The sequence below is a fragment of the Hevea brasiliensis genome, chromosome 3 (assembly GCF_030052815.1).
Source record: "Hevea brasiliensis isolate MT/VB/25A 57/8 chromosome 3, ASM3005281v1, whole genome shotgun sequence".
NCBI classification, from domain to species: domain Eukaryota; kingdom Viridiplantae; phylum Streptophyta; class Magnoliopsida; order Malpighiales; family Euphorbiaceae; genus Hevea; species Hevea brasiliensis.
The window spans coordinates 100864318-100928143 of record NC_079495.1 but is presented as its reverse complement, the minus strand read 5'-3'; the positions used below and the strand labels follow the sequence as shown (position 1 = coordinate 100928143).

General features: G+C 33.0%; 4 protein-coding genes and 1 long non-coding RNA gene across 7 annotated transcripts; 2 read left to right on the top strand and 3 right to left on the bottom strand.

Moving 5' to 3' along the window:
* The first annotated feature begins 20812 nt into the window (after positions 1-20812).
* On the top strand, positions 20813-24856 carry LOC110647166 (alanine--glyoxylate aminotransferase 2 homolog 3, mitochondrial). The gene is made up of 9 exons (XM_021800869.2): positions 20813-21275; positions 21682-21912; positions 22084-22254; positions 23399-23542; positions 23641-23820; positions 23915-24140; positions 24264-24377; positions 24460-24546; positions 24689-24856. Exons 1-9 carry the CDS (start codon positions 21042-21044, stop codon positions 24730-24732), a joined length of 1431 nt encoding a protein of 476 aa, XP_021656561.2. The 5' UTR covers positions 20813-21041; the 3' UTR covers positions 24733-24856.
* LOC131178707 (uncharacterized) lies at positions 23005-26043 on the bottom strand. The gene is made up of 3 exons (XR_009147656.1): positions 25760-26043; positions 24638-24991; positions 23005-24100 (listed from the first exon to the last, which is right to left on the bottom strand). It is a non-coding gene; the product is annotated as an uncharacterized LOC131178707 (long non-coding RNA).
* A 7385-nt stretch (positions 26044-33428) lies between these two features.
* On the top strand, positions 33429-47987 carry LOC110647169 (regulatory-associated protein of TOR 1). Of its 2 annotated transcripts, none has more exons than XM_058144198.1 (23): positions 33429-34194; positions 36443-36545; positions 36961-37043; positions 37126-37284; positions 37382-37498; positions 37644-37801; positions 40007-40161; positions 40259-40403; positions 40510-40588; positions 40708-40809; positions 41204-41287; positions 41400-41510; positions 42068-42421; positions 42519-42708; positions 43675-44295; positions 44490-44819; positions 44930-45053; positions 45371-45495; positions 45593-45738; positions 45843-45944; positions 46481-46566; positions 47025-47106; positions 47205-47987. In XM_058144198.1, the coding sequence occupies exons 1-23, from the start codon at positions 33895-33897 to the stop codon at positions 47541-47543; spliced, it is 4095 nt and encodes a 1364-aa protein (XP_058000181.1). In that variant the 5' UTR covers positions 33429-33894; the 3' UTR covers positions 47544-47987. The 2 variants fall into 2 exon arrangements, with proteins under 2 accessions (XP_058000181.1, XP_058000180.1); XM_058144197.1 differs by having other exon boundaries at positions 37379-37498.
* A 1407-nt stretch (positions 47988-49394) lies between these two features.
* On the bottom strand, positions 49395-56125 carry LOC110647164 (TOM1-like protein 6). Of its 2 annotated transcripts, XM_058144195.1 has the most exons (9): positions 55537-56125; positions 54851-54929; positions 54532-54630; positions 53748-53861; positions 53204-53367; positions 53016-53097; positions 52848-52933; positions 52413-52694; positions 49395-51289 (listed from the first exon to the last, which is right to left on the bottom strand). In XM_058144195.1, the coding sequence occupies exons 1-9, from the start codon at positions 55662-55664 to the stop codon at positions 49915-49917; spliced, it is 2409 nt and encodes an 802-aa protein (XP_058000178.1). In that variant the 5' UTR covers positions 55665-56125; the 3' UTR covers positions 49395-49914. The 2 variants fall into 2 exon arrangements, with proteins under 2 accessions (XP_058000178.1, XP_058000179.1); XM_058144196.1 differs by lacking the exon at positions 54532-54630.
* A 3604-nt stretch (positions 56126-59729) lies between these two features.
* Positions 59730-61138, bottom strand: LOC110647167 (protein LURP-one-related 10). Its single transcript, XM_021800870.2, has 3 exons — positions 60487-61138; positions 60018-60245; positions 59730-59886 (listed from the first exon to the last, which is right to left on the bottom strand). Exons 1-3 carry the CDS (start codon positions 60865-60867, stop codon positions 59740-59742), a joined length of 756 nt encoding a protein of 251 aa, XP_021656562.2. The 5' UTR covers positions 60868-61138; the 3' UTR covers positions 59730-59739.
* Positions 61139-63826: the final 2688 nt, after the last annotated feature.

The following is a 63826-nucleotide window of genomic DNA, read 5'->3' as shown; positions in this document are numbered from 1 at the left end:
TAAGGAAGGAAATAAGGTTGAAAAGTTATCAAATCTCCTCAAATTCGTGCATAACGTAGATTTCTAAAGTATTTTTTCTCAAAAATTCAATATTATTTCCTATTTAGAAGACTATTCAAACTTCATATTTAGTAACATTGCTATTTTCCTTTATATTGTTTGTAATTAGCCTATATAAAGGCCAACTCTTGTAAGCTCAAAGCATTCTAAATTTTAATCAATATAGCAACTGTTGCTTCTTCTTTCTTATCAAACATTATTTGTTTGTGATGAAGTTTTGACTTATCTCAAGAGTTCCTTGTGTGGCGTCTTCATTGGGATTGTAATCTTTGTGGCGAGATTACTCTTATCAAATTTTACGTTCCATAGTTATCTTCTTCTTTTTATCTTTCATTGTTGTTGCATCTTAAATCATAAAATACCAAAAAGAGATCATTTCTTTTTTTTGTTGAAGTTGATTTTGGTGTTATATTTCTTAATTTTTGCTTATTCTTGTTATTCGATTCATTCCAGAAGAATTTCTTATTTTTTATAACTAATCAATTTCATTCTCTCCTTCACAAGGCACATCAATTGGCGCTGCTAGAAGATGAGGGTTGTTGTGAGGACCGAAAACTAGGGAACACAAGATCCATAGATGAAAGGGATGTTTCATTGTGAATCGCGTTTTGAGTTGAACGAAGTTACCTCTTGGGGAATGGAGTGTGACGATTGGGTGAGAGTAGAAATTGGGCTCATTATGGCGAAGCAGCTCTTGGCCACCATCGCTATTAGGGCACTCCCATTGTACTCAAAGATCTGTAATCACCCAATATCAAATGCTAAAAATGATTTTATGAGCAAAAATTAGGGTTTTTAGATAGGGAGAAAGGAACTTACTGACATAGAGATTGAGCTGCAAAGAGTAGAGTGAAGAGCAATCAAAATTAGATTATTGGTGTTTATGGAGAAAAAAAGAAAGAATAAAAAGAAAGCAAATGTGAATATGGTGGTTTCGGAGAACAAATCGCCAAAAGGATGACAATGATAGTGAATCACAGAAGAAATGTGCCAAAGAAGAAATGTTGAGACGTGTTGGATCTGCTATGCCGAAGAAGAAATGCCCCCAAAGAAGCTACTGAAGAAGGAACGAGTCAGGTGTGCATCAGAAGAAATGGGGGAAGAAATAGAAAAAGGTTTGACGATGAGAGTGAGTTGGGTGTGCAACAGCTAGGGCTATTGGATTAGAAGAAAAATGAAGTAGAATAATTAAAAACAGACCAAAATTGGTTTCTAATTTGAAGTAGAATAATTTTAAAACCGAAACAATCGGTTTCTAAATATAACTAGAAATACATTAATTCTTGAAACCGAAATAAACCAGTTTTTAAATATAACTAGATATATATTAATTTTTGAAACCGCAATAAATCGGTTTCTAATTATAACTAAATGAATTAGAAATCGATAAAACTTAGTTTCTAATTTCCCTTTAAAGTTTAATAGATAAAATAGATAATAGATTAATTTTGAAATCAAAACCAATATGTTTCAAAATATAATTAAAAGAATTAAAAACTAATCAAAATTAGTTTCTAATTTGACCTTATAATTCATAAAATAGATAATCAGATTAACTTTGAAACCAAAAGTAATTGGTTTCTAAATCTAATTAGATAACACCTTAATTTTTGAAATTGAAAGTAATCGGTTTCTAAATATAACTAAAGAAATTAGAAACTGATATAAATCGGTTCTTAACTTGACTTTAAAATTTAATCAATAAAATTAATAATAGATTAATTTTGAAACCGATAGAAATCGGTTTCTAAATATAACTAAGGGAAATAAAAATCGATAGAAATCGATTTCTAAGTTGACTTTAAAATTTATTAAATAAAATATACAATAGATAAATTTTAAAACCGAAAGTTATCAGTTTCTAAATGTAAATAAAGAAATTAGAAATCGACAATAATCGATTTTTATTTTGACTTTAAAATTTAATAAAAAAAATAGAAATTATATTAATTTTAAAACCGATAGAAATCGATTTTCAAATATAAATAGATAATACTTTTATTTTGAAACTGAAAGTAATCAGTTTCTAAATTAAACTAAAAGAAATTAGAAACTGACGAGAATCGATTTCTAATATGACTTAAATATAATAGAACAAGTTTTGAGTATTTAAATTAGAAACAGAACATAATTTAGTTTCAGATTTCCATTTCAAATTTCGGTTTCAAAGCAGTTGCTAATTGGTTTCTAAATTTGGTTTCTGTTCTGATATTTTCTTGTAGTGATATATTTATGAAAATAAGAGAATATTATAAAATTTAAAGGAAAAAAAATAAAAAATAAAATAAGGGGATGAGAGGGTGATGTTGGCACGAGTCGTGCTTAAATTGGGCGATCCGATTCATTAGTCAATATATCAAAGGATTTTGGAAAGTGAATGGACACCAAGAAATAAAAGGAGGTTCTTAATGCATTAATGCTTGTTGACGGTACCCGCACTTCCGTGGAAGTTAAAATTAAGTTGGCAATTTTTCAATGAATAATGGTCCCTCGCTAAGAAAAGCACAGCTTGAAAAAGGCATAAATAACCCATGATATGCAAGTATAAAGGGACCGAAGTTATGTGATTTATACGTTAAGATAATCGAATTAATTGAACAGAATCAAAGTTTTGTCCCTTTGCATATATTGCTATCATTTTTAGGTTCTAATTCTATTGCTTTATACCTTACTCACCGATCTCACACGTTTAGTTTAGTTTATAAGTCAATTAAATTTATTTATAAATTAAAAATATATAAATAAATTAATATTTAATTAGACTAATAAATTAAACATCTCCATAATACTTCTATTCATAGTATGAATCTTATTAAATAATAAGGAATAATCTAATTAGGAAAATAACTCAATTCAGGAATAATCATTCTCTATCTTATTAAATAATATTTCTCCCACTTAAATTAGAAAATTATATTTTTTAAATTCATTAAAATTTTGAATCACAAATTTAATAATTTTTTATTTATTAATTCGTCATATAGGTATCTCAATACGTGTATTAATCCCCTTAATCCTAATCTAATTAGGAATCTAACTCAATTAGAAATAATCATTCTTTATCTTATTAAAGAATATTTCTCCCAGTTAAATTAAAAAATATATATTTTTTAAATTCATTAAAATTTTGAATCACAAATTTAATAATTTTTTATTTATTAATTCGTCATATAGGTATCTCAATACGTGTATATCTTATATCGTGTCAAATGTTTTAGCTTAATTAGTATCATGGGTCCTTTTTATATGAGTTGTGATTTGGTAATGGAACTTATGGTTTAAAATTTGAATGTAAAGATTGGCTATGAGATGAAATTGGTGATTTCTATTTGGGGATTTTTAGGTTTAAATGCTTTAGATCCAGATAAATATGTGTTGTTGAGTTCCATGAGAAAGGAAGAGAAGGAATTTGAGAGAGAATGGTGGATGAGGGGGAGAGAGTGTAAGGGGTGAGGGACATATAATTTAAAAAATAATTTGTTAATTAAATTATTTTAAAATTTTAAATTCCAGAGCATCTGTGTTTATCTTTTTTAGAATACATATTTAATTTTAAGGGTGTGTTTAGTACAAGATTAATAAGGGTGAATAATTAATCTTATAATTTTTAATGTTATTTGAATGCTTTAAAGTGAATAGATTAATTTTTAACTTTATTAACATTTAACCTCTTTTTAGGGGTTAAATGTTAACGGACAGGTTAACAGAAGCTAAACACGCTATTTATAAATTTATTTTTTTATTTATTCTCAACTTATTTTATTTTTTAGTCCTTTCATCTTTAAAAACTCTTTCTCCTACAACAACAAGAGGCACAATTTTTTTTTCATTCACATGAGCAAGACTATAAATTTTTTGGACATGAAAAATATAGATTTCTATCTTATTTATTCCATTATGAGTTACAAAAAATTTATTTATATATATATACAAATTTGGAATAAGGTTTAATTTGGCTCCTGTACTTATTGAGGATGCTCAATTTAGTATATTTTTAACTTTTGGTCTAATTTAACTCATAAGTTTTTATTTATGCTCAAATTAGTCCAATTAATAAAAATATTATTTTTTTTAATATTAAAATATAATATAAAAATAATTTATTTAATATTTTAATTATACAAATTATACAATATAAAAATAATATTTTAATATCATTTTTAAATTATTTAATTATTTTGTTTAAATAATATTAAAAAAATGACTTTTGTTAATATTAAAATATTATTTTTATATTGTATAATTAATTAATTAATTTGTTTATATATCAAATAATTTATTTAAATAAATTATTTAATATTTAATTATTTTTTTAATATTAAAATATTATTTTTCTATTGTATAATTAATTAAATAAAAATATTATTTTTATTATTCAACATTATTAATTGGAATAGTAATAATTTTTAATTTTAATTAATTATATGAAAATATAAATTTTTTTTTATATTTTCAGTTTAATTAATAATATTGAATAATAAAAATAATATTTTTATTTTTATTGATTAATTATACAATATAAAAATAATATTTTAATATTAAAAAATAATTAAATAATTGTACTTTTTTATTAATTGAACTAATTTGAGCATAAATCAAAATTTATGAGTTAAATTAGATCAAAAGTTAAAAATATATTAAATTGAACTTCCCCAACAAGTACATGGAGCAATTTGAACCTTATCCCATGCTATGATATAATGAAATCTGTATATATAATATGTAAATTAATAGAATTTTTTTCTTTTTATACTGTACCAATATATATATATATATATATATATATATATATATATATATATATATATATATATATATATATATATATATATATTTCTTTTGCTTGCTATGACTTAATAAAATCTGTATATATAATTTGTAAATTGATAGAATTTTTTAAATTAAATTATTTATAAATAAAAAATAATATTACTAAAAATAAAAATAAAAAAATAATTTTGATATTTGTTATTAAAATATAAAAATAAATATTTATATATTTTTATGTGAGCTCAATTTTTTAACTTTGCACCAAATATCATTAATTGTTAATATTATTAATTGTTATATCATTAATTATCTTTTATCCCTGTCACGGCCTAACCTATGGGCCGGACCGGCACTAGGACTTGGGCCAGCCTAAAGCCCCCGAGGCCCGTAGTAAGCCTAACTATTCCTTAACCCAACTCTAAGGCCCATTTGGGCCTAATTTCAAGAATTCAACCAGACAAAGTCCAGCCATAAAATGGACATTTCAACGGGGAGTTTTTGACTCACCCGACCTGTAAACACAATATATAATCAATTGGGGAGCTCAGCTCACCCTCCACATACTCAAATGTCATAAAATAAATGGGAGCTCAGCTCCCTTATCCAATCCATCAACATGCATAAAATAATAAGTTTACAGGTCCAAAATAACAATTTATATTACAGACCCAAATCAAATAATTATTTTTAACACATGCGGAAATTCTAGAGTTAACAGGTTTATACAAACATTAATAAACGACCTGCGAGGGAGAAAAGCAGGCTAACCTCAAAAATATCCTCCTGTGACCTGGAAAAATATTGAACAGGAGTGAGCGTTCGACTCGGAGAGTAAAATATCAATTTTAACCATAATCTCTATAACTATCTAAAACTAATGCACCCTGTAGAGTGAAATGCAATATCAGCAATGTTTTCACATCATAACAGCAAAAAGGTAATCTGCAGCACTCACACACCCAGTAATATCAATCATAATATATGGAGTGATCCCTATCTGACTCTCTTAAATCCAACCTGTGCCAGCGAAGAACTCAAGCCGGACTTTCACTTAATAAACCAAATCGGGGTCCCAGCGAAGAACTCAAGCCGTGACTACCCCCGAAGGATCGGGTCCCAGCGAAGATCTCAAGCCGTGTCTACCCGTCCTGTCCATAGCCAACACCACATCACACGCACGCCAACGCACGCACACTGCTCCAAATTACCACAACAACATACATGGCACTTTAACAGTTGTGAATGCAACATAAAACGTGCCTAGAGTTTAACTACATAGATATATACATATAAGTGATGCATAGGCATGCTTGAACATATAATAATAGTGAAATTACAATTAAAATTAATATTTTACTCATAGACTTGACAATGATCCTTTGTGGCGGTAGGCGGAGGAAGAAAGGCATCAGCTCACCTGACAATTTTATTACAATCATTTAATAAATTTGACTCAATACAAACTAAGAAAAGACCAAATACGTCCTAAGTCATGCCGAAAATCCGACAGAGTCTCCCCTATACCTAGGACCTACCCAACCTGCAAAAGGGTTCAAAACGCACTCTATATTCACCAACCATACACCCACAACTCAATCATATCACACAGCCCCTCCTGGGCCGATCCAAACAGTCATCAATCACAATATGTAAATTTACAGTTTAGTCCTTATAATTGATCATTTTTGCAAAAACTGCTCAAATAAGCTCTAATACCCCGAGGTCCTTAGCAATATTATTAGGCTATTGCAAAAAGAATTATAATTTTCTGAGCTATCACGAATATTTTATGGATTTTTAATCCCATTTAAGTACTAAAAAATTATGAAAAAGCAAGGTTCGGGTTTACCTATACCGATTTCGACTTCTGGGACGCGCTCGGAACGTCTGAAAATGGTGGAGTAGCCAAAATCTCGATCCAATTTAGAGACTTTTTCGGTAGCCAGTCTGTCTAGCTAGAAATTCACAGACCCAGACAACTGTCGAATTTCAGCAAATTGAAGATACCTACACGAAGCCCACAACACGGGGGTTAGTACATAAATTTTACGGAATTTTCTAAACTCATTTAATGCTAGGAAAAATACTATGAAATTCAGTGGGACCCACCGAAAAACGGTGTAGAAAAAATTTTAAATTTATATCACCGCGAAGCTCTCGACGAGTGGAGAGCTCTGGTACTCTCAGTTTTCTCGTTGGGTTCACGGTTTGCGAGAAATCTAGCCCAAAAGTCAAAATAGACTAAAACTTCCCAGACAAAAATTGGATAAACCGCTAGATGGATTTCGGTATTCTTGGTGTCTATGGAAAGCTCTCGACGAGTAGATGTTATTGGACACAAGACCCGACCCAATCGGTGGCCGGATCGACCGGATTTCTGCCGGGAAGACGAAGCATAGCGCGTGCGCAGGGGAGGCGTTCGCCCGCGTTTTCCTGCTGCCTGGGGCGTCGGCCGGCTGTGGGGAGATGGTGGGGCGGCGCGCCGGCGAGCTGGGGTGGCTGGGGAGGAGGCAGCGCGGTGAGGGGAGGAGGGAGGAGAGAGAAAACGGGAGAGGAGAGAGAGAGAGAGAGAGAGGGAGGTCGGGACGCTCGCGGGGAGAAGAAAAGGAAGAAGGAGCCGGTCCGATTGGACAGGTCCGATTCAGTCTGGTTCGATTCGGCCGGTTCGATTCAGGATATAAAATTTTATATTTTTTTTACACTACCTTGGGACTAAAAACGAGGCCCAAAAATTTCGAAAAAATTCTAGAAAACTCAGAAAAATTTGTAGACTCCAAATATATTTTTAGTTTTACCACGTGGTCTTTAAATTAAATTTTAAAAATTATCAAAGTTTTTATTTTCGAAAAATCGAACCCAATTTCTAAAATCCGAAAAATTTCAAATAATTTCCTAAAATTCAAATAAAATAAAATATCAATAATTACCCAAAAATAATAAATTTAAAAAAAATTAGAGGTTTTACAATCCCATTAATAATTACTCCCTTAAATTTTACAAGGTTAACATTTAACTCTCAATTTTTTAATCTTGTATCAAACACATCCTAAGTTTGAAAATTTTTTGGCATAATTTATTACATATATATGTTTATATTTTTAAGACAATATCTTTTAATATATTTATTGTTATATTTGTTATCATGGACATATCATTTTTAATTATATGTATACTGTGAGGATATTATTTTGTTATATTCTTATAAAAACATTAAAGAAAAATAATTAATATTTGATTTAAAAAATAAAATTTAATTTGATTTGATATGCATATAATTATTCAAAATTTTAATGTAAATTTAAATAGTATTTACTATAACTAATAAAATTGTATGAATTTAAAAATATTTTTTTTAGTTATTTTATTTATAATTATTTATCATTTTGAGAAAATTAAAGAGTATTAATTATTTTTTTAATTTTTAATTTTATCATTATTTCAACTAAACATAATAAAGATTTGTGTAATTTTATAAAACTCATTTTAATAGCTTTTTTTCATTAATTAGGTGAGATAAAAGGTAATTTAATTAAATTAAAAAATAATTTATTATAATTTAAATAATTTTATTAATTTCTTAATTATTACATAAAAATTTTATATGGTAAATAAAAGTGAACGAGAGATTTTTTTTTTTTTTACGTGATATTACATCTCTTTTGATGTATTTTTATATAATATTAATAATTTTTATATGAAAATAGTAATATATAATTATATTGAATAATACTAATAAATGTAATGTCGCGCTGATCAGAAAAATTAATAAAATAAAGAATAAAAGATGATTTTTTTATTTTTTAAAATTGAAGAATCATTAATTTTGAATGATGCCAATTCCAACAAGCTTGTTGGGGAATGCTCCTATATTCTGCAGCACGGTCTACACGTGGAGCACGCATTGATGGTGCTAGGTGCTTTCAGCATCCCCTCCTCGCGTCCCTTTGCGCACTTCCTTATCAGTCCTCTTTATTGGCACGTTATTTCTTTATCATCCCAAATTTAAATCGAATTCGAATCACATCACGTGCACGCTTCCCCTTATATCGCATGAAATTCTATTTTTCTTTTCTTTTATTTTTCAAATAGAGTATTACTTTTAAATTATTCTAGAGACGTATCTTTCATCAAATTTAATTTAATTTATGAATGCAATCAAGAAATTAATTAGCTCTAGTCGTCTCCCTCACACCTTAAACTCTCTTCTCTCTCTAAAAAAACCTAAATTTATTCAGTTTCTAAGGAGGTCCAACCGTTGACCTTTCCTTACCTTTCTTCTTTTGTTAGCCATTTTCTTTAATTTGTGTTTGCATGTTGCAGCAATCCTCCTCTACAGTTTGATTACAACTTTAGGAACTATCTAGTTAGCAGTGGTACCTAGTCAAGACCAGGGGACAAATATCAGAGGTTTGTGCACAACAACTGTTTCTTTTGAATTATTTTCAATCGAAATAAATATTGACTATTTGTATATTATTGTTTTAAATTGTGGAAATGAGTTTGATGGACACTTATTGATTGAAAAATATTATGAATGGTTTAAAACTGTGAAAAATTGTTTGAATGACATTGATGGATACTTATTGATTAAAAAGCATTGGAAATGGTTTGAAACCACAGCTATCATGTATATTGATTGTATTCCTCATTAGCTTGTCTAATGGGACGAATTGAATTCCCTCTCTGGCTGAAGTGTTGAGGTGTGTGCCTGTGGAGGACGAATTGGATGAGTACTCATATTTTTGCTAGCTAGCCATGTTATTCCTCATTAGTCATCGACTTTTGGGACGAATTGAATACCTCATTAGCCATCGGCTTTTGGGACGAATTGAACTATGGATCATGATTAAGTTGTGTGTGATTTATTGATTTGTACTGTGAGATTGTGAAATGGATTTAAACTCTCATTGACATATACTGTCTTTTGAATTCAAACATGACCTGACTTATGAAAATCTATTGTGATATTGAGAAATGGAGTTTAAATTCTTATTGACCTTTATTGTCTTAAATTTGACTATGGTTTTAAGTATCCACTATTTACATGATTTATGAATTGTGATTTAAATTGTATTTGGTTAATGTTGTGCACCACTGAGACATTGTCTCAGCGATAGCTTTTTATTGTTGTCGCAGGTAGAGAGACGCAGAGCGGCAGACTAGGTGCATATACATCCAATGAGGATTACAGTATAATGAGTATACCAATATTTTGCATTTTGTACTGTAATGTATGACACTGTATGTACATTTTGTTTTTGGTTTTGAGCAGTTGTAAATTCAAATTGTACCTTGAAGTTGTAAATTAATTATGAGTTATTTGACTTGTAAAAATTGTATTATATTTCCTTATCTCAGACTTTGAAAAATTTCTATGGAATTGAGTTGATAAATTGTTGTGTTGAGAAATGTATTGGAGTTGAGATTTGGAAAATTATTGAAGTGCTTTTTACAGGTTTTCTGAAGAACTGTTTTATCCAAAATACAGATGGCACTCTGCCAAAATTTTCTGAAATTCCAAATAAACCAAATGAGTTAGTTGTTTCACTTGATTCACCAAAGACTTTAACACCTGAAAATAGTGATCACCACTGTAAAAGAAGTAAGAAAAGTTTTTAAAATCCCTTGTAGTGTATTTAATGGGTTATCAGTAGACGAAGTTGGTAATTCATTAGGTATACTACGGGATCATGTTATGCCTTATAGAGGGGTAGGGTGTGACATGTTTTGGTGGTATCAGAGCAAAGTGTTTAAATTCCGTTTTCACCTGTTATTTGAATGTTCTTTCTTCATAGTACAACTGCTCAATATCATTGTTTGATACATACAGTACATTACATTATAAATATGCACTAACGGGAGGAAATCTCCTTGTGTTATTTGTTCAGGAGATCTAGAATCCTCGCATTGAATATGGAAGAGGGTGATCGTTCAGTCGATCAATCTATTGAGGCTGAGGTGCAAGGGGATGCCCCAGGCCTACATAATGTCAGTGGTTCAAGAAGACCACGGCCCTGCGATCTGCAGATTTCTGCTCGATTCGCTCGTGAGATGGCTGCAATGTTCCAACAAATGGCTGGCAATGTGCCTACTCAAGTCCCAATACAGACACCAGTGGTACAACCACAATCTCCGACTAGGCAGTATGATAAATTGATGAAATATGGGGCTACAGAGTTTAAGGGGACAGTAGATCCTCTAGAAGCTGAACAATGGTTAGAGAGGATGGATAGGGTGTTCAAGAAGCTACATTGTACAGAAGAGCTTAGATTTGAATACTCAGTGTCCTTACTACAGGGGGATGCTTATGACTGATGGAAAACCATTCCCCACAGTCTGGTAGAACCTACAGTGCTAACATGGAATGACTTCCTCAGGGAATTCAGGCAGAAATATGTCCCTGATGCTTATGTAGACCAGAAGCTACAAGAGTTCCTAAGTTTGAAACAGGGGAACAGATCAGTGGCTGAGTATGAAAGAGAATTTTCCCGCCTGAGCCATTATGCAGTAAGTTTGCTTGCTACCAGCAGGGAGAGATGCAAGAGGTTTGAAACTGGCTTGAAGCCCAAAGATCGTCAGTACAAGTGATCGGCTTCAAAAACACTAACTTCTCTGAACTTGTTTCTCAAGCCCTAGAGTTGGAAAGAGTTGAGTTTGAGACTGCTCCAGAGAAAAAGAGATCAGAGAAGACAGAGAAAGAGGGAAAATCCGTTGAACAGAGTTCCAGTGGTCATACTGGAAAGAGGAAGAACTATGGGGGACATGGCAGGGGTGGCAAGAAATCTGGTAGGGGAAGATATTCGTGATGAGACCTCCCTATCCGTCGCAGAGTACCAGAGGTTCCTACCCTCCCCGCCAATGTGAAACTTGTGGAAAAAATCATGGTGGGATATGCTATAAGGCTATTGGAGCCTGTTATAACTGTGGAGGCACCGGACACTTTGCCAAGGACTGCACCAGTAGTCGCAGAGTTGGACCACCTCCTACTACTGCAGAAGGCCGCTTTAGAGCCACGTCACGTAAGTTCACAACCACCCAGCAGAGGTAGAGGCAGGGGTAGAGGTAGCCAAGCAGGCAGCCAAGGCACAGTAAAACAATCAGAGCAAGATAGTGCTCCAGTCAGAGTCTATGCCATGAGACAGAGAGAAGAGGCAGAGGCATCTGATGTTGTGGCTGGTACCTTCTCAACTTTTAACCAAAATGTGTTTGTGTTATTTGATCCGGGCTCTACCCATTCTTATGTGAGTGCTAGCATCATTGATTGCATTGCTGTTCCATGTACAAAAATAGACTTTGAGGTGCTAGTAACAAGTCCGTTAGGATAGGAGGTCAGGGTTAATAGAATGTATAGAGATTGTCCTTTGGTGATCCAAGGACACACTTTCCTGTCTGATTTCATTGAAATGCCCTTCAGAGATTATGATATCATCTTGGGCATGGATTGGTTAGCTAGGCATCATGCCATGATTGACTGTAGGTCAAGACGATCACTTTTGGCCTTCCTCGATCTGATGATGTGGTGATACAAGGGGAGAGACGATTATTGCCATCAAACATCATTTCATTGCACTAGCGTAAAAATGATCGTAAAGGGTGTGAAGCCTACTTGGCACATGTGGTAGACACCCAAGTGGGGAGTCCAAAGATTGAAGGACATCCCTACAGTACATGACTTTCGGATGTGTTTCTGATGAATTGCCGTGGATTATCTCGGAAAGAGAAGTGCGATTTGAAATTAATGTTATGCTGGTGTGGATCCAATCTCCATAACGCCATACGTAATGGCACCAATGAGTTGAAGGAGTTGAAGATACGATTGCAAGAATTACTTGAAAAGGGCTTCATCCGCCCTAGTGTGTCACCTTGGGAGCACCAATGTTGTTTGTTAAGAAGAAGGATGGTACTCTCCGTTTATGCATTGACTACAAGCGGTTGAATAAGGTGACAATAAAGAATGATATCCATTGCCTCGCATTGATGATCTGCTTGATCGATTGAAGGGTGTATTCTCCAAAATTGATTTGCGATCTGGTTATTATCGATTGAAGGTGCAAGAGCGAGTATTCCAAAATCGCTTTGAACTCGATATGGCCACTATGAGTTTCTAGTAATGCCATTCGGTTAACAAATGCTCCATTTGCTTTTATGGATCGATGAACACTATCTTGGACCATATCTTGATCAATTTGTGGTGTTGTTTATTGACGACATTTTGATATATTCAAGGAATGCAGAGTAGCATGACAGACATCTGCGGATTGTACTGTAGACTTTAAGGGAGAAACAACTATACGCCAAATTATCGAAATGTGAATTTTGGCTGAAAGAAATCTCCTTTTTGGGACATGTTGTGTCAGCTGAAGGGATCAAGGTAGACTCCAAAGAAGGTAGAAGCTATCCTTAATTGGAAGCCGCCAGAACATCACGTAAATTCACGATTTTAGGTCTAGCTGGATATTACCGTCGGTTTGTGAAGGGGTTTTCTATGTTATCTTCTCCACTGACCAAACTGCTTCGGAAAGATGTAAAATTTCAGTGGACAGATAAATGTCAGCAGAGTTTTGATGAGTTGAAGAGGTGTTTGACTGAAGCTCCAGTCCTCACTTTACCTACTCCGGGTAAAGAATACACAGTTTATAGTGATGCTTCTCACAATGGGTTAGGCTGTGTACTGATGCAAGATCGGAATGTCATTGCTTATGCATCACGCCAGCTGAAACCGCATGAGAGGAATTACCCAACACATGACCTGGAGTTAGCAGCTATTGTTTTTGCTCTGAAGATCTGGAGACACTATCTGTATGGAGAGAAATGCTACATTTACACAGATCACAAGAGCTTGAAGTATTTGGGCACCCAGAAGGAATTGAATTTGAGGCAGAGGAGATGGTTGGAACTCATTAAAGACTATGATTGCTTAATAGACTATCAGCCAGGGAAAGCAAATGTAGTGGCTGATGCCTTAAGTCGCAAGACTATGGCAAGTCTCAGAGTTTCTCCTTTGTCCATGATATATGAATTGAAAGCACAAAGATGCGGTTTAGAGATTGATGATGAGGGACAGACAGTAGTTGCTTGGCATGTACAGCCAGTGTTGATTGATCAGATCAAAATGGCTGCTCAGAGTGATAAAAAGTATCAGAAGCTACTGAAAGAAGTCCAGCAGGGCAAGAAACCTGAATTCTCTGTGAGAGATGATGGTTTATTGCTACATTAGGGCAGAGTGTGTATTCCTAGTGATGTGGAATTGAGACAAATCATTATGAAGGAAGCACATGAGTCTCCATTTGCTATGCACCCTGGTGGAACTAAAATGTACAGAGGGCTGAAAGAGCATTACTGGTGGATGTGCATGAAAAGAGATATAGCTGAATTCGTTTCCAAATGCCTAACTTGTCAGCAAGTAAAGGCAGAACATCAAGTTCCAGCTGGTTTGTTACATCCTTTGTCGATGCAGTGGAAATGGGAATGAATAACTATGGATTTTGTTACAGGACTTCCAAGGACACAGAGTAGTCATGATGCAGTATGGGTTATAGTTGACAGATTGACCAAGTCTGCTCACTTTTTGCCAGTTTGGATGGATGATAGCCTGGAAAGATTGGCCAGATTGTACGTATATGAGATTGTAAAAATGCATGGAGTGCCAGTATCAATTGTGTCTGACAGAGATTCTAGGTTCACTTCTAGATTCTGGGGTAGTCTTCAGAGAGCCCTAGGAACTAGATTGAACTTCAAGACAAAGATTCCACCCACGCATGATGGCCACCCGAGAGGGTTATTCAGATATTGGAGGATATGCTACGGGCTTGTGTGATTGAATTTGAAGGTAGTTGGGATACACACTTGCCTTTGATTGAGTTTGCTTATAACAACAGCTACCAATCAAGCATTGGGATGCCTTCATATGAAGCTTTGTATGGTAGAAAGTGCAGAACTCCCCTATGTTGGGATGAGGTAGGTGAAAGGAAGATGATTGGGCCAGAAATTATTCAGCAGACAGAGGAAAAGATCAGATTGATTAGAGATAGACTCAAGGCTGCATCAGACCGTCAGAAGTCCTATGTTGATATGAAAAGAAGAGATATTGAGTACGCAGTGGGTGATAAGGTATTCCTCAAAGTTTCTCCTTGGAAGAGGATTATGAGATTTGGCAGAAAGGGGAAACTGAGTCCTCGTTTCATTGGACCATATGAAGTTTTGGAAAGAGTGGGTCCTTTGGCATATCGGTTGGCATTACCTCCAGAGCAAGCAAGGATACACAGTGTCTTCCATGTGTCTATGTTAAGGAGGTACAGATCAGACCCATCTCATGTATTATCAGTTGAAGAGATTGAGGTAAATCCAGACCTCTCATATGAAGAAGAACCCATAAAAATTCTGGCTTATGAGGTGAAGCAGTTGAGGAATAAACAGATACACCTAGTTAAAGTGCTGTGGAACCATCATTCAGGCCAGGAAGCTACTTGGGAACGTGAAGAGGATATGAGGAGACAGCACCCACAGCTGTTCAGAGACTAATGCCAGGTAAAATTTCGAGATGAAATTTATTTTAAGGGGGAGAGAATTGTAACACCCCAAAGTTCGGTAGTGCGTTCTGTTGCTCCAGTGACCAGTGCTGTCCGGACAGCTAGGATGCCTAGAACTACACTTCAATATGAGTGAGGAGACATAAAATAATGAAATACAAGAAAAGAAAATACAAGAAAAACAAAGGAAAAATCATAGCAAAGAAAGGTAATCAAGTTAAACGAGCCGGGAAACCTAACGATGGGTGACCGCACCGGGAAGTCACGGCGTGGACCATTGACTAGCCCTGGACTGCGGGGAATCCTGAAAAACATTTTTAGGACTTAAATAGACCCTTGTTGAAGAATAAATATCATTAAAAAGATCAAAGAAAAATTAAATAATTAGTACAAAGAAAAGTGAGAAATCGAAAAACGGACAAAACCCGGTGATACCGAAAAATCGGGAATGCAACCCGAACAGGGGCATTATGGTCATTTGACATCCCGAATTGTCTTTTGACCTAAATGTCCATTAAAAATAAATAGTATTACACTTAGAAAATAAAATGAAAAATTAGTTTAGTGGTACCTAATACAAATAGCTAAAATCATGGGTTAATGTGGAATAAATGCACAATTGGCTTATTATATGATTATTTGGAGTTAGTGGACCATTAAAGGATTAATTAAACACATAGTGGGGCAGGTGTACTTCCATTACACCATCAGAAAATTTCATCTTCTCCATTGTACCAAAGTTGCTGTGAATGAAGGTGAGAGAAAACTCCATGGGCGTTTCATGCAAGCTCACTTAACCTCCCCATTTTCAACTCCAATCCCTTAAGTGGCTTCATGAAAGTTTATCTACTCATCACAAGGAAGAGTTTGATACCAAATTTGAGAAGTTTAAGCAAGGTTTAACAAGCTCCAACCATAAGGTAAGTTAGTGTTTTTGAAGATAGCTTTGTTAAGTTTTGTGTGCATGTTATGGGTGTTGGGTTTGTGAAGAAAATTTTTGAGTTTGAAGAGTTATTGTTGTGTTCATTTTGGACAGCCATGGAGTCATGTATTTGATGAAATAATTGTGCATATATTTGATGAGAAATGATGTTGATCATGATGATTTAATAACCTAGTGAATTACTTCATATTTATATGGTGATTTTTGGCACTTGGATGAGAATTGATGAATTGTAGGGCAATTTGGTGTTGAAGAAGATTTTCGGCAGCTTGGGGACACTTGAATAAATTTATGTATTCATGGAAGTGTTGGCAGAATATTGACATAGAATGATTGATGGATATGTATGTTAACTTGTTGTGGAAAGAGTATGTAAAACTAGTAATGTTATGTGTATGTGTAATTGTGTTTGGACTTTGGGAATTAGAGTTATATTTGGTGTATTGAAGATAATTGTAATCTGCCCAAAGAGATGTTAATGTGAAGTGGGATGTGGTTTTGGTAATGTACCAAAACAGATTTGGTAGGGAAGTAAACATATTGCAAGGTAAATGTGTGTGATTGATGTGTGTTAAGCAAAGTAACCAAGGGCAGTGTACATTTTAGCCAATAAGTTTAAATGTGTAACCTCAATTGGTATGAGACCAATTGGAGGTGAAACTAGGCACAAAATGTGCCAACTTTCATTGAGAAAACATACCAAAATTCTGCTTGCAAGGTGACCTAAGAAAATGACCAATTCGGATTAGGTACAATTAGGACCTGAAAAATGACCAATTGGGCAGTAGTGAGTGTTTAGGCCATAACTCACTCAAAACAGGTCCAATTGACCTGAAATTTTAACCATGAATAGTTAAGACCCATACCTACAAGTCTTATGAAGACACCAAAACCCAGAAATGACCAGAAGCAAGTCAAAAAGCCTGCACAAGTTCGGGTCCAAAAACTGGCCGAACCAAAGTTGACCAAATTGACCTAAAATTGACCTAATTTGATGCCATTTGACCAATAATAGTGTAATGACCATAACTTGGTCTACTTAACTCGGATTGACCTGAAATTTTGCCCCGCGTGCAATAAGACATAGATCTACAAGTTTGTAGTTTTGACCGAAACCCGAAAACCGAGGAAACTAGATCGTCCGGCTAGGTCAAACTAGTATCCCGAAATCCAGCAATTTGCAATGAAATGCAAGAAAACGCAATATACATAGAATTGAGTTTGGTAACACGTACCAACCCTAAAACCCTATCGAATGTGACATATAAAGGACACTAAAACCTAATTTACCTAAAAAACATCGAGGGTCGGTATATTAGGTGATTAAGCAAATAAAGGTATTCAGTGAATTGTTTATCGAGCATTATCGTTAGAGGCAAATTAATTTAGCACTGAAACACTTCAAATTGTGTTTCTCAGTTAACCAGGACTCAGCAAAAGGGAAAGAAATACTGAGTCAAGACCAGGAGACAAATATCAGAGGTTTGTGCACAACAACTGTTTCTTTTGAATTATTTTCAATCGAAATAAATATTAACTATTTGTATATTATTGTTTTAAATTGTGGAAATGAGTTTGATGGACACTTATTGATTGAAAAATATTGTGAATGGTTTAAAACTGTGAAAAATTATTTGAATGACATTGATGGATACTTATTGATTAAAAAGCATTGGAAATGGTTTGAAACCACAGCTATCATGTATATTGATTGTATTCCTCATTAGCTTGTCTAATGGGACGAATTGAATTCCCTCTCTGGCTGAAGTGTTGAGGTGTGTGCCTGTGGAGGACGAATTGGATGAGTACTCATATTTTTGCTAGCTAGCCATGTTATTCCTCATTAGTCATCGACTTTTGGGACGAATTGAATACCTCATTAGCCATCGGCTTTTGGGACGAATTGAACTATGGATCATGATTAAGCTGTGTGTGATTTATTGATTTGTACTGTGAGATTGTGAAATGGATTTAAACTCTCATTGACATATACTGTCTTTTGAATTCAAACATGACCTGACTTATGAAAATCTATTGTGATATTGAGAAATGGAGTTTAAATTCTTATTGACCTTTATTGTCTTAAATTTGACTATGGTTTTAAGTATCCACTATTTACATGATTTATGAATTGTGATTTAAATTGTATTTGGTTAATGTTGTGCACCACTGAGACATTGTCTCAGCGATAGCTTTTTATTGTTGTCGCAGGTAGAGAGACAGACAGGGCAGCAGACTAGGCTGCATATACATCCAGCGAGGGATTACCTGGTATAATGAGTATACCAATATTTTGCATTTTGTACTGTAATGTATGACACTGTATGTACATTTTGTTTTTGGTTTTGAGCAGTTGTAAATTCAAATTGTACCTTGAAGTTGTAAATTAATTATGAGTTATTTGACTTGTAAAAATTGTATTATATTTCCTTATCTCAGACTTTGAAAAATTTCTATGGAATTGAGTTGATAAATTGTTGTGTTGAGAAATGTATTGGAGTTGAGATTTGGAAAATTATTGAAGTACTTTTTACAGGTTTTATGAAGAACTGTTTTGTCCAAAATACAGATGGCACTCTGCCAAAATTTTTACAGAAATTCCAAATAAACCAAATGAGTTAGTTGTTTCACTTCAGTTCACCAAAGTCTTTAACACCTGTAAATAGTGCTCACCACTGTAAAAGAAGTAAGAAAAGTTTTTAAAATCTCTTGTAGTATATTTAATGGGTTATCAGTAGACGAAGTTGGTAATTCATTAGGTATACTACGGGATCATGTTATACCTTACAGAGGGGTAGGGTGTGACACCTGCCTAAATTAGTTGAGGTATTTATTCGCCTGCCTCTTGGGTAGATTACTCACTCACCCTAACTAATGCGTTTATTCGTCTGTCTATCGAGCTGAACACTTGCTAGCCTAAGAAATTTATCCGCCTGTCTATCAAGCCAAACACTCGCCAACCCTAACCAAGGCATTTATTTGTTTGCTTATTAGGCCGAACACAGACTCGCCTAAACTATGGCATTTATCTGCTTCCCTACCTGACCAAACACTTGTCCACCCTAACGAAGGCATATATCCACCTATCTCACCCATTCTTAAGGCATTTATCCAAAGACAACCACTCACTCAACCTCAATATGTCAATCCACTAAAAATTTATCTAGCAATGATTCACCCAAAAAAGATTTATCATATGATCAAAGTTCTATCATTTAGTACCTCATCTGACACCAACTTAAATATTTAAAGTTAAAAAAATTAATGATACAATAACACTCAAAATATCCAAGTAAATATAATTTTAATTCAATACAAACATTATTCACTAAGTATTCCACTTTTATTTGGAATTCCAAATCTCACCCTAAATGAATGAATCAACTTTTTTAGGTAATAGTGTATCAATTTTTTTTTTTATTTTATCCCTCTTTGAAATTTCCAAACATGAAGAATTACTTAAATTTCTTTTTTTCTTAATCTTTTATTTCTTTTCTTATTTTACACGAATTAAATACTATTTTTTATTTAAAACAAGAATAAATTAAAAAAAAAAAACTTCAAAACTCAAAATACACATACATTACCATTCTCAAGAAATTCATTTAAAATGATAGCATCATCATTTTTTCCGTCCGTGTTCAAAAAAGGCTAGGAATGTGTATAGTTAATTGAGACACATACGGTATAATCATCTTCTAATATGCATCTAGGCTCATTTTACACGAGAATTGATTTTATAATTATTATATTAAATATTTGTATTAAAATTTATATAAAATTAATTAAAATATATATATTGAATGAGTCGAATCTATTAAATCACATTGGTGCACTAATTCAATTGATAAATTACTTTCTTATATAATTTAATTATAAATACAAAGTGATTTGAAGATTGATATACCAATTCACTGATTTTATTAATTAGTACGATTAGGTGTGAGCAGATTTAGGTTTGAACAGAAAAATTGAATTAAACTGAGTCAATTCGATTCAATTAGTTCGATTTTAAAATTTAATCAGTTCGATTTGATTTTATATTATAAAAATTTCAGTTATTTCCATTCGGTTCAGTTTTGAAGAGAAAAAAATAAGTTTGACTGAACCGAACTGAATAATAATTTTATATATTTAAATCGAACCGAATCGATTTTTGAATTAAATTACTTTTATGAAGAATTTATGAATTATATTTAATTATATATATAAATTATTTGATTTTATTGATTAATGTTAATTAGATTCAAACTAAAGTCAAAATTATATCAAATAACTTAAAAATTAAATTTAAATTTAAAAAATAAAAAATTAAAACTGATAAGTTTGAACTAAATCAAATTAAAATAAAATATTTAATTTAATTTTTTTATTTATTTTAATTTAATTTAATTTTTAAAATAAATAATTTAATTTTTATAATTTAATTCGATTCAATTTAATTCAATTTAAGCTGAATGGTCACCCCAAGTTTAATAACAACTATGCCGCCGGCTAGTTACGAATCCAGGAGATAACTCGGGTAATTTCAGGAGGCAACTAAGGGCGTTTACACGGGTCCAACAGGGACAAAGCACCACGGCAAACGTCACATGCTCTCTCTCTCTCGCCTTCTTTCTATATAAACCATCGAACTTAGCATCTCAGCCTCTATATAGCTCTACATTTCGGGAGTTACAAACAATCTATATCGCAGGAGGAAGTTTTTGGATACGCAGAGAAGCGTTTATCTAAAAAAGATGCAGAGATTCATCGCTAAAAGGCTTCTCTCCGGAAGAAATTCCAATTCCCTTCCGTCTCCGGCTTGCTGCTTCTCTCAGCTCGCCCAGAAGGAGGACAATGACGTTCTTATCCCCAAAATGCCTCCTTTTGATTACAGTCCTCCGCCGTATACCGGTCCCTCCGCCAACGAGATCATGGCCAAGCGAAAAGAGTTTCTCAGCCCCTCCTTGTTCCACTTCTACAAAAACCCCGTGAGTCCAGATCATATACCACTCTGGTTCTTTTTCACATGAATTGTAATTTGCATCCCTGTAAATTGTGATCATCTGATTAATTTTTTTAGGTCTACTAATCATGTTTAAGAATTAAGAAGGAATGATTATGATATTATTAAATAATAATAATGATTCTCGGTTGATCGTGCTAATTACATTTTCTTTTGATGTAACTTCTTATTTCACTTCCGAAAACTGAAGAATGGTTTTTTATTAATGATCTAATTGACTACTTAATAAAATTACAGTGATGTTTCTCTTGTTAATTTTATAATTATTCTTAAACTATTTGAGGAATTATTTTGATCAAGGTTTTTTGAGTTTTGGGCCGTCATCTGAGACTGATGGTAAAGTGGAATATTCATCTTGTGTTCTTTGGCAGCTGAACGTTGTGGATGGGAGGATGCAATACCTGTTCGATGAGAACGGGCGTAGATACCTCGACGCTTTTGGTGGAATTGCTACGGTCTGCTGCGGGCACTGCCATCCAGATATTGTTGAGTCAATAGTCAACCAGATCAAGCGCTTACAACACTCCACTGTCCTCTACCTCAACCACGCCATCGCTGATTTTGCCGAGGCACTAGCCTCGAAGATGCCCGGCAATCTTAAGGTACGTTAAAGCCTTTAAAGCAATCTGAAAAATCAGTAAAAGATTACTAGACTTTGTATGGAATTTCTTTTTTCTATTATACTTGACAGTTTATAAGGCAAAAGAAGCTCCGTCCCTTTAAAAGCAACCCAACTTGGTGGAGAAATACTTATGTATTATTCATGTGTATAGGTTGTGTTTTTCACAAATTCTGGCACAGAAGCGAATGAGTTGGCCATGATGATTGCAAGACTATACACAGGGTCTAATGACATAATATCATTGCGGAATGCATACCATGGGAATGCTGCAGGGACGATGGGTGCCACTGCACAGTCCATCTGGAAATTCAATGTCATACAGGTACATTTTCATTTGATCAATTTTGTTTGGTGTGTATTCCTCTGGAAGAGAAAATACCCAAAAGAGGCGAGACTTTTTGTGGTCAAGTTAGGTGAAGATCACGACAACGTTGGATGCAATGAGACGTATTTGGTACCATTGAGGGCATTTTCTTTTATGTATCCACTTTCAATTCATGTGTGATGTCAAAGGCTTGCACATAATTTATGTCAAAATATAAAGTGAATGTTAATGTTCGTATAAGATTGCTGTCATATTTAATATAAATTCATTAACTTTGTGGTGACGTGGAGAAAATGATTGATTTTTTTCCTGTGGGCTATCTCTTAAAGATTTTTTCCTGTGGGCTGTCTCTTAAAGACTTTCAATATCATCCGCTCACTAGCTAGTTAGTCCACTACATTTTGTGCGACTGGGGTTAAGTGTGTACCCCATGACCATGAGTTGAGTCATAATTTTCATATTTTATTCCCTCATATGCAAAGCTTATGAATATGTTGCATCAGGACAAGAGACACATACTATAGCCCCTTTTTTTCTTTTGAAGTGGGACCACTTTTTATTATCTACTTCAACTAATAACAAAGCTATTGAAGGTAGCATTTTAAAGATGCTATTTGTTGTGATGTTTGTCACGTAACTACTAGGATGAAATCAACCAATATTGTGTGAGTTGTCCAAATCAATGCTTTGAGGATATTTATTTTGGATTTTTGTCAGCAAATAAAACTTTAAAGAGAGGGCAGTTCCTTACATGGAATGAATTGGACCTTTAGTTTCCACTTGGCATCAGTAAAGCAAGATACATAACCAAGCAGATCACTTTAGAAGCTTACAGCTACTTTAATTAAATATCTTGGCTAGCTTTATGTATTCTTTTGGCCAGTAGTAACATCATGCTAAACAATATTGAACGAGATAAAAGTTAATATTGCTCTCGTAAGGTTGGAAGTCTCTCTTATACTGGAATTTGAGATAAAAAGTTAATATTGCTCTTGCAAGGTTGGAAGTCTCTCTTATACTGGAATTTCAATTGTGAAATTCAATTTGGCGTCTTTCTTTTTCTTTTCATATAATCAACTTTCTCCTTTCATTATAAAGATGGTTACAAAGCATATTCTCATTCTTCTTGGTTCACCAACAGAGTGGAGTGCATCATGCCTTGAACCCAGATCCATATAGAGGTGTATTTGGTTCAGATGGAGAAAAGTACGCAAAAGATGTCCAAGATATCATTGACTTTGGAACAACTGGCCATGTTGCTGGATTTATATCTGAAGCTATACAGGTAATTATGATCTTTGTGGACTTCCATCTCCCTTAAATTGACTTCTTGTTGGACTTGTATAAGCATTCTAAGGGGAATTACTTTCTTGCGTATGGCAGGGAGTGGGCGGAATTGTAGAATTGGCCCCAGGTTACTTGCCTGCTGCTTATACAAGCATTAAAAAAGCAGGAGGCCTTTGTATAGCCGATGAGGTTCAAGCTGGATTTGCTCGTACTGGAAGTCATTTTTGGGGATTTGGAGCCCAGGGTGTTGTTCCTGACATAGTGACAATGGCAAAGGTAGGTTTGGTTTGGCTTTTTTTTTTCCCTTGCAGGTATCCTGAAATCTCATTATTAGCCAAACATATTTATAGATAGATTAAGATTTGTACAGGGTATTGGGAATGGTATTCCTCTTGGTGCTGTGGTGACAACACCTGAGATTGCTGAAGTATTGACTCGTCGAAGTTACTTCAACACATTCGGGGGGAATCCCGTGTGTACTGCTGCAGGGCTGGCTGTTCTAAAAGTGATTGAGAAAGAAAATCTTCAGGAAAATGCGTCTGTTGTGGGGTCCCATCTGAAAGACAGACTAATTGAACTCAAAGATAAATATGAAAGTAAATCATCTTCCATACATTTGACTTATGTGGCAATATTTGAAATTACTGCACTTGTTTTTTCATACATGCTCTTTTAGTAAACTAAAGATTAGCTGATCATGTTATAACTGTTTTCTGTAGTCATTGGGGATGTGAGGGGAAGAGGATTGATGCTTGGAGTTGAGCTAGTAACTGATCGTGAACAGAAGACTCCTGCAAAGGCTGAAACTTTACATGTAATGGACCAGATGAAAGGTTTGTATTTCACCCACCTAACAGCTATCCTCCGAGGTATAGGTATCGTCAAGTGTCTAATAGACCCTGATTTTATTCACAGAAATTGGAGTGTTGGTTGGAAAAGGTGGTTTCTATGGGAACGTGTTTAGAATTACCCCTCCCCTGTGTTTCACAAAAGAAGATGCAGGTACATGTACAATTTTCTTTTTCTCGTGCTAATTATCAGAGCAATATGTATATTTAAGTAAGTAGTAAATTTATTTTCATCATAACCGTACCATGACCAACTAGGCTGCACTTGTAACACTTGGTGAATCCTGTGGTTGCAGATTTCCTTGTGGATGCCATGGATTACACAATGTCAAAGATGTGAAGCCTCAGATATCTCTTCTATCAATCTGTGGTTCACAAGTCGATAAAAATCAAATCTGTATCTTTTCATGTCTATTATGAGTGAAAAAAAATAAGAAAATATCAATAGTTATCTCTTTGAATGAGTTGCTGCAGCCCTAATAAAGCGATGAGTCAACAGCTCGTTGTCTCTTGCTCAAACTGTTCTCTGGGCATCAATGGTTTTGAACTCTTAGACAATTTGCGATGATCCTTTTTCTCTTCTCGTGCATCAATAATCCCTACCAATCATGCGAGTTGCTGTTGGTTTTACTATCTCTCTTTACTTTTGTTAACTCTGACTGTGAGACTTAAGTGAAATGAGCAATTACTACTTAATTTACGCAAATTGACAGTGAAAGGGATTAAGTAATTTTGTAATTAATTACTTTCAACAAGATAAATTATAATTTTGTTCATTCCACAGAGTTCTAGAAAAATTATGTATTAATTTATTTTTGCTTATATATTATTGAAACTTGCAATTCAGAGAGAGATCGAGTAAATTATGTATTTATTTATTTTAATTTAAATTTATATAAATAATTAAATTATTTTACTCATCAAAATAATTAACAAATTTAATATTATTTCAATCACTTTTATATTACCCTTCCTACTTCACTTCATATTCTTTTCTTTTAATATGAGATTTCTAACAAATCTTCACAAATTAAAATTGTGCTAATTTTCATTTCTAGCAGTATATAAATTCGTTATAGAATTAATTTCATAGATACAATTTTATTATATATTAATTAATAGATAGCATTATTAGTTTCATATATCAATCTTGTGCTTCATTCAATTTTGACCACCGAAAAAGATTATCATTTATCAAAACAGCGCAAAATCTCATTAATAATTATTCATCCATAAATACATTAAAGCAGCATCACAGACAAGAAGAAAAAATAATGGCAAAATTAAAGATACTAGCGAAATATATATATATATACATATATATGTAGAGGAACTACCGATCATGTCTAGCTTCCATGGGATAATACCTGGTGAAAGCTGCAGGAGAGTGGCGATTGTTAAATCTTGAATATTCAACAGCTGACGATAAAATCGATAGCAAGTCTAGCAATATGAAGGCAAGTTCATGAAATATGCTTATGCTTTTTCTCAGAATCACGCTTATCAATACTGATGTTGCGTCCTGAAATCTAAACATTTCTTCTTCTTCTTCTTCTTCTTCTTCTTCTTCTTCTTGGATCAGTATTTTATTGCCGCATCTCAAATCCCATTAGAGGCTCAAGAGCTGATGAGATCATTTTATTGTTACTAGCTACTCGCTAGCTTACCAAAAATAATAGTCGAACTCGTAGTTACTAAAATACCCCCCTTTATTATAACTGCTAGCATGTTAAATAAAAAAGGTAATCTTCTCCGTCAATGGAAAAAATTATTCTTCTCCATCTTAAATATAATTAATATGTTTAAGTTGAACCCTTTGAATATTGCATTACACACTATAATTAAGTTTATATAAGCATAAATATTCAAACTGATTATATTGATATATCACAAAATAATTCTTTCATATTAAATAATGTTTAAATTTCAATTTAAATAATTAATTGAGATTTAAAAAAAAAAAATACCCCCTTATAAATGGCAATCGATGGGTATTTTGCTTGATGGTTAATTTCATTGATGATTATCCTTTTTTTTAATTATATTTTTTTAACTTTTAATATTTGATATTATATACATTCTTAATCATTAAATCTGTGTCTTTTTAACATAATATATTTATTCTTATTGATAAATATTAAGTTTTTAATTTTTTATCTATAAAAATTTATTTTCTCTTCTTTTGTGTTTATATATTGTTTTCTCACTTGTAAAAATTTATTATTTCATTCTTTACGAGAATTTATTATCATTTTATATTCTAGAGTTATTAGGTGTAGTGTTTTGTTATTTGAATAACAGTATAATAATATGAATTAAATATTTAATTATCAATCATTAATTATATTTAATAATTAAATCAAATAAGTTCGAAATATAGATTCATCTTTATGATGATTTATCATCTCCTCTTTTTTAAAAAATATAATGGAGTTATTAAATACTTATTATTTGAGTAGAAAAGTAATAATACGATATACAAATTTTCTCTATTATAGGAGAACAAAATTTGATGGTTATTATATAAAGTTTATAAAATAATTTTAGAGTTGAATAATGATAAATTATTATTAAATTAAGTGTAATTTTCATCAAATAACTAATTCAAATATTATGATTAAATATTTGAAATTAAGATAATAATTGTTATTTTTTAAATATTTTATTTTAATTTTATTTATACAAAATCATAATAATATGGAATTTTATACTTCAATTTATACTTAATGAACTCTTTTATTTAAAAAAATGCCAATTTTTTTGGAATTTTAGTGTTTTGTACAATGAGGGTAGTTAAGTAATTACAGTAGAGTTAGGCGGAAAGCAGTTGAAAGAGAAATGGAGACATAATGTGGTCATCCCATAAGAGATAGCAGCTACTATTCCACCTTCTGTTCTTCTTAATCTTTATAATTTTTGTCCCAAAATGTCGACACTCAGTTTATTACAGTTGAATAATATTTACCAAATTAAATTTGTTTTGTAAGTTTTCTAAATTTTGTTATAAATAATTATTTTTTTCAAATTGAAAAACATATAAATTATTTAAAAAAAAATACAGTAAAATATTGTCTGGCAGAGGTTGGATTGGAATGATAATTTTGGGTAGGGGGTAAACAGGCCAATGGGCCAGCAACTACCAGGAAAATGGACATTCTTGAGAAATCCTCCATGAAACTGGACTGAAGCCTGCAATACTATTTGGATCCAATTTCATTTTTGTTGAATACTCGACTTATGCCGAGTTCAGCTGCACTTGCAAATGAATATGATATTACAGTCGGAGTTCTTATTTTATAATAAGAAATATTATTTTCAGTCATAATTATTTTATAGTAACAACTTGAGAGGAGATGGGCCCTAAATCATTTGATTTTGGACAGGTGTTGTCCTGAAGAAATTGAACCTCATAATTGATTGTATTCTGCAGAAACTGGATAGACGACTTGCTCGATATCATTTTCTTATAGCATATGAAAATTTTAATGTATTATGCTTTTTTTTTTTAATTTTTTAATAAGAAATTGAGAGAGTGAGAACTCGAACCTAATACCCATTGTTTAATCAGATAAAACTACGCAATGTATTATGACGTGAGTGTTACAAAATATATGTGCAAGTCTTCTTCATGCTCAGTACTGGCTCCACCCATTGCTTAATTCTTCTCATAGTTTGTTGGTAAAAGCACAATAAGAGGAGCTAAGGAGGCACAGCATATACTAAAGAGTGTATAGTGGTACATGATAGTGAAGCATCTTTTGGAAAAATGTTTCCAAGTCATGTGATCTTTAAACCAGCTGGACTGCTAGAATCCTCCAACTCTTCATCTTGTATCTGTAACTTTAACTACCACACTTATCAAACACCCCATTAATGGCCTGTAGCCTCCAAGCCCACCCTGTAGGGACATGTTTGCTCCTCTTGTAGGGGATCTGCTCTCTCACCACTCATGGAGCTGCTTGGCTCTCTCCTCTCTTTTCTTTCTTTTTTTTTTTAGTGAATGTGATGCACAAAAAGCAATGAAACAAAAGTTGCAGATGAGAAAGTTGATAAAGTTAAAGATTCTTTATAGTATAATTCAAGACTTGTACATAGGTCAACCATCCTCCAAATTGTATATATAAAGAGAGATTAATTGGGATTTGAGTGGGATTAAATTAATTTATAATTTTATAATATTGAAAATGATTTTATTATTAAAACTAATTGTGAAATGGGGAGAGCTCCCTCCATGGAAGTAAGGGCTTCTGGACTAATATAAAAAGAAGGAAAGTGGATGCCAGTAGGCCACTCACATTGAATTGAATTTTGATTTGAAAATGGGTTTGTCCATTTCAGTTTGATTCTTGCAGACCCACACGCTGGAATGCCTTGCTCCAATGTGTATGGCTTGGCTACTTAATTAATGGCTACTTAATTAATAGAGACGTGGCTTAAGCTTTATACATGCACTATGCCTCACTTAATTAATGCTGATTCAATATGTGTAAGTATCAGGACCCCACAAGGCCACCGCTCCTATCATCAAAATTTTTTATTTATTCACTTTATTAATTAGTTGCTGCATTAAATATTCGACAAGACCATATATTCTCAATTACCATTTCTTCACCCTCACGAATACACCTCTTTCTCATTTATTTGCCTCATTCCTAGCTATCACTGCTCAGTATTATGCTTTCTCACACGTTAGTTTAGAATAAAAATTTTATACTAAAAATAAAATTTATAAATAAAATTTATAAAAATTTTATTTTTTAAGTAAAATTAGACTTAATATTTAATTATTTATAGATATATTTATTTATAAATTTTATTTTTTATATATTTATGTCTAAATAGAAGGGATATTATTTTATATTAATTTAAAATAAAAATTTTATGTTAAATATAATATTTAAATAAATTTCTTTTTACATGATTTTTTTTATTAATATATAAGGGGTGAGATAAGTGAAGTTAATTAGATATGATTATAAACCAGAATTAAAATGTGAATATATCATGAGATATGGAATTTTTTTTTTTTTTTCCCTCTTTGGTTTGGTCTAATCAAAGCATGGTTTTTATCACTGCATGAATGATGAGGAAAAGACAGGCATCTATGTAGCTCTATGCATTTTTGTCATCATGATTGGAGAAAAAGGTCAGCTTTCCAAATTGATTGCAAAAAAGATATGGGAAAGATAAGCCAAATTTTATAAATTGGGATTAAATTAATTAGTGGAGTAATTGAAATCTATTTTTCTTTGACATGACACCAACTTGCTATTAGTTGTTCGAGAAGGTGGGGCTCTGAAGAGGGAGCAAAATTTGACTGGTGCCTTCATTTTTATGCCTTTTCACAAAGAAGGGAATTCAAGAAAAGCTCTTCCTCTTAAAATTATAATACAAACAAAATCTTATGCCCATGATTTCCTGCTAAATTTGTTCAAAACAATGGATAGCTTCAAATTCAAAACATATCATATCTCCTCAATCATGCTTTTTAGAACTGTGCAATTTTGTTCTCTTTCTTTCTTTCCTTTCAGCTTACAATGGTTGACCAACTCATTCTTTGGCGCAAGTGCTCTGCTCAAGCTTTTGATGCTGTCCATACACCATTTTTTTCTGCATGAAAATTGATCCAAGGTACACATAATTGGTATTTCTTCTGAATTACTGCACACCCTTTTCTTGAGTAGTATTGCCTGTTGAATCCATATACTATTATTGTCTCTGCAGGCTGCTAGTGCCAAATCAAATATACATTGCTTAATGAAAACCAAGGGAAATTGGAAAGTGCCTGGTCCAATCTCACTTCATTATTTAAGCAGAATATAAAGATTTGAGTTGTATCAATTACATAAATGAGATTTTTCACCTAATGCCATGGGATGGATAGAACCTAGTAATTGACTTAAAAATCAAGGTTTTTTAGTCTGGTTTCCTACTCTATATTCTTTTTCCTATGTGCAATAGATGCCATGTGTCAAGAAGGTTTAGAAAGATCAACTATTGAGAGCAATTTGTTAATTGTTCAACTCTAACAAGTAAACAAAAATTGTCTAACAAATATTTGTTTTGGGACTTTGGGAGTTTAAATAACAAACTTATTTGGAAACCTCCAAAATGGAGCTTTTCTCTAATATTGATAATGGTACATTAAGAGTCTTTTAAATATTCTCAAATAATTGTCCTTGTTAATTAAAAAAAATTATTCTTATATATAAATTATCAATTAGTATTAAATAATATTTACATAGAGAATACGTAACATTCGTCATATAAGTACTATCTATTATTATATATTTTTATATCAGCACCATATGTCTGTCATTTCAATATATTTTAATATTAATTAATGATTTAAATATTATTTATTAATAAATAAAAATATTAAATATTAAATTAATAAAAATAAAATATATTTCATGTGTCAAAATGAAAAATCACATACCATACCAAACCTTTTTCATATTTGCATGAGACTTGGGAGCATCCCATCCTTGTTCGAGTAGAGGTTCTATTGCTATGTATAGACTTCTTTTTTTTTTTTTCCAATGACTTCAATTTATATTCAATTCAATTCTATAAAAATTCTCAACTCATGAACGAAATTGAACTGTGCATTCTTAATTCAATCCTTTTAACAGATAAATAAATAATAATAATTGATATGGTGTGGCTGACATTATGATTATCTGATACCTCCCTCATAGCTCATACCCTTCAAATCATAATAGCCTCCTGCTGTGTTGTACCCTTGACACAAGATCAAAACTCTCATCCTTTTAGTTCCCTTGTCTTAATCAATCCTCCCTCCAGAATTTAAAATTTATATATAAAAGAAAAGTTCGCTACGTTATTGTCACCTCATAAATATATTTGTATATATTATAATCAATTGAGTAGAAAAAATAGACATGTTACGAGGCGGACGTGGGATGAGACAGTGTGGAACACGTGGACACTCTGTCGAAGCATGCGTAGAATTTTAATAAAAATAATCATACGGTTTAGCCTTTGAAATAACGCGCTCAATCAATTAGGTTTACCTTTTTTTTTAATTTTTTTTTACTAATAAGCAGGTGAAAAAAATGATTATCATTTACTGTTTAAATTAACGCACTAATTCTTAATTAATGATGTCACGACCCATATGTCATATGCCCTTTGTTGATTTCTTTTTTCAAAGCATATCCATTTGTGGCGTGGATAAATTCTTGAATCTGTTGATTGTGCTTGGAATGGTCGGATCCATTGTATTTTACTTTGGACATTGGAATAAATGTTGCTTTGAGTTTTCTTATTTCTATATGCCTCTTTCGTTGTACCTATCTTACAAGGATGTTCAATTCGTCCTCATCAAATTAGATATTGGCGGATCGAGCATCGCATGTTATATTTTAAATTTTTAATTATATGTTTAACTTATATTAGAACATATTATCAACTTTATAGAGGTAATAAGTAGGAGCGAATATTATTCGGTTCAAACTGAATAAATTAAATCGGATCATCTTAATTCGATAATTTGATTCAGTTTTCAAAATAATTTGATTTTGTTTGATTTTATATTATAAAAATTTGAATTATTTCAATTCGATTCGATTTTGAAGGAATAGAAATATGTTAAATTGAATCAAATAAAATACTTTTATTGATTTTTGAACTGATTTGTTTTTATAGGAAATTTATGAATTATATATAATTATATATATATAAATTATTTAATTTCATTGATTAATAATTATCGAATTCAAGTAAAGGTTAAAATCAGATAAAATAATTTAAAAATTAAATTTAAATTAAAAAATTAATAAAAAATTAAAATCAATTAGTTTGAATCGAATCGAATTGAAACAGAGCGGTTCTGTTTGATTTAATTTTTTATCTATTTCAATTTAATTTAATTTTTATAAAATGTAATTCGATTTTTATGATTTGATTTGATTTAGTTCGATTTAAATTGAATGCCTCACTCTTAATAATGAGAAATTATAATGAGATTTACAAATCATATATGAAAATAACTATTGATAAAATTTAAACTTTAAACTTAATAAACGTTATTGATAAAAATATTTAAGCTTTAATAAAATATTTAATTAAATGGGTTAAAATTTTTATTAAATCATATTTTTTTAAATATAATTTAATTTTATTCAAAATAATTTATTTCTTTAAAAAATAAATTCTATCAATTTTTTTATAAAATAAGTTTTTGAATTTAAAAAAAAAAAAAAGAGAGAGAAGGCTGTGGTCGGAAAGGCAGGGAATGAGGCATAGATGGACAGAAGAATGAATCCAAATGTACTGGGGGGCGACGTTGTGTCCAGTGTCCTCTACATCCTCAATTGACACCTCATTGTACGCGTGTACGTCTGCTCAGCTGGCCTTTACCATTACACCACTTCTTTCTTACTTTTTATTATTTTTATTTTATTAATAGTAACTTCATTTTATATAAAACAACTTTAATAATTTCTATAGTAAAATTTATATAAAATTAATTAAAATATAAATATACTAAGTATACTGTTTTAATATAAATATTTAATTTAAAAATTATTAAATTTACTATTTACGTAATATAAATTATCATAATGTAAAAAATAAAAATTTACTATTGATATAATATGTGAAATTCACTAGTAAATTTTTTGAATTACATATACTTAGGTGTTTTTTTAAAGGCAATTTAATTATGTCATAACTTTTGATTGTATCATTGTGTTAGATATTAAATATATATATTAATTTATATTTTGACTTTTAAATTAAATAACTATAAAAATTAACTCTGTTTTATGTAATTTATAAATAATTAAAATTAAATTAATTAAAATTAAATATTTTAATTGATTAATGAAAAGAGAATATAAAATTAAAAATAATTAATAAACAAATTAATTATTAATTATTTTTAATATAAACAATGGAACGGGTAAAATTAAAATGACATAAAAATTTTAATTGTATAAAGAGAACATAAAAAAAATAATAAAAAAAAGAGAATAAAGAGAAAAAATTTTAAAAAAAACCCACACGCGCACACACTTTGATCCTCTATCTTTCAATTGGCCAAATCCTATTTTCATCGCTCCTTTCTCTTCTTGTTGTGCCGCCAGTGTTCTATGCGCCTCCATCATCATCATCGCCATCCTCCTCCTCCCACTCCCCATCATCACCAGAAGCTAGGGTTTCCGGGGTTTTCTCTCACCTTACGAGCTGGATTCTCTCTCCTTTATCAGGCGAATCTCCATGCGCCGCTGGTTCAGCGGTTTTGTTGATTAGGCTATGGTGTATCGGGCCTCTCTCTTTCCCCACATATCATCTGTTTTCTCTCGATCCCTAAACGCATCACACATCATCTCCAAACCTTGGATTTACGGTCCATTTCATTTGACGTGGTTTATCAATTAGGGCAACGTTGATTGCTTGCTTTGGTTTGATTGTTGTGTATATTATTTATTTGGCAAAAGGCTTTTACGTTTTTTTGAGGGTTTTGGGGATTTGGATGGCATTGGGGGATTTGATGGCGTCTCGGTTTTCGCAAACTTCGGTGGCTGTGGTGTCCAATCACTACGATGACTACGCTTCCAGTCATGGTGAGGACGCTGGAGATTCATCCTCGCAGAGGAGAGATTCGGAGACTGCGAGCAGTAGTTATGGCAATGCTGCTGTCACCACAACAAGTATGGCCTATTTGCCCCAGACTATTGTGCTCTGTGAGCTTCGTCATGACGCATTTGAAGCTTCCGTGCCTACTGGTCCATCTGACAGTGGCCTTGTATCCAAATGGCGGCCTAAGGACAGAGTAAGCCATGAATTTCACTACATATATCTTCTTTTTGTTTTTATTTCAGTTTGTTGTTAGTTTGATGAGATTAGGCTTGTAGTTTCTTTTTGGAGGGTTACGTTTGTTAGTTGATTTTGTAATTGTAAATGTATAATATAAAGTTATTCCAATGAGGTCTACTTCAATCCAAGTGATCTAGCTGAAAAATGCAGCGGCTTTAGTCAAATGGTTTTGATGATTTTTTTTGTCCTTAGATATTGGTAGCATTCCTAAGTCTGAGAAATTAGGCATACGAGTTATAGTATGAAACTGTTAGCGATCTGTGATTATCGTTGGGGCCAGAAGGTCTAAAATAATGCTGATATGTGAAGGAATTATGTTATCATACTTGTCAAAGATCTGTAATGATCGACCTGAAAGGTTTGGTTTGGGTCTTCTGTTATCCTTTTTTGAAATAATTTCAATTATGACTCTAGGCATTTCTTCTGCATATTTACAGGAAGTTGCGTTTTGCTGTAAATTATAACTTGAGAGATTTATTGTGAATTGATTTGTTCTGACTTTAGCTCACATCTTGAAGCTTTTTTTTTTTTTTTTTGCATTAGTTCATTCATAGGTCTATGTTGGAATAGCTAAATCAGCGTAGATGACTTTAGCTAATCCTAAATTGTGTCACATCAACCTTCCTAGAATGCACTCATTTCTTATCAAGTTATTTCTCGTGTTTTACATATCCATCCTAACATTTCATTTAACTATTCAACATTTATTAACATAGAATATAGCCAAGCCTAATATCATTTTTATAAATTTTATCCTTTATCCTTATAGGGATTAGATCACATGGCATCTTTCTGAAGTTTGACCATCTTTTAGTTGGGTAACATAGTAATGAACTTCTTTACTACCTATTTGTCTTGAATGGTTAGAACCTCCCTTGGTATAGTTTTACAATCCTTACATAGGGCTCTAAAACAGTCCTCATTCCCACACTTGAGCTCCTTGCATCCTTTTGAAATCATTGCTATACCTTTCCACTTGTTTTCATTTATATATCCTTTGGTGAATATCTTTTTCCCATTGTACCTCTTAAAAATGCTAACCATATGTTTTGAAAAAAAAACTATGCTAATGCTCTCATCCTACTCTTCATGCGGGTTATAAGCACTAGTGAACGGTGATGAGTAAACCATCCTAACCCTTGTAATTTTATCTTTTTGGCTCTTATCAACAATAATCCCGGTCTCATTTCTTTTTCTGCTATTTTTTACATGCGAAAGCTTATACCAAGTATTCACATTTCTCTGCCCCTCTTCTATCTGCTTTCTTCTTTATTAAAAAATGATTGTTTATGATATCTACCAACTACTTGTGTTTCTTGTACAATTCCCATTATTCTGAAGTTCCTAGTGGACCCTGATCATCTTGGACATGTTTTGTGCTGGTCATCAACCTGCAACATTCTTCTAGTTTTATATAAGCTTGGTACTGGTTAGGTTGGATCTTGTACAAAGTTAAATACATGAGAGGTCAAGTTCCGGAAGTTGAATAAAAAATATAGAAATAGAAGGGGAAAAAAGATAATTAGCATCAGGGAGTTGTGAGTTTTGTGAAGTTGAGGAACAGATCGAGGTTAGGGGATTATTTCAGTTTGCAAAAAGTGTTAAGCCTTTTTTTTTTTTTCTTTTTTTTCCTTCAGATGCTCAACCTTATAGAATTTCCCAAAACTTTTACCCCAAAGTTATTCCTGTTGAATAGGGTAGTGCATCAATGACAATATGTTGTTGACTGACAATTTGACAGCTCAAGCTTGACAGCATGATTGGAGGAAGGGTAATATTGTATATTTGATGTCTTGACTGGCTTTGAATTTTCATATTTAATGGGATTGGCTAGCTCTCTCTTGATTCATGACTTTAATTTGGGAATTCAGAAAATAAACATCAATAACCTTTATAAAAGGGGAGAAAAAGTTGAAGCTGCTGTGGTAATCTGGGTGGCACATGGCAGTGCTTCAACTTATCTTACATCACCAAAGGAACTTCATTTCTTTCCATGGATAAGTTTTCTTTTGTTGGTAAGGATTGGACAGTGAGTTTAGTTTATTGTAATACTCTGTCCTTTTCCATGATATTTTTTTTGTGGTCATGTCTAATTTTGGTTTATAGACATCATAGTTGATTGGTTATTTTCCCTAAACACCATGCTTGTAAATTATATGTTTAGATTTTTGGATGTTGGGTTTAACTCTGAACTTTCTGTGCAGATGAGGACAGGATGTGTAGCTCTAGTTTTATGTTTACACATTAGTGTTGATCCACCTGATGTCATAAAGATATCACCTTGTGCCAGAATGGAGTGCTGGATAGGTGCTTCCTTGAACTGCTGATTCTCTCCTTGGACTTCTTATATATTTGCCATCTTTTCTCTGTCTCTACCCCCATCTAGTTGTAGTTTCCAAGTCAAATTTATTTTTAAGTAAAGATGCTAATTGCATAACTTTTAGAATTGTTTTAGGAGATTTCTGTGCACTATTTAATCCTGTTTCTACTGGTTTTGTTTATTTCCATAACTTATTAAAAGGGAGGGAAATATGAATATTTAAGAATTTTACTTCAATTTTTACTTTGTCTAACAAGTTATAAGCTAATATACTCTTCGTTTTTCTCATTGTTGAACAATTTAAGCATAATAACAAGTGCATTCATTTTTGAAGAAAGTACTTTTTTCGATGGGTAGAATAAATCCTCTTTTTGGAGGTTTTAACTTCTTCCTCTTGGGCAGATCCATTTTCAATGGCACCTCAAAAAGCTCTTGATACAATTGGGAAAACCTTAATTAAGCAGTATGAAAGATGGCAACCTAAGGTGAGGATATGTTCACCATGCACTTCTTATTTTATAATATTTTGGCTTACCTTTTCAATATACCTTGTCGTTTTATGAGCAGGCTCGTTATAAATGTGAACTTGATCCTACTGTCGATGATGTTAAGAAACTTTGTAATAATTTTCGAAGATATGCCAAGTCTGAGAGAGTGCTGTTTCACTACAATGGACATGGCGTTCCAAAGCCAACTGCTAATGGCGAAATCTGGATGTTCAATAAGGTTTTTTATTTTTCCCCTTGTAATTATCCAATTTTCTTTGTGCAACAATATTTTTCACATGCTAAAACTTTGTCTGCTCTGCTTATTATTGTAGCAGAGCTATACAGAGTATATGCCTTTGCCAATCAGTGATCTTGATTCCTTGTTGAGGACTCCATCAATCTATGTTTTTGACTGCTCTGCTGCTGGGAGGATTGTCAATGCATTTTTAGAGGTATTTACCAATGTTATTACCATCAATTCTGTTTTCATGGTAATCATTGGTCACCGTGATGTTGAATTTTGAAGATACTGTTTCTATTGGATTATTCTTTTAATTGGTGACTTTTAATGTGATTGTTGGATTATTCTTTTGCTAGCTTCATGACTGGAATTCTTCTAGTTCTACTGGATCTGTGAAGGACTGTATTTTGCTTGCAGCCTGTGAAGCACATGAGACTCTTCCTCAGAGTGTAGAATTTCCTGCTGATGTGTTTACTTCTTGCCTCACTACACCTATCAAGATGGCATTGAGATGGTGAAACTTGCCTCTCTGACTGATCGTAGTTTTGAAAAAAATACATCAACCTTTCTTTTCTCTTCATATTCTTACTTTTGGCCTGAGCATTATGGTTGTCTGCTTTGTTGCTTTATTGACATAACTTGTAGCATGGGTCTTGTATTTCAGTATATTGTTTATGTGTTTTTTTTTCTGCTGAATTCCTTGGAATGTTCTCTTTTATGAGATAACTAAACTGTTTTATTTAGCTTATCATTGAAATATATGATCAAGTTGGTAATTGTTATACTGTGTGTGTGTTGGGTAAGGTCAATGTAACTTTGAACTTTAGTTGGCATGTCATACTTTTGGAAGCTTCTTAGTTGACAAAGCATGTGTTATCTACTAGGCTTGGTTTCATAAGCCTAAACACTAAGCATCGGCTTCTTGCTAACTCATTAATGTGTATTGGGAAAATTGTCTTTCATCTGGCATTGGTTCTATGGATGGAAGATGAGATGTGGTCAAACAAATCTTATTCAATTCAGTTGGGTTGGCTAAATAAATTCTCTTTGTCCTATTTGGTTCAAATGTCATTGATAAGATTTAGCTGTAATGTGCAATCACCTTTGTTGCGCTCTGTGAGTTCTGGAAACTGTTGAAACTTATTTTTCCACATTAGCACTTTGATTGTGGAATTCTTGGGTAATTGTAATAATAATTGCGTACAATGGGATAAAATTAAATGATATGATCGCCCTTAACTGATACATGATTGATTGGGAAAAGGATAGAAATTCGAAGCCTGGGACACTGGTTTTCCAATAGCCCTTATCTTATTTTGTTTTATTGTACTTCTGATGGATTTTAGGCATTTTGTCTCTTGGAACGCTACATCAAGCAAATATTTTGTACTTTACTGCCATTGAATGTATTGAAAACTCAAAGCGGAAATCTATGTTAATTTACTAATAAGGTGTTTGTTTTGTGATTTAAACTTTTGAGGGAATGGAGTGTGAACTATGCTTAGTGGATGCCAATTAATTTGGTCTGTCAACTTGGTTTTAAACTTGCTGTAATGTTGGTATTAAATGTAAACTATGAATTTGTAATAGCTAGGCCACCCATGTTTCTATCATTCAGTCAGCTTTGGCGGGGACATGGTTCATTGGATGTATCAAGGGCTGCCTAACAGCCCTCCCATTATTGTTTTCTTTCTTTCTTTTTTCCTTTCCCCCTTGTTTTTCTCTAAAGATTGTGTGTGTATCCTGATCTTGAACTTCTGTTCAGCCTAATTAGGCCATACACATGATGCGTTACAGTCTTCTACTTTTGCCTTGTATTATGCTACTTGCTTCCCCTTCTAACACTTTAGGCATTTGGTTGATTTCATTTGTTCCTTTTTCTTGAATGCCTTGATATTCTACTATCAAGAGTAGAAGACATTTAATAGTGTGGTGACCATTAGTATTCCCCTTCAGTAAAAGTTTGATGGTTGATTCTCCTTAATGCATTTGTCATGCCTATTTGAGGACTATGTTATAATGTCTTCTTTGAAAATCGGCAGGAGGGTTGCCTTTTCCTCCTTCAAGCATGAGGAATTTATGTTTGTAGTTATGCTGGGACAAAAGAATGAGGTGTTTTTGCTCCTTTGATATGCTTAAATTTGCTTAGTAGATCCCTAATTTTATGCCTGAGAATTTTGCTCATTTAAGGAATAAATTATTGCAACTCTTAACCATCCATCTGTTGGTTAAAAAAAAAAAAAGCAAGCACATTATTTCAGGAGAAGTTATTCTCTCCTTGCATTGTTGTTGCCTATAAACAGATTCACACATAGTTTCTTGGAGTTGCTGAGTTTGTTGTTGTCAGATGATGTGAACATTGCAACTGTAAGTTTACATGTAAAAGTATTCTTGCTTTCTTTACCATAACATGTTGAATCTTCTGGATTTAGCCATCCATTTGGGTATAACTGATATGGGATGCGTTGCATAATTTATCTCTTGCTGCTTGTTCTGCTGTTTATGAGCTGATTAGGTGAACGCATGTTATGTCTATGTCCTTCCTATGATTTCCTGTATTCTTTTTGCTGCTGCTTGCTTTATTGGGTTTTACCATATTGATTTGCCTTGATAATGTATGTTTTTCTTATATGGTTATCTTTTCTGAGTTATTTTAATTGGTAATCAATCCATTTGTCATGCTTGCTAATTTTTTGGTTATTTGTTCTGTATTTCCCAGGTTCTGCAAACGTTCATTATTACATGAGTCCCTTGACCATTCACTAATAGATAAAATTCCTGGTCGACAAAATGACCGTAAAACACTGCTTGGAGAATTGAATTGGATCTTTACAGCAGTGACAGACACGATTGCTTGGAATGTTCTCCCTCATGGTACAAACTAGGCTGTTTTGGTTTTCAACTCTTTCTTTGAGTTGGTAATTTCTTTTATCATTTTGGTGATGCATTATCACTTGGCTTTCTTTTGCAGATCTTTTCCAGAGACTGTTCAGACAAGATTTGTTAGTTGCCAGTTTGTTCAGAAATTTTTTACTGGCTGAGAGGATTATGCGTTCTGCAAATTGTTCTCCAGTTTCTCTCCCAATGTTGCCGCCAACTCATCAGCATCATATGTGGTAGTAGAAAAGACATTGGTTGAGCAAATTTTGCAATGTTAATAAATGCCTACTATTCTGTTGTGTTTGGAAATTCATTTCACTATATTATTTATGTTCTCTGCAGGGATGCATGGGATATGGCTGCTGAAATTTGCCTATCTCAGCTTCCATTGTTGGTTGAGGATCCTAATGCCGAGTTCCAGGTCTGTAATAGATTTTGACTTAATTTTTGCAAGCATCTGGATTTTGGAACAATGATGATTCCATACCCTTAGCTTATAACCTTTTATTTTGTGTGTAATGTGTGCTTGTTTTGTGTCAGCCAAGTCCTTTTTTCACTGAGCAGCTGATGGCTTTTGAGGTTTGGTTGGATCATGGATCTGAAGATAAGAAGCCACCAGAGCAGTTGCCTATTGTTCTCCAGGTGTGTTACTTTTCTTGTCCATGTTATTGTCTGTCTCCTGTCATCTAGTTGTCCTTTGTATGCCGCGGTGATTCCACATTTCCTTGAAGTACTGTCATATCTTTTTATTTTATTTTATTTTATTTTTGTGAAGAATGTGCATTTCAGTGAAGCTCCCACTCTCTCGCTCTCTTTATCTCTCTCTCTCTCTCTCTCTCTCTCATCACACACACACACACACACACACACACACACACACACACCCCACACACACAGAATCGTAAGCAATTACTAGCTAAGGGTGCTGTTAAATGGTTTTTAATTGAATCTATATCTTTGCCTGTAAAATCTACTCTTCTGTTTGTGGGCATTTCCTTTTTGTTTTTAATCCTGTTAACACTAATTAACATTACAGGTTCTACTTAGTCAAAGCCATCGGTTTAAAGCACTGGTGCTTCTTGGGAGATTTCTCGATATGGGATCCTGGGCTGTAGATCTGGTGCCTGTTTATCTTATCTATGTCATTACTTTTTCCTTTTGCTGAAGTGAAAGCTTCTTATTTGTGGTTTGTGACATCACAATTTGTAATCAATTTGCTTTGGGATGTTTAGGCATTATCTGTTGGAATATTTCCATATGTTTTGAAGCTGTTGCAAACAACAACACCAGAACTAAGGCAAATTCTCGTATTCATATGGACAAAAATCCTGGCACTTGACAAGGTACATAACAAAGTGATTTTAACCATATTTGATGTGTTTTTTTCTGAGTGCATGTATTTTGTTAACTTGTCGTCCTCGTGCTATTCTACCTTTTAGTTATTAATCTTGTTGCAAAGTGTGGTTTTACCCAAGTTTTTGGTTTTCTCTCTTTCAATCAACAAACAACCTGACTAGAATTTCAGGGATGCAAGATCTGCGTAACCTCTTAAGAGCATAAAGATTTGCACAAGCTTGTGTTTCCTGTGAATTAGCGAGAAAATTTTTGACTGTTGACAAAATAACAAGTAAATTAAGATGAAGGTAACTTGTGTGCCTGGCAACCAAGAAGCACAATGGTGATTTTGTGTCTGTAGGAGAGGGAGGGTTCAGGTGGAAGATGATGACTTTGTAATGTTTATCACCATGGTTATTATTATCTACTTGTCTAGCAAGTTTTGTGTAAATGTTGGCAATTGTGTGTATGTTGATGCTAAATTTGTTGCAACTGTAGTTATATATGTTTATCATATAACCACCTCTATAATAATACTTATGAATGTCCATCCTCTGATTCACAGTCATGCCAAGTTGATCTTGTTAAGGATGGGGGACATGCATATTTTATCAGGTTTCTGGATAGCATGGAAGCATATCCCGAACAGCGAGCAATGGCTGCATTTGTTTTGGCTGTTATTGTTGATGGGCACAGAAGGGGTCAAGAGGCTTGTACTGAAGCTGGTGTGGTTCTTGTGTGCTTGAAGCACCTTCAGGGTTCAATGCCGAATAACGGTCAATCTGAGCCTCTATTTCTTCAGTGGCTTTGCCTGTGTTTAGGAAAGTTGTGGGAGGATTTCACTGAGGCTCAAATTATGGGTTTGCAGGCAGATGCACCTGCTATATATGCTCCTCTGCTCTCAGAGCCCCAACCTGAGGTTTTACCTTTTTCGCAATTATGTTGCCACACTAGAGATGATATTTCTGATCACATAGTTATATCACTTCTTAATTATAGAACTCATTTTATTCCAGGTTAGGGCTTCTGCTGTCTTTGCATTGGGAACCTTGCTTGATGTTGGAGGTGATGCATGCCGAGATGGTGTTGCAGGTGATGATGAATGCTATGATGACGAAAAATTTAGAGCTGAGATCAGCATTGTTCGAAACCTACTCAGTGTTGTTTCAGATGGAAGCCCACTTGTCAGGGCAGAGGTTGCTGTAGGTGTGGAATGTTATCAAAATTTATGCTTCTTGTGCTTGGATCCAGAATCTCTTCCTGGTTTTCTGTTTTTTGTTGTAGTTGTGTGTTATTTCTCTCTGCATATTTTTACTAATTGTTTTTTTCTATGATAAAAGATTAACTGTGAAAAGATCCAAATAACCTAACAGGATAACGTGACTCTTCTTATCACCATGTGGTAAAAGATTTAACTATTTTATACTTGCTCTGTTCCATGAAGATACGTGTATTTCTATTTTGACATAGTTTAAGAAAATGTAGTTAATATAGTTAAAGCAATAAATTTTGTTTAGTCATTTCCTATTATACCATTCATTGATATTGCTCCATTAAAAATTAAATAGTCCATGCTATTAAATTATTCTTGGAACTAATGGATTTTATTTTTTCAATGCATATTAAATAGGGGCATATTAGTGAACTAATAAATAAACTACTGTTTGAAAAAATAAAGTGGCCTATAATTTGGGACAGTTGAAAAAGAAAAATTAGCCTATCTTTATGGGATGGAGGGAATATTAGTTTTGTCTATGGTAAAAGATTAATGGTTAGCCGACCCCAAATTTTTGGGATAAAGGCTTAGTTGAATTGAGTTGAGTTAAAAGATTAATGGTTATTGTTTCTGAAAATATCACCAAATGATTTGTGTTTTTATAATTTTATGGACGCATAAAGCCATATTAAATTAGAGCTGCCTTGTATTTTCCAGTACCTATGTTTTTCTGGAAACGTAATCTTTTAGCACTCCCTCTCCCTCCCTCTCTCTCTGTCTCTCTCTCTGTGTCCCTCCAAGTTTGCTTTGTTACTTAAACTCAAACTGAATCAGGACAAGGAGAGGGTTGTTGTTGGGTGCTGTGAGGGAACCTTTTCCCTGTCTCTGAGGTGTAATTTGATTATAATTTCAACTTTGAATCTCATTCAAGTTTAATTTTCATTGTATCCTGACAGCTTTAGCACGCTTTGCATTTGGCCATAAGCAGCACCTCAAGTCAATTGCTGCTGCATATTGGAAACCCCAGTCAAATTCTGTACTGAATTCATTACCTTCGTTGGCCCATATAAAAGTTACAGGTAGTGGATGTACTAATGCAAACCAGTATATGTCGCATGCAAGTATTCTTTCATCTCAAATTGGTCCTTTAACGAGAGTTGGAAATGACAATCAATCGGTGGTTCGAGATAGGAGGGTCTCTACTAGTAGTCCTCTTACCACATCTGGAATTATGCAAGGATCGCCTTTATCTGATGATTCGTCTCAACATTCTGATCCGGGAATGTTGAATGATGTTGTCAGCAATGGGGTTGTCCACCATTCGAGACCAAAACCATTGGATAATGCAATGTATTCACAGTGTGTACTGGCTATCTGTACACTGGCTAAGGATCCCTCTCCACGCATTGCAAGTCTTGGTCGGCGGGTACTGTCCATTATTGGAATTGAACAAGTGGTGACAAAAACTGTCAACTCTACTGGTGGTAGTGGTCGGCCTGCTGAACATACAGCTTCATCTCCAACTCCAAGTCTTGCAGGATTAGCTCGTTCATCATCATGGTTTGACATGAATGCAGGTAGATAAAAAATTTCCATGTTTGTTATATTGAATATCTGTTTAGAAAATTTTGGTGTTACTTTTATACTTAATATTATTTCAGTCGTGTTTCGCCTTCAAAATGATGCTTGTTACCTTTCTTATTTGTTTATTTTATTTGCGCTTCTTTTAATATCATCGGCTTTGCTTTTTAATTTGTGCTGTTGATGCCAGGTCATCTGCCTTTAACATTCAGAACTCCTCCTGTCAGTCCTCCTCGACCAAGTTACTTAACAGGAATGCGCAGAGTTTGTTCTTTAGAGTTCAGGCCTCACCTAATGAATTCTCCAGATTCTGGATTAGCTGATCCTCTTTTAGGTTCTGCTGGATCTTCTGGGGGTTCAGAGCGCAGTTTACTTCCGCAATCAATTATTTATAATTGGAGCTGTGGTCACTTCTCAAAGCCTCTTCTTAATACAGCAGATGATACTGAAGAAATGTTGGTTAGAAGAGAAGAAAGGGAAAAGTTTGCACTGGAGCACATTGCCAAGTGTCAACACTCATGTGAGTCCCTTTGTTTAAGTTGCTTCTAATAATTTTTTTGTTGAATTTTTTTTACTAAATTTTGGCATGTACTGATTACATTTATTTATTTATTTCTTTTTCTTGGCTAGCTGTTAGCAGGTTAGATAATCAAATTGCTGGTTGGGACACAAAGTTTGAAACAGGAACAAAGGCAGCCTTGTTGCAACCTTTCTCTCCTATTGTCATTGCTGCTGATGAAAATGAGCGGATAAGGTATCACAATTTTAAATCATTAACTTCTTGTGCTCTTCTTTTGACCTGGTGATAGTTGTTTTGCCATTCTTTATATGGCCAATTGACCACAGAAATAAAATATTGCATAGTGCCATTTGATAGTTTGGTAGCGATTGTTATCTGATAATGATCCCCATTGAGACACTGGTTTTCTAATTTTTTTTTCCCCAAACTTCTGACATGTTAATTTTTGTAATGTTTTCTGCATGTTGCCTTGGGCATCTGCCATCTGGTAAGAACCCAAAAGTTTAAGGGATTCATAATTGATTTAGCCTTAATTACTTTTTGCTTCTCAGGGTATGGAATTATGAGGATGCAGCCCTTCTCAATGGATTTGATAATCATGAGTTTCCTGACAAAGGAATTTCTAAACTCTGCCTTGTAAATGAGCTTGATGACAGTTTGCTTCTTGTTGCTTCATGTAATACTTCATAATAGTTAGTTTCTAGGTTTTGAGATTGGTTTATTAGATTGTTAGATTTTTCAAATCAATCCTTTGCTTTACCTATTTGATTTAGGTGATGGAAATATTCGGATTTGGAAAGATTATATACTCAAGGGTAAACAAAAACTTGTTACTGCATTTTCTTCAATCCAGGGTCATAAACCTGGTGTACGGAGTTTAAATGCTGTCATAGATTGGCAACAGCAATCTGGATATCTGGTACATGCTTAGTTTAAGATAATACTATTTGTAGGCTTTTTTATGTTTATATATTGGTGTTTTAGGGTGCTGTGATGCATTTTTCTGGTATTGCATCATTTCAGTATGCTTCTGGTGAGATATCTTCCATAATGCTTTGGGACCTAGATAAAGAGCAATCGCTTAATTCTATTCCATCCTCAACAGATTGCAGCATCTCAGCATTGGTGAGTTGTCGTGCTTGGCATTTCAAAGTTAATGTCAATATTCTGTGTTCAAAATATCTTGATACAACCAGAATTTGTCGGACGGTGGGAAATATGATAAGATGAGGCTTGTTTTTCAAGATGCTTTATGTATATTGAGCTTTTTGTGGATGAATGCATGATTCTTTGCAGGTGCTTGTTTCAGTTTTTAGCCATTCTACCGAATATTGGCTTCTTGTGTATATCTTGTATGCTTGGTTTTTGCCATTGTTTCTATGATATATATGATTTGTCAAGAGAGTTCAATTTACATGCTTGTACCAAAGCTGATGCTGATAGAGTGTATTGACTTGTTGGGCTTGGGCAGACACCTTTATTCTCTTGTTCTGTGGCCAATATTGCTACAAACGAGGTGTCTTTCAGATTTTTATTATGGAAGATTTTCTGGAACATGTTTATTTTAGAAGGATTTTTCAACTCCTTTTTTTCTTGTATCCCCTGTTATCAATTGTAATTTATGCATTTTATTAATGAGGCCTTTTTACATTGGTCTGTAGTCTGCTTCTCAAGTCCATGGGGGTCAATTTGCGGCAGGTTTTGTGGATGGTTCTGTGAGACTCTATGATGTGCGGACACCCGAAAAGTAAGCAATTCACATAATGTGCTGATGATTTACCAAACTTCTACTGTTGTACATTCTGCCACGTTTCCATTTTTAAGATAAAAAAAATCACTTAGGTTGTTTTCTGGATTTTTTATGAGTAGTGATGACTTGATTGAATAGCCTATCTTTGACTTGTTTGAGACTTGTTGGCAGCGCACGCCTGTGCCCCCCCCCCCACCCACCAAATTTTTTTAAAATTAAAATTTTACCCATAATTTTTTTTTTATTTTAATCCCTATATTTTTAACAAAATTTCATTTTGTTTCCTTTCACTATTTACCCCCCCCCCCCCCCCCCAAAAAAAAAAAAAAAAAAAGAGAGAAGCTGAATTTCAAGTTCTGCCCCTGCTTATTAGGCGCATTGCTGCTCTCTTTCTTTTTTTTTTTGTTCTCTTTTATTTTTCTGTTTAACATTTTAATGTCCTTTTTAATTCCTAGGCTTGTTTGTACTAAACGGCCACATGCGAAAGTAGAAAGAGTTGTGGGGATTGGCTTTCAACCTGGTCTTGATCCTGGGAAGGTCAGAAGATCAATTGTGATACAGGATGTTCGGATAGCTCATTGTATTTGAATCTTACCTTGACTTTTTTTTTTTTTTTTTTTTAATTTGTCTTTCAGCTTGTCAGTGCATCTCAGGCTGGTGACATTGAGTTTCTGGATATCCGGAATCCCAGGGATACATACCTCACGATTAATGCTCACAGGGGCTCGCTCACTGCTTTAGCTGTTCATAGACATGCCCCTATCATTGCCAGTGGCTCAGCAAAACAAATGATTAAAGTATTCAGCCTGGAGGGTGATTTACTTGGCACAATTCGGTATTACTCGACTTTCATGGCCCAGAAGATTGGTCCTGTAAGCTGTCTCGCCTTCCATCCATGCCAAGTACTGCTTGCTGCTGGATCTGCAGAGGCTTGTGTTTCAATATATGCTGATGACAATGCTCAAGCAAGATGAGTGCTCATTCATTACTGGTGTTTGATGGAGTCACCTTGTTGATGAGCAGCACAAGGAATGGACTTGTTATGGTCGTCAATGGAGTTTTCCGAGTGCAATTTGCTCATGAGATGTGACACTCCATTGAGCCAATCCTGCCTCTGGCTGGAACATGGGTTTGGCTCGAAATTGTATGCTACATATTCATTAGCCTCCAGTTTAGAGGGTCAATCAAGATGGGAAGAAATCCTGCATATTTATGGGTGGGCCAGTGGAGGCTTCGCCAAATAATTGTTATATGGGTAAATGTGTGTAAATAGCTTCTTCTCTCTTTTGTATCTTTCCCTTTTTCGTGTGTTTGTTGATCTATCCGTCCCTATGTGCCTTGTAAAATCATAATTTAAGCATTGCAGACAGATGTTGATATGGATACCCCGTCAATTGCGGGGAATTCAACATGCTAAATATTCCTCGTGTTTTGAGTAGCCTTTCCCCCACCTCCCCACCGAAAAAAAAAAAGATGCCTAGGTTGCGGGCCTCTGTTAACCTTCTAGCAGCTTGTAATTAAATTCTTAGCTGTGAGAAATGAGGACGTCCAATGAGCTTGTCATTTGGCCAATATTTTCATAAAGAGGTATTAAGTAGTAGGTTACAGCACTAGGGTTGGCAAACATCGAAAAGCAAAATTTGTCACGGATTTAAGATTCATTGGGAGGTTAATTAAATTAAATTTAGATATACACATAATCGGCTTGCATTTAAATTATCGCCTTAAGCAAGTCAAGCGTTGAGAATGTTTGATATGCCATCGAAGGGTATGTGCGTGTATACGGTATGGAATTTGTAAATTTTTATTTTATTTTGAGGTAATTTGATAAAATGGTAAACGGAATGAAATAGCGACCTGTGAAGGGTTTGGTTGAGATGAATTTAAATTGATGTTCATGACAATAAATTTTGTAGTGAAATTATGATTTTATATAGGATAATGTCATGCTATAAACACCCACGCCATTTTTTTTATATTAACTAATAAATTAAAAAATGTATTTGTCACATAAAGATATCAATAAAATATAATTACATTTTAAACCAAGAAAAATCAAGAAAATTAAAATTTCATTCAATCACATTTAAAATATATTTTTTTACATAAAAATGATATTAATCATCTCAAATATTATTGAATGCAATAATATTAAACATTAAAAAAAAAATCTATGTTAACTTATATAAATATCATTGAATTTGCAAGGATATTGATTTAATTTAAGGATGACAACGAGTTAGATATTTGTTGAGACCGATTTCACTAAATCTTAATAAAATATATTTTTTACATAAAAATGATATTAATCATCTCAAATATTATTGAATGCAATAATATTAAACATTAAAAAAAAATCTGTACTAACTTATATAAATATCATTGAATTTGCAAGGATATTGATTTAATTTAAGGATGACAACGAGTTAGGTATTTGTTGAGACCGATTTCACTAAACCTTAATAAAATGAGTTTGAGTAATATATAATTGGATTTGAAACGAATTGAATTTAGTATTTTCATAAATAATAAAAATTATAAAAAATATTTTTGACAAAATCAATATCCCATTCCATATATTATATATTATAAATAAATATAGATAAGGCTCTATTCATTCCTTAGAGCTTAAATTAGTCTGTTAATTTAACCTAAAGCGATCATTAAATCTTTCGAAAAAAATTTAATTAAATATGCAAAATTTTATGATCACTGCACAATGCATTGGCTAATACTTAAAAAATAAAAAGAAATCATTAGTGATCTATACAAAGTTCGCCACATAACACATTACAATTTAATAAAATATAATGTGCAAGAAAATATAAACAAAACCACCCTTAGTCATTATCAAACCTATGAACAATGATTTACATATTATTAATATCATAGCTAATAACAACTACACGTTATTAACTATCAACCATCGTTAACAGCAGAAATTCTGCCCAGCCTATCATCCCACATATGAATCTTACATGCAAATCGCAACTTATGTGAAATGGATCATCTACACCAATCTAATCATTTACTCTATGCTAGAGCAGCAAGTACAATCTTTGATAGCCAATAAGATCCGCATTAGAGAACCAAGGCATCATATCGAAACAGTAATTACTCGACACCCAGAAGAATGCATAACATCTTGCTCAGCTCAAGCTGGATGATACAACTCAATTATATGGGTTGAGAAGAATGGTAGAAAAGCAACTGTGAGAAACTACAGATGGAGCAATGACCATTCTAAAGAACTCCTTTTACATACATTCCAAACTGAATGAACACACCAATATTAACCATATTCACAATGATATATCTAGTTTGGTGTTCTTTACCGCTAGCATTTTACTTCCTTCCGCCCACCATCCCTTGGCTAGAAGGTCCTGACAAGCTTGGTGATGTGCTACCAGTCATCTTAAACCTTCCATCTGCATTGCCAAGAACATTTAGATCTTCAAATAATCTGTATGATGGAATAAAGGGCTTCTGTCCTGGAGGTGCAGGGTTCCTAGGTCCAGAATTCACTATAGGATCACCATTCATGGCTACTCCATTGATTCCTCTTGTAGAAAAGGAGTTATAATGCTGCATGGGCCTAGCTGCTTGTGTAGGTGTATAAGATGTAGCTGCATTGGCTTGTGGGGTTGAGAACATATTATTAGCTGTTGACGTACGGCTTTGGCCATTGGCATAACCAGGTGTAGCAGCCCAGGGCGGAGGGGGATAGCCAGATGAGTATTGAGAATACTGTGACTGCAATTGTGGCTGAAACTGAAGTTGAGATTCAGGTCGGAATTGTTGTTGAGGCTGGGTATGTGGTTGAGATTGAGGTCGAAATTGTTGTTGAGGCTGGGCATGAAGTTGTTGAGATTGAGGTTGGAATTGCTGCTGAGGCTGAGGATGTTGTAGTCGAGATTGAGACTGAAATTGCTGCTGAGATTGAGGCTGTGATTGTGGTTGAGATTGAGGTTGGAATTGCTGCTGAGGCTGAGAATGTTGTGATTGAGATTGAGATTGAGATTGAAACTGCTGCTGAGGTTGAGTTTGAGGCTGTGATTGTGGCTGAGATTGAGGCTGAAATTGCTGCTGAGGCCGAGCATGTTGTAGTGGCTGAGATTGTGCTTGAAACTGCTGCTGAGGTTGAGTTTGAGGCTGTGATTGTGGCTGAGATTGAGGCAGAAATTGCTGCTGAGGCTGAGTATGTTGCAGTGGCTGAGATTGTGCTTGAAATTGCTGCTGAGACTGAGGTTGCAGTTGTGATTGAGATTGAGGTCGCAATTGTTGCTGGATTTGAGGCAGCAAATGGGACTGAGATGGAACTTGTAACTGGTGCTGGGGATGAGGCTGTGCCCATGGAACAATATAACTATTGTAACTTGCCTGCCCTTGGTTTCCAGGATAAGTTTCAGAAATATATGGATACCCTTGGGTGCTTGAGGCTGGTACTTGAGGCATGCTCTGGTTAGCAGCAGTTGGAGTATGAGGTGTGTGGGGTTGATGGGATGTTGGTGTTGATAAGGTGATGCTCAAAAGGTCAATTATATTTTGCTCTTTTGTAGTCTTAACTGGTGCAGGTGGATCAGGAAGAGCTAGCGCAGTGCATGAAGCAGGGTTTGAAACAGTGGTGGTAGAAGACACTGCATTATTGGCATCCGCTGGCACAAAAGCCTCACTGGTTCCGTATGTACTTTGAGATGGACTTGACTGTGTTTTGGAATGCCTGCATTAACAGAGGGGAGAAAGAACTGAATATGAACCAAAGTTATAAATTAATGAAATGCCTAATGGAGATCAAATGCCAAGGAAAATAGTTAAATAATTCCTCTACAAAGGTTGAAGAGGAATCACAGGATCAAAATGGATCCATCACGAAGCTAAAAAGTGAGATCTGTTGGAATTGATGAGATTTTACTTTAATTTATGGGATATGCTTATGAGAAAATCATGTAATTGGTTAGCTTAATTAGTACTTATATTAAGGAGTGATCTAAGGAATGACATATATCTTGTATGTTCTATTATAAATATGGACTCTTATGTATTATGCCAAGTACAAGTAAATGAAAATGTAATCCTTTCAATTCTCTCCCTTTCTCTCCCTTTTCTTCTTTCTTTCTTAAAAATCAACATGGTATCAGAGCCTGCAGAATTCTAGGGTTTCTACTATCTTATTGTCCTTCTTCTTCACAAAGCAATGGGTTTTAGTCCCAAAAGCTATTTTCCTTCTTTAGGGTTTGAGTCCCAAAGCTATGGGTTTTAGTCCCAAGCTATTCATCTTCCTCTTCTTCTCTTCATGATTTGATAGTCTAGGGTTGAAGTTCCTACTCTTTTCTTCTCCTTCATCAAAGCCTAGGCTTTGAGTCTTGGCTATTTTTCTCCAATATTCTCATTCTTCTTCATTTTACCCTAGGGTTTGGGTCCCAAAGCTATTTTTCTCCCAAATTCTCATTCTTGATGATGCATCCATAACTTCGGCAAAAATCTCATCAAGGGAGAGTGTTGGAATTGATGAGATTTTACTTTAATTTAAGGGATATGCTAATGAGAAAATTATGTAATTAGTTTGCTTAATTAGTACTTATATTAAGGAGTGATTTAAGGAATGACATATATCTTGTATCTTCTATTATAAATATGGACACTTATGTATTATGCCAAGTACAAGTAAATGAAAATGTAATCCTTTCAATTCTCTCCCTTTCTCTCCCTTTTCTTCTTTCTTTCTTAAAAATCAACAAGATCTATATCTAGAAATTCCACCATTTATGATGTCTGGTTAAATTGAATATTTTTATCAACCGATTCAACCCTAAACAACATATAAGATTGAGCTTTGGTGATACCTCCGAGCTAGCTGTGCAAATTCATCCTCCTCTTCATCTTCTTCATCAATAGGGCTCCTTGTTACATTAGCAACTGACACGTTGGGATTAGTGCTAGAACTTGGGCTGGCGTCCTTTACTTCAGTCGGCTTGATATTGGAGGAATATCCTTCACTTGACTTGGGGCCTAAATTATTAACTTGTGTTGGCATAGGAGAACCAGAAGCTATAGCATCATGTTTGGCAAGCAAGGTTTGTAGACTGTCATTTAATTCAAGACCCTGACCAAGAAGTTCCTCATCCCTGCCACATAACCAAGAAACTTTCAGGCTTGTACAGACCAGAATTGCATCGGCAAACACACACACTTTGGTAAACAGTGCCTTCTATCAGATCAAGAAAATGCCACAAAGCCAACAAGGTATTGCCAGTAGAAGAAATATAAAGAGAACTAACCCAGTTGTAGTTAGCATCTGCATCAACTTTTTCTGGTTGGACCGACACTGATTGACAAGATCAACTATAATTTCATCTTTTAGAGCCTAAAAAGGAAACAATACAACATGTCAAACTATTTCTCCAATGTTTCAGAAAGGATAGAGAAAAGGTAATCATTGCACACACCTCGCGATCATGAGGGTTCACAGCTTGCAGCATGTCACTCAAGAGCTCCATGACATTCCTCATGGAATCCAAGCCTGACAAACTAAGATAATTAAGAGAAATATCAGTCAAAAGAAATCAAGAGATTCAGAATTTTAAGAAGTATAGCAGAGATAAATTCAATTTGCAAACCAAAAGTCAACTCTTACCTTAAGCCTTCAAACTCTGTTGCCATTGTTTCATCAAGTCTTCTAGAGGAATTACTAGGCATCCCATATCCAGCTTGAGTATGTCTCAACGTTGAATGAGTGACAGGAGGTGTAAATATAGGAGATGCATTTGAGGAACGCTGAGGGAATTCCACTCCAGCACGCTGCCATATAAACCATGATTAGAAGTTCAAGCTCTATAGGTTAATTGCACATACCTTTAACAATATAACATCATTCGCCACGAAAAAAAAAAAAATAATAAATAAATAAATAAAATCTTGCCTATATCTGATTGATTGCACTCTTATTAACATGGATCACAAAATCAAGGTGATCCTAAACCAGGCTAGGACCCCAAGTGCAATCCACTGCCAAATCATGGCCAGAAACAAGAGCCCAAATTAGTAATATAACAATTGTCCTACCACATAATAAGACAAATAAAACAGAAAGAAATCAATAAAATACTTTATGCAAATACTAAATAGAGGCAGGATAGTGGCACCAAATATAATAATTGAATGCTAAGCTAAATGTTTACCCTTAGTTCTTCATATGCCCAATAGTACTGAGGATGTTTTCCTCCTGGCCCCCCAAATGCCTCTTGCCAAGAGTCCATCAAAACCAGAATTTTATCTCTTACATGCATATCAGTCTGCACATCCATCAAAATAATTGTTTTAGGAATTAGGACAAGACTTAAGCTCCAAATAAAAGATGAAATATAGAAAATCATGGCCAAATACCAATGCAACATGCAACATAATAATAGATATATTATCAATTACCAGAAAAAGCATAAAAAAAAAGACAAAAAAGGATAGGTGATAAAACAGCAACCAGCTAGATAACAAAATATGGTAGCAAACATGCAAATAAGGACCCCTGCAACACAACTTATAATCTCAATTTGGAATGTAAAGTAAACTATGTTCATTTTGTCTAAAATGTGTCGAATGCCCATCTAACCTAAAATATCTCATCAATCCCTATGAATTTTTAACAAAAATTGCACTGACTATAATTACTGGAGAAAAAAGAAAAAAAAAAAAAAAAGAGCTGCCTGCTAGATTATAAAATTAGCAAACTTTGCTGAAACACAATTACTGCTGCCAGAGCACAACAGAATGGGATTCAAGCCATCAAGTTATGTGAAATTTCCAAATGATCAATTACATTGATTCCTAAGACATGGACTAGTAGCATCTGATGGCTAAGATAGCAACAATGAATTTTGGTGGAAATTCTAACAGCTTTACAAGTGAGAACTGGAAGCACCATGCGCATTATCATGAAATACATTACTGAGATAATCAGAGAGTCACCTTCTTTTTTACAATTTTGACCATCTCACCCAAGATGTTCTTTTCAGCAATTTGGAAATGGATGTAATCACCACAGTTCTTCACCATTGTTTCTAAAAGCTACAAAGTTTGGCACACAATCATAATCACTAAAAAGAAGAAAAATTGTGCACAATGGCATTATAATACTTAATAAAATTTCAAATCGTGGCACAGATGATGGCAAAAAAAAAAATCAAAGTTCTTGAAAACAGACACAATTATGACATAGGGTTTGAGTTCACAAAAAAGTTCCGAATTCAATTACAAGATAACATAAAAATTACTCCAACAAAAGTACCGTTAAAGCCAGCAATTGCACTTTAGGGTTCTTGTGCTGCAACCTTTTTTTCACAGCTTTCACAACATCTTTCGCCAGCCTGAGAAATTCAAAACATACTAATCAGCATAAGCAAAATTCAATTTATGTACCTAAAAGCCAGCCTACTTTTTAAAAAATTATCAATAATAAGAAAGCTTTCATTGAAATCCAACTGCACCAGCAGACTAGGGCTCTGTTCACCAAGTGATCAGTCCTCAAATAAATTCAAACTCCCTTAATAGTTTAATCGATCATCTATCTTCAATATAAGCACAGTCTTTATAATCTCAAATGAAACTACACAATTGAAAGCTTGGTGATACTTGTTAACCATGAAAAAGTTAAAAACTTCTGCAGGCAATTTCTTTTCCCTTTTTGTTTTCCTAAATTCTGAGACCGAACAAAGAACAAACTAAAAAAATTGAAATTCGAATTGGATTCATCACAACAAAATAAATCAACACTACAACCCTGCAATTTTGAGAACACGCACACCAAAAAAAAAAAAAATACAAAGTAACTCGCATATTTTTATCTGTAACCATATGATAACATAAGATTGCAATTAATGGAATTGTTCATCAAAGCACAAAAACGTAAAAAAAGTCAATTCCAAAAAGAACACCAAGAGCTTTATAAATTGAAAGAAAGCAAAAAAGTTTTACCAATGATTTGAATTAACAGCATCACAAATATCAATATTCATAGTCCAATCAGGACCGATTAGAAGTTCACTCGTCGCCTTATCCACCGCGACAACAGCCGAAGAAGAAGAAGCCATAGCCAAAGCCATCTCTCTCTCTGAACCTTCTTGCGAAATTTGAAGACAATTAAAACCCTAAAAATCTCTCTGTTTCTCGTATCTTTCCTGGTGATTTCTTTCCAGCTTCCCTCGATAACGATTAATCCTTTTTCTCAATAATCTCTCTCTCTCGCATTCATTCTTTCTTTCTACTTCTAACCTTCTACCGAAAAATCCGTTTTTTTTCCTCTGTCTTTTCTTTTCTTGCCCTCAAATAACCTTCCCGGCTTAGAATCCTTTTCCAGTCATCCACCCTCCCTCCCACTCTCCAACCCAATGTGTAAAATACACGAGCAACTGAGATTCAAACACGTGTCAAAACAGAAGGCTTTCTTGTCAGTGAGAGCGAGTACACATGGGTACTGTAGGGCTGAGAGCGGTAGTTTAACTCCCAGATTTTCTTACTTTTCTTACAACTTTTGCGCTTGCTTATAAGACCAGAGAGAGAGAGAGAGAGAGAGAGAGAGAGAGAGAAGAGTCATGGTGGAGGATTGATTGGAGTGAGGTTGGACAGAAAAGAGATAATTATGTGTCACGATCGGGACCGGCTTTGTCTGTTGCTACAAAGAAAAAAAAAAAGTCAGATTTTGGCAAATTAGACAGATAATGTTCACATATAAATTTTGAAAATAAATTTAATAATTATTATATTAATATTTATATATAAATTTAAATATAAATATTTAATATATAAATTTAGAAATAAATATTTAATTTAATAATTATTAAAATAAATTTATATAATGATTAATGGACAAAATCCAAGTGATGCTCATTTTCGTAGGGCTAGTTTGTGTTGTTTTACTGTGTTCTTATTATTCTGTGTTTTACTACTATTCGCATAGGATTCACTGTATTGGCTGGACACACAAGTGGTCCAATTTAATATATGTAATTATGTCTTTTATGACCGTCTTCTAATTAATGTTGGCATCTTTTTTCTGACTATGCTTATCATAATATAACATTTTTAAAACATGCTTTCAGCTTTTTTAAATTAAATAATTTTCTCTACTTTATTAATCATAAATAGAATGTTCTTGTTTTTATGAATTTTCTCCATTTTTAATCAAAAAATAAGGAAAATAGAATTCTTTGGGATAGCTTAATTTGGTTGAGAAAGAAAGATTTGTTACATGAAACATGTGAAAATAGTTTTATCAAATTGTGTATTGTTGTTGAAGGGGAGTGGAGTGGAGGGGTAATTATAGCCAGGATTTGATGTTGCTCATAAAATGGTGATTTGTTGTGGAAATTTTGAGGATTAATCATTCTTGTTAAGACTTTCCTATTTATTTAAAATATTTATTAATCGGTGATGAATTTATATTATTCTGTAATAACTTTTAAGGTAGTGTTTAATATTTTAATTTTCTTTTATTTATACTATTTAGTGATATAATGTTTATATTAATATTTAGAGGGTAAAAAAGTGATTCATGAAAAATTATCATTCCTAATTTTTAGATGTTAAGAAAATATTTTAATTCTGATCAATAAAATTTTATTATTATTTTTACATTTAACGGCTAATCTAATGGTTATTTTTACCGAATACCTTTTACTTTAACAGCTATATAAATGATTGATCATTAAGGGCTGATAGTTATTAAGTAAATAATAGTTATTAAAATAGTTAATATTATCAAATAAATATATATTAATAAAAAATAGATAAAAAGCAAAAAAAATTTAATTTTCAATGATATAATTATAATTTTAAGTTATTGACTATAGATATTTAAAAAATTAATTGAAAAATTAAATAATATTTCAAGTAGTCTATAAACTGGAAACCAATAGCCAAATGTTCAACAACTAAACCGCTATAATTAATGTGATAAAATATAATTAATTAGTTAAAATATAGTGTTACTTGTCCGATTATTGTATAAAATGACATAAGCAGGGTTTTCATAATCCAATCAAATTGTTTAATGAAATCCTCAAATAGCAAATCAAAGAGACGATTGATAGTTTAACTTAATTTTTTATTTTAAAATAATTATAAGCAAATAAATAATCAATATACCCCTTATTATATTTTCTATTTGAAATCACATATTAATACTTAAGATTTTGTTAAACTTTGGAAATTAAATTATAATTTATTAAAAAAAATTTTGATAAAGCGAGGAGAATAGTTGAAAGAGATGGGAACTAAATGAGATAATGCGCTACTATTAATAGTCGACCACCCAAAAATTGAAAGAGATGGAAACTAAAAGAGTGGTTGGAAGTGGAAGAGTGCACACTTATTATCATCATCATCACTGCAACTAATTAAATCTTTATGCATATGTAATCTTACTTAATTTATCATAATGTGCACGCTTTATATTGCTTCATTAACTCATCTCACGTCTTTAGCATTCAAATTAATCCTCCTTTCTTAAAATTATCAGAAATGACTCTACTACTATTGAAAATTTATCAGTAACATAACACTGTTTTGTAAGGGATTTATGAGAAAAAAAAATGTATTCTATTTTTTTTTTTCATAAAATTTTTATGTCATCAATTTCCAAATTACTTATTTTTTTCGTAGTACATTCAGGTACGATGTAATTAATTATATAATATAATTAAAATTATAATATAATATAATTATCATTATATTTTTTATATTTGATTGAATAAAAAATATAAATAAATAATGCAATATAATGATAGTTTTAATTTTAATATTTAATTTATTTATAGTATTAATAATAAGTGGTAATGATTAGTGATCGGTAGTCGAGCGACAATGTTAGTTAAGCGATGGTGATAGCGGCAATAATGATAGTTAGATAGTGGCGGTGACAAAATGAGATAGTGATGATAATAGTGATTTGGTAATGGTAGAGAAGACAATGACTAAGTGATGATAGCAATAATCAAGTGATTGCGGTGATAGTGATAGCAACCATGATAATAGAGAAGTGGTGGTGATAGTAGTAATAGTGACAAAATAGAATAGTAATATTAGTAGCAATAGTGGCAGTAATAATAATAATAGTATTGATGATAAATAAAATAAATAATTATAATTATGTCATTTTTATATGTAACAATCATTATATTACTTTAAACATAATTGATTATATAATATAAATACCATTTTATTACATAAAAATTTTTTATATTGCCAAACAAGGTAATTACTATTACAAGGCCTTAATTTAATAGATTCATATTTATTATATGATATTTAATTAATGTAATAATCAAAGCGATTATATTATATAACTGAATTCGTATGTCTAAAATCATCTTATATTCCACAAAAATTTATTGGAAACTACATATACCACAAGCAAGTCAAACACTTAATCATTCATGAAACATTTCATGGAAATACAATCATTCCCCATTCACTGCTACTTGCAAAAGCCAATGCTTTTGGAATTTGACCATACCTGTTCGATTTCCTTTTTTCTAATTTTCAATTATTACCCTTATTTATTTATATATATACAAAAAATAAATCAATCATTGGACCAGGATAAGGCTGTTTGACCTACAAGAGGGCTTTTAATACTCAAAAAAACAAAATAAAGCACATATATACAAGCCCCAGCTTCATTCAAAACTCTAGCCAATTAATTTGTATTTTGGTCAAAGGATTCCTCTCTCTGTATTACTCTGCACAGGAATTAGAATATATATTATTCCTTTTGTTGCAACCACAAAATTCCCTTGACAATCACCCCTGTTTAAAAATTTTAAAAATTTCATTTGAATTCTAGTGTATAAAATAAATAAAAAAATTTAAAATACATGGAATTATTTTTTCATTTAATTTTTAAACTTTTTAAACACATCCTGGCGAGTATGTAGGATAAGAACATATATATATATATAATCCCCAGCAGTTCATGTCAGCATCAGATGCATGTTTTCATGAGGAAGGAAACACAAAACAAAACCAGAATCTAATTCCTTGGTCACTCCTCCATGATCTAAAAACATATGTTCCATGGAGAAAGCAACAAAGAAAATGCAATTCACTCTCTTCAATTATTGTTATTTTTTCTTTTTCTATATATTAATATTAATTACTATCTAATTAATTACTATCTAATTAATCATCACCACGGCGATCCTCATTGATCTCATCAAGAATCACCACAAGTGCCACTATGAAGGCATAATCCACATTGGGATACACAGTCACACCAAAATTGTCCGCATCAAACACTACAGTTGAAAGTGTGTGTTTCCTATGCATCTGCATTACCGTTAACATTTATATCACCTTAATTAAATATCGGTAAAATAATGATAATGTGATTTATAAATTCTTCATATGAATGGCAAAAAAAAAAAAGAAAAATTAGAATTGGGTTAGAGCTTAATTACTTGTGCGATGATCGTATTGGACTGCCCAAGATATATGGTGCAAGATCTCTCAGACCAGCTTCCTTTGACCTTGAAATCAGGGACATTTTCTGCAGTGTTAGTAGCTAAGAATACATCTAATTCTGTCTTGAATTGGATGATTGACGACTTCTTCACACTGAAAATTAAATCTTGGGCGTTTGTGCTGTCTCCTCTGAAAACATGCCATCTCCTATGCGCAGTCAATATCTGAAAAGGAATGAAATCTCCATGGTTATTGTTACAATAAAAATTAAATTTTGAGCATTAAAATTAATTTTAGATCAATGGTTTATTTTAATTAATTTTTTAAAATTAAATCTATTTTATTAATTAAATTAAAAGATCTAAAACGGCCCCCAAGAAATATTAATATCTAAAATTAAAAGGGTATCGAAACTAGAAATCAAATAGAGGACAGGAGAAAAAAAATAAGTGATAGTAAACGGACCTTCTGTTGGAAAGTGGCAAGGATATTACCAGCGGCGTCAAGCAAATAACGACGATCACGGATGCTTAATAGTTTACTTTTCACCTTGAAAATAAGGGTACCATTAACGTCGGTGACGCCCAAATTACATTCTCCAAGAGCCAAAAGCTTGGTGGCCACTTTTAGGTCCACCGGGTACTGTGCCAAGAACTGTGGTCCGATCACCACCACTGATGACTGCAATGGTTGATAAGTTGTCATAGCTGGAATTGGGTTGCTCTGGCTGCCATAATTAATCACATAAAATTGAAATAACAAGCTGAAATTAGAAACAAAAAAAAGAGAGCTAAAGCCAGCGATCGAGAGAATTGCGACTTGCGATGCTGATGATGTGGATTGCATTGGTTACATATAGTGGTGGTATGAGTGAGTTATTGTGAGAGCGCGTCGGGCTAAGAATCTTAACGGCGAAATATATCCGGTGTGCATTGCGATGCGCGCATGAAATCCGACAACTGATACACGCATGAAGCAAGATGCATTCGTTGGCCACCTGTTAAGCACTTAGAGGTCGTTGATCGGAAGATTTGGTGACGTGGTAGAATAGCACTGTGTGTACTGCATTCGATGTGTGTGTGTGTGTATTTGCTAAAGATAGCTTCATTAATTTGAGGGTTTCAGCACAAAACAACAATGCAAGTCCAAAGGTCACAGAGATAAGAGAGAAGAAAACATTTGAGGCGGAGGGTCTTGTATAGATTTAAGTTAATTAATGTTGCACGCCTAGTTCAATCAATTTTTTTTATATATATATTTAAGTTTAATTATTATTATAATTTTAAATTGTATTTAATCAAACTCTTAATTAAATAAATTTTAACTAATTAAAATAATAATCATAATTATTTATTTAAAAATTTAAGACTTTAAGATTAAATTTTCTTTCTCATTCATTCTCTATTATTATTTTTTTTCTTTTCATTCTATTTCATAATTAAAATTGAAATTTTATTTATAAAATTTTCATTAAACTTTGATATTTAGTATAGATGAATGAAAAATTTGATGAAAATTTTTATTAATTTTTAATGATTTGTGTTTTATTTTGATAATTATATTTATATATAAATTATAAATTTATAATTTTTTTTTAATTTTAAATTATTACTTTTGTAGATTTTTTTTTTAAATTTTAAATTATTACTTTTGTAGTTATGTACATATTTAAATTGAAAACTAATTAATAAAATTTTAAATTAATAAAATTAAAAAATTAATAACATGAGTAAAAATAAATTTATTGAAGTATATTTATGATAAGAGATTCGTAAAATTTAAAAATTACTTTCTTAACTCCAATTAAAAATATTACCATTTTCAGAAGGAACCCAATGCTCAGAACTATCTCAAAAACCTGCGGCGATTGAATGGCAGCGCTCAACATCGTCTCTCTCTTATAGCTTTAAGGGATCATCAAACCAAGTCGGCTGTAGAACTCTAGAGATGCCATTCAATTTGCTTGAAACCTTTTTCAAAAAATTGAAAGAACAACATAATTGTTTGAACTTATATATTCTGATATTTGTGAATTAAATGGTCATTTAACTAGAAGAAGTAATATATATTTTATTACTTTTATAGATGATCATTCTAAATTTACTTATATTTATTTAATGAGAACAAAAGATTAAGCTTTTTACATATTTAAAAATTATAAAGTCTTGGTAGAAAATTAATTAGAAAAGAAGATTAACATCTTATGTAGTGATAGAGGAGGTGAATACTTTTCAAATTAATTTTCTATTTTATTGTAAAGAAAATTATTTGATTCATCAAACAAGTGCTCCTTATACCCCACAACAAAATGGTTTAGCTGAAAGGAAAAATAGAATATTAATAGACAGGATTAATGCTATGCTCATGCATGCAAAATTACGAATGAATCTATGGGGAGAAGCATTATTAACAGCTTGCTATGTGCATAACAGAATAACTTCAAAGAAGTTTAGAATCTCTCCATATGAAATATGGAAAGGAATGAAGCCTAACTTAAATTATTTAAGTGTATGGGGTTGTATGGCCTATTACAGAGTTCCAGATTCTAAAAGAACCAAGTTAGGACCTAGAGCTCTTAAAAGTATTTTTGTGGGATATGCTAAAAATTCAAAAGCATATAGATTATTGGATCTAGATTCTAATGTAATTATAGAATCTGGAGATGTTGAGTTTTTAGAATCAAATTTTCTTGGTGATACAAATATCAATCCATGCTTAAATACAGAAGGTACTAATCATACATTAAATCAAGATGTCAATTTGAATTCTAGTTCTTTTTCAAATAATAAACGAAAAAAAATTGATTCTCCTATTGAACCTAGGAGAAGTTAAAGAGTTCAGAAAGAAAAGAACTTAGATTCTGATTTTATTTTTTCACAAGCAATAATTTTCCTAGTTGAAGATAGTAGAGATAAGGTATTAAATAAAATATCTATTATCTTAAATCTTATACTAAAGCAATTACTTCAAGAGATTCTGCTTTTTGGAAAAAAAGCAATAAATGATGAAATGAATTCTTTGTTATCAAATGGTACATAGGTATTAGTAGATTTACCTTGTGGTTCTAAACCTATTGGATGTAAATGGGTATTTAGGAGTAAATATAATACCGATGGTTCTCTACAAACTTTCAAAACTAGACTAGTTACAAAAGGTTTTAAACAAAAAGTAAGAGTTGATTATTTTGATACATATGCTCCTGTGGCAAGAATTATTTTAATAAGAGTGTTATTGGCTTTAACATCAATTTACAATTTATTTGTTCATTAAATGGATCTTAAAATTGCATTCTTAAATAGTGATTTTGATGAAGAAGTATATATGGAGCAACCTGAAGGGTTTGTATTTCCTGGAAATGAAAAGAAAGTTTGCAAATTAGTAAAATCATTATATGGTTTGAAGCAAGCCCCGAAACAATGGCATGAAAAGTTTGATAATGTGATATTATCATATGGTTTTAAATATAATGGAGCAAATAAATGTATTTATTCTAAATTTACAAAAGATTATGGTGTAACAGTGTGGCTTTATGTAGATGACATGTTAATAATAGGAACTAACATGCAAGGTGTGAATGATACTAAGAAGTATTTAGCTTCTCAAATTAAAATGAAAGACATAGGAGAAGTGGATACTATCTTAGGTATCAAAATTAAAAAATATAATGGGGGTTTTGCTTTGAGTCAATCTCATTATATTGATAACACTCTGTCCAAGTATAATCATTTGTGTATTAAAGAAGCTAATACTCCTTTTGATGTTTCTAATAAATTAGTTGAAAATTCGGAAAGATCTGTAAGTCAAT

Bases quoted from the DNA above. Each gene is read 5' to 3' on its own strand.
- LOC110647164 (XM_058144195.1), bottom strand. From the start codon at position 55,664: ATGGCTTTGGCTATGGCTTCTTCTTCTTCGGCTGTTGTCGCGGTGGAT. The intron at 54,930-55,536 runs GTAAAACTTTTT...TGAATTTCTCAG, and splicing joins GCTGTTAATTCAAATCATTG to GCTGGCGAAAGATGTTGTGA. The intron at 52,934-53,015 runs GTGTGTGCAATG...TTTCCTTTTTAG, and splicing joins TGAACCCTCATGATCGCGAG to GCTCTAAAAGATGAAATTAT.
- LOC110647166 (XM_021800869.2), top strand. From the start codon at position 21,042: ATGCAGAGATTCATCGCTAAAAGGCTTCTCTCCGGAAGAAATTCCAAT. The intron at 22,255-23,398 runs GTACATTTTCAT...GTTCACCAACAG, and splicing joins GGAAATTCAATGTCATACAG to AGTGGAGTGCATCATGCCTT. The intron at 23,543-23,640 runs GTAATTATGATC...TGCGTATGGCAG, and splicing joins TTATATCTGAAGCTATACAG to GGAGTGGGCGGAATTGTAGA.
- LOC110647169 (XM_058144197.1), top strand. From the start codon at position 33,895: ATGGCATTGGGGGATTTGATGGCGTCTCGGTTTTCGCAAACTTCGGTG. The intron at 37,285-37,378 runs GTTTTTTATTTT...TTATTATTGTAG, and splicing joins AAATCTGGATGTTCAATAAG to CAGAGCTATACAGAGTATAT. The intron at 41,288-41,399 runs GTGCCTGTTTAT...TGGGATGTTTAG, and splicing joins GATCCTGGGCTGTAGATCTG to GCATTATCTGTTGGAATATT.
- LOC110647167 (XM_021800870.2), bottom strand. From the start codon at position 60,867: ATGCAATCCACATCATCAGCATCGCAAGTCGCAATTCTCTCGATCGCT. The intron at 60,246-60,486 runs GTCCGTTTACTA...ATTCCTTTTCAG, and splicing joins TTGCCACTTTCCAACAGAAG to ATATTGACTGCGCATAGGAG. The intron at 59,887-60,017 runs GTAATTAAGCTC...ACGGTAATGCAG, and splicing joins CCAATACGATCATCGCACAA to ATGCATAGGAAACACACACT.